At 38.5% G+C, this 72,089-nt stretch overlaps 1 protein-coding gene across 2 annotated transcripts; it reads left to right on the top strand.

The window, feature by feature from the left end:
• The first annotated feature begins 34,081 nt into the window (after window positions 1-34,081).
• LOC147630821 (phenylcoumaran benzylic ether reductase IRL1-like) lies at window positions 34,082-35,780 on the top strand. 2 transcript variants are annotated; one of them, XM_086809203.1, is made up of 5 exons: window positions 34,082-34,388; window positions 34,453-34,587; window positions 34,688-34,934; window positions 35,087-35,290; window positions 35,382-35,780. In XM_086809203.1, the coding sequence occupies exons 1-5, from the start codon at window positions 34,209-34,211 to the stop codon at window positions 35,564-35,566; spliced, it is 951 nt and encodes a 316-aa protein (XP_086665329.1). In that variant the 5' UTR covers window positions 34,082-34,208; the 3' UTR covers window positions 35,567-35,780. The 2 variants fall into 2 exon arrangements, with proteins under 2 accessions (XP_086665329.1, XP_086665330.1); XM_086809204.1 differs by having other exon boundaries at window positions 35,087-35,283.
• Window positions 35,781-72,089: the final 36,309 nt, after the last annotated feature.

Here is a 72,089-nt window from a genome sequence, read left to right on the forward strand (position 1 = left end):
ATGATGTGTCAAATAGGATGAATAGAACAATCATGGAGCATACAAGGAACATGAGGCTACACAGAATTTTCCTTACAACTTTGGGCTGAAGCAATGGATACGACTATTTATTTGATAAATAGGGGGCCTTCAAAGAATAGGCATGGACTACTAAGAAGGTCAATTATTTGTTTATGAAAGTTTTTGGTTGTGAATATTTTGTTCATGTTGATAAGGAGTTGAGAACTAAGCTTGAGACTACGTCCAAGAAGTGTATCCTCATTGGATATCAAGCTAGTGAATTTGGATATTATTTGTGGGATTATGAGAGCAACAAGATTCTCAAGAGTAGAGGTGTTGAAAATGAGATAGTTATGTACAAGGATCACTTGCAAAAAAGCAAGAAAGGAAATGTAGGATGAAGAATACACAGATCTAGATGAGATCATTGAGGAATTAAATCTGGATGAAGCAACAAATGAGAATGTGCAATAGTAGCACCAGCAAGGACCTCAAACACCTCTAAGTCCACTAAAAAAATCTACAAGGGTAAGTTGACCACTTGAGATATTTACTCCTACTTTCAATTATGTTCTGTTAATTGATTTTGGTGAGCCAAAAACATATGAGGAAGCAATGCAGGCAAACTCCAAGAAGGAGTGGGAGTAAGGGATGAAAGAGGAAATGGACTCTTTGGATTAAAAACAAACTTGGAATTTGGTTCATTTACTTATTAGTAAAAAGGCATTGCAAAATAAGTGGGTCTACAAGGTGAAGGAAGAAGGTGGAGGCAAAAATAGGTACAAGGCAAGACTTGTGGTAAAGGGGCTTGCACAAAAAAGTGTTGATTTTGATGAAATATTTTCACATGTTGTTAAGATGACTTCAATAAGAACTATTCTAAGTCTTGTGGCTATAGAAGATTTGCATCTTGAGCAAATGGATGTGAAAACTTCTTTTCTCCATGGGGATTTGAAAGAAGAGATTTATTGCAGCAACCATGTGGTTTTGAGGTCAAAGGAAAAGAAGATTCGCTATCCAAATTGAAGAAGAGTTTATATGGCTTGAAGTAAGCTCTAAGGCAATGGTATTTGAAGTTTGACAAGTTTATGGTAGAGCAATGCTAGATGTTGTTCGAATCACTGTATTTATTTCTATAAAAACTACGTGATGGAAGATATGTGATTTTGCTATTGTATGTTGATGACATGCTTGCTAGAATATGCAAGATATTAACATTCTCAAAAGAAAATTGGCAAGTAGTTTTGCAATGAAGGATTTGGGTGCTGCAAAGCAAATCCTTGGTATGCGCATAACTAGAGACAAGAAAAATCAAAAATTGATTTTGTCTCAAAGTGATTATGTTGAGAAGGTATTGGAAAGATTTGGAATGCAGAATGCAAAGCTAGTTTCTATAACTTTGGCCAGTCATTTCAAATTATGCAAGGATATGTGTCCTAAGTCACAAGAAGAAATCGATTACATGTCAAGAGTCCCATATGCATCATGTATTGAAAGTTTGATGTATGCAATGGTATGCACAAGAACAAGAGAATATCAGTATGATAAGATTGTGGATGTGATCAACTTCACCCAGATGTGCATCATTGGAAAAGGTAGAGAGAATGCTAATGCATTAGGAAAAAGTGAAACTCATTTTGGGGCCCTGTAAGAAATTCACTATTTTCTTATTTATCTTGCCCTCAAATTGTATAAAATAGTCACATCAATCCAAAGGTGTCAGTTTGATGGAATAAATGTACACTATTCTTAGATAAAGAGAGGTTTTATCATTGAAAGCTCTGATGGGATTCCCTTTTTCATAGTAATTCGATGCTATATTTCTATATCAGTATCTCATAACTAATTTCTCCCATTTCGAATTCACAAAGTGTTTAGGACTTCATCAACTTAAATGAGATTGTGCATGGTAGAAAGAATACGCAACCTTGGCGGTGAAATAGGGCAGCAGAAGAATCCGGGAGGAAACAACTTCACCATCTCCATGTCGACCTGGAACAACAATATGCACCAATAGTAGTAAAGTGCCAGAAGAGTTTGCATCTAAGTGCCTAGTAAAGAGACATCATGCGAAAAGAAGGCTTGTAACATATTGACCTTTGGTGCAATAGAAATATCTACCTGCAATGCATGATTAGAAATTCAACTCCTCCATTCTCGAACCTAACTACTCTGTTGAAGTTCATGGGTGATGGTATCAATGGATTGCATGGATACGTTTCAGCTCTACGTGCCAATGCAGAGATGTACAAGAGTTTGTATACAAGAGGTAGCAAGTAAAAGGCATGAAAACACAGAGTCTGTGACATTGAACCAGCTACTAAAAGATGAGATATAAGAACACAAAAAGACAACGAAAAGTTACAAAAAGCACGAAGAAAGACTATCGTATTGGGAGAGAGACTACGCAAAAGAAAAGTTTGCAACATTGCAGAGTTAAAAGCTAGCACTGGAGAATGTAAGCACCAAATTCAAAGAGCCAGGTATTTACTCTGTTGCTTTTATTGTACAACATCTGGAAAAAAATTCTTTATATTCTTAGAAGGTTTTAAGGTTACAATTTCATATGTTTGTCCACGTTTTTATAGAAGAAATTGATGGATAATTTCATATATGTCTCACTGTTGTAAGTTGCACATCTTTAAAACTATATAATTACATATATATACATCTATGTTGCAGGTAAATTTTAAGACTTGACAAAGAAAACGAAGATCCCAGTCTTGTTCCAGTCAAACAAATAAAGGGTTTGGTCTCTAATGTTGTCGTGAAGAAAATGATAGAAAAAAAAGTTTAAAAAGGTAAAACATGATGTTGAAAAGTTTATATCAGAAAGTAGAGTTGATGTCACAAAAATTCAAGAGGCTCTTGATTTGAGTGGAGTGAGTAGAAAAGGATATGCTTCTATCTTCAAATTTGTTTCCTGTACCTTCAAAGATCAACAGATCAAATGTGTCCTACTACCTAATCCAGTAGTTGTGTGGTGGCAAAGAGGCCTTCTCAACCAAGAAATAAGTGACTTCACTAGTGAATATTTCTGTATCAAAAATGTATATGAAGGTGCCAGAGGAAGCACTACATATGATCCTTGGAATAATATTTTTGGGATATTGAACAATTGCAGAGAAGAATGGTTGAGTTTTACAACTGTATCACTCTTGAGGATTCTAAAGGACTTTTGAAGTTTGTTGTGAAGCTGGATGAATGTGAAATTGTTAAGGAAAAGAAGATGGAAAGGGTTACTATTACCTTAATGAATTAAGCACTTGATCCATCAATCACAAAAACCAATTCAAAGTACTTTAGTGTGCAATCAAAAAAGCATGTATGGTGGCTGGAATCATTTGAGGTATGAATTTTTTTGCATTTAAAATTAGTCATTCCTCAATGTATAATATCTTTTTTTGAAGAATATTATTCAATCTCGTGTCTTTTAATTATAGGTAAAGACAGAGGACCATGAGACAATTAACTGGGTTTTCCACCATACAGAAATACCCTTAACTATAAAGAGTCAAGTTTTAGAACGTCATCTGAATGTTCCTACCAAAGGAGATTTTCAAGCAGAATGTCATATGGAGGTCACTTGAAGACATTGAAGTATATGTATAACATAAGCAAAGGGGGTAGCTCGAAGTCTCCTTGCTTGTATTGCAAACAACCGGTCCATATTTGAAATTGCAAATGGTGGAAAAGAGTACCTAATAGGGACAAAGTAGATCCCGATTTTAAAGCAGTTCTTGAGATCCCATTATGCAATGTTCATATTTATACATTGCATGCATTGTATAGGATTATTGAGAAACTTGTTTTCCTATACATTGGATTTGCTTGGAAACTTTGCCTTGAAGTGAGAAGAAAAGAGGCAATACAATCATTAGAAGCAGTCTTATCTAAAATTGGTCTACATGGAGGAGATGTTCATATTAAACAAAGTATATTTAAATGTCTACAAATGGTAAAGAGGTCCCTATCAAGCCATCCATTGGTGGGGTAAAGTCTCGAAGGTTTTTATCGTGTCTTGAGAGTTTTGTAAAAAAACAAGGTAGACAATCTAGATATGTTTCAAGGGTAAAATACAATGTGTGGAAGCAAGTCCATAATGCAATAAAAGATCATCAGCAGGCACATGGGTTAGCAAGAGATTTTAAGGCTGAAGTTTGGAAATCATTGGATAAAATATTTGTGTTTTGTGACAAAGCTACTTTAAGCAAAAATGATCAACATGCATTTGAGAATGAGGTGAAGAATTTTGGGGACCCCAAATCTTCATAGACAGACATCGTGCATAGCAACAAGGAACACGAATAGGTGACGGAGACCAAAAATCTAAACAAATCTCGAACCATGAATCTAATCATATTCTTCAATCTGTTGCTTGCTTGGGAGGTGCCAGGAGCTTGGGCTCTAATACCAATGTAGCAAAGGAATGGGAAAGGAAAGGAAAACTGAAGGGAAAGCCACGGAGGCCTAGAGAAGAAGAGTAGAAAAGGGGAAGGGTAGGAAGCAGAGAGGGAAGGAGGTGGAGGTGGAGTTGGAGTCTTGAGGTGAAGGGAGTAGTCAGGAGGAGTACATTAGATAAATCACATCAAACAAGTGAAGTACACTGGATAGGGTTGACTTATATAGTCCCCTTTTTTGCTACCAAAATCCCACCTTTTTCCCTTCTATTTCCCACCTATCTTCCCTGCTATTTCCCACCTTCATTACATTGGATATTATCTACAATCATTCATGTTTGATTTTATTGATTGCGTGTCACTTCATGTAAGTGCATATTGTGTGGGACACTTCAAAGCACTGATTTGTCAAGGATTTTGACGCATCCAAGGCCTAGTATGGGCAACTTTGTTACATGCATAGCCTTGGTTGGGTCTCTAGATTGGATCTTACCTTACGAGTAGTATTCTTTGGCAAGGTACCGCTTGTATCAAATCATTCGATAATAAAAATAAATACCGAAAGGGGTGCCAATCAACTGGTGTACTGAGCAGGGGCATTCTAGCCTCACATTTTATTGTTTTCCATGGATTATTGTTATGCTATACGCATCATAGCCAATGCGGAAGTTATGGATGTCGTGACAGGTTTGCTGGGCGATCAATTGGCAGATGATGACAGGGTTCTCTTGGGCGAATTGTGACGATAACAACAAAATGTATACTATGATCTAAACTTCTGAGTCCAAATCAAGCTAGTGGAAGGGCAATAGAAGCCTCCATGGACGGATTTAATGTTGAGGCTACTCATAACGAGCAGGCTGGCAGGATGGTTACAATTGCATAAACGAGTTTGTGATGGACATCGAAGCTTGCCAGCAAGCGGTGAAAATATAGGAAAGCTAAATTGCAAAGTTGAAATGTTTACGCATGACAAGCAACCACAGAAATGAAGATACCTCAAAACTCGAATGCCCAGGAAACTCCAAGGCCGAGCAGCTTGCCAAAAACTCCAAGCAAAATGAAGATACCCTAAACTCCAGGAAGTTTGCCGCCAAATAAGTTTTTTCCAGTGCTTAAGAATTGCTCTAGCCACTCTTGAGAATCTTTACTGGTAGGGCTCCTGCGCGGCGTTGCTGCTGCCATCTTTGGCCATGGCTCACTCTTTGTACATTATTACTTGAGTCCTGACTCCCCCTCCCACTTTTGCATTTTTCGCTTGTATTCCAACTCGATAACTTTGTGATAATTACATACTATTACAGTAATGTACGTGTATTAAGCCAGCCAAAATAGTCACAATGGGCACAATAACAATTTCACAAATTCGCTACTAAATAGTTAGGAGCCGGCTACTAGAGTCCCATAGAATGAAGATGAAACATGCAACGCTCTCCAAAGTGCAACTTTGCCACTTCTAAGGTAGCTTGATATTTCTTGAGAGAGCTCAAGACAATGAATTTGAGCTTTGTGCCACATATGCATAGTTGCATAATTGCACATATGTCCAAAAAAAAAAAAGGGATACTTACCCAAATTGCGCAATTTTGCAACCTTGTTATCTCCACGCCTCATCCTCTTAGTGGGCACTTTTGACCTCTAAATCTTTGTTTAGCCTCTGAGTAGTCATCTTGTCATCATCACAACCAATCTAGCAAATTCTTCTCAAGCTTTTTGATTGAATTCGCTTTGCTAACTGCAACCATCATGCCATTGAAAATGTCTATTGACTTGTTCCACCCATCGCAAACTGTAAATGTCATTTTGATTAGATGCATTTGATTATCTACCACTCTTGTCCATGATAGATAGTCACAGCATGTGCTCTTGATTTTTGTGAGACTTGAGGAATTGGTATATTGTTTATGTCAATCAAGGGTGATTATATGCCCTATAATCTCACTTGCACCTACTCAGAGCCATAGAGAATTCACTACATTACAGTGGGTCTAGCATTACATTGCAGTGGAAGTCAATGGAGGGTATCGAAGCCACTTAGAATGTTGCCTTTAGACCCCAATGATGACTTCTTATCGTCGATGCTATATCGATATGGCTCTCTTAATTTGCACTTGGACTGACAGCAAGATGTGAGCAAAGTGAATAGAATTTTCTTCATGATCTTTATATTTTAGTTGCATATCCAATTAGAATTTTTTCTATACCTTCTAAAAATTAGTAATGTTGATTGTGAGGAGTGTCTTCCAACTTGTTTGGTTTGATCTTTTTGCAGTAGTCCTTCCAATGAAGAAAATTGCCCAATTTCTTATAGAAAGGACTCCCTTGGAAGCATATGGATGTGTGCACAATGCAGGCCTATATATTTTTATTACTCAATGAATCAACCATTATCTCCCTCGGTGTTGTGGGTTTGCACTCTCAAATGTTCATCCAAATTGTCCTTTGAAGACGTGAATTTTGCAAGCCTAGAGATGCCAAAGACACCTACTAGGAATGATAGTATCTTTGCATTGCAAAAAAAAACGATCCAAGACTTGATAGAAAAGTAGATGGATGGATTGATTCAACTGTTCAAACTTGGCACAATGCACTCATTCACATGGACAGAGTTTAATTAATGTTGTAACGCATCTTTATACGGTCGTTTTTAAAAATATTCGATCATTTGCAAAGCAACTTCTTTAGATGATGATATATGGTGTGAAATCCTTATCTCGTTAGTGTATTTTCAGGTAGCGCGTGTTCCACATGTATCTAAAGGGTAAATTTTCAAGGATTCTAAAAGAATATGTAAAGACAAAAGCAAAAAAAGCACATCCTACGTCTCTATACATGTTTTCTAGATCCATTCAGTGATTAATGTGATCTTCGCTTCCACAATGCACTATAAACGTGAAGAGCATGAATGAATCTAAACGTGATTGAGCAAATCATTATTGAGAGAGAACTCGATGGATGTGACGCTATCAACTTTGTCATTGGGGATGGAAGGATTGATGGGTGATGGCTTTTGCTAAATCCAATCGCTAATCATTTGATTCCTTCTTTATAGGTCATACCAGGTGAGGATCTCAACATTTTCAATAAAAATGAGGCACGTTGATAGTATCGTTCAATCATGTCCCACAATTTTGAAAAACATTGGTGAGGTCCTAGTCACATGACAAAAACAATGAAAAGCCATGCTAATGTAGTCATCAAAATGACCTTACAAGACATTTTGTAAGATAGACATAGCTTCAATAAACAAGGACATCATGAAATTGAATCACATGCTTTACAAAATTCTCTTCACAATCGAACACAACATCGAATATGATAGAGAAGTAGGATTGTACAATGAATTTGACTCACAATTTGAAGATATTTAATGCTGACTTTAACATGTGTTGAATGCAACATTGATTTAAGATTGATATACAATAGCAACAAGATAGTTTCATGAATTCAAATCACAAATGCTATATAATTTTGCACACATTTTAATAGGTGCAACCTTGATTCAACAATGACCTACATACTATTATAGAATTAAATCACATCCTCAACAAAATTCTCCATATATTTTAACATTTATGTAAGTAGTGTAGCATTGAAACAACAAATTACATCAAGACGATGGTTGTGAATCAGCGATATGCAAAGATACATTGCTCATCTAGTAACATTCTCATGGGAAATTTTGGTTGCGTTGGATCCTAGTAGATGATGCACAATGTGAACTTTGTATTTGTCCATGTATAATTCTCCAGAATTATACATCAATACAATGGTTTTGAATTAACGATATGATTTGCAAAGATGCATTGCTCATCTACTAGTAACATTCTCAAGGGAAAATTTGGTTGCATTGGATCCTAGAGGATGCACAATGTGAACTTTGCAAGTGTCCATGTATAATTCTCTAGAATGCCCAAAAGAACCTGTAGATCCTGTTCATGCCCCCAAACTCTTGAGATTGTGTTTATCGCAAAAGCATTGTGTTGATAATCCTTGTGTTGGGACGCCCAACTAAAGAACCTAAGTGCAAGCTTTGCAAATTGATCAAGTCCTAAATCACTCAAAATGCGGCATGTGCAATGCTTGACAAGCTTTCACGTACATAAGTTCTTCACAGTAGTTGATGCTTGAATTTAAAGCAACACCAATGAGGTGATGTTTGAAGGCCCTAACTAATTTTGATCTAGCATCTTAGATTGTTCCATTTAAATCTAAGGGCTCATGTTCGTTCTATGGTCATGAAACTTTGTGTTGATGGTAGCTAGAGTAGGTTTTGCATAGTTGTAGTTGGTGGCGATGCAAAACTCCCCATTTATGCATATATGTGTGCATATGTTGCATGAAATCACATCTTCAAATAAAACTAGGGATAGGCTAGGTTAACAATGTAGTACGAGGACACGTATGCATGCATTATGAAAAAAAGGGCATGATATTCCCCCCAAATATGCCTCACTGAGAGGACCTTCAAGTCATGGTAACCAAACCCAAGTGGACACAGGACCAAAACCACAACCTAGACCAGCCCCCTCGACCTATTGAGAGTGTCACATGGCCAATAAAATTTTCATGGGTGTTAATTAAATTAATTTTCATGTTCTTGACAAGTTTCATGTCGATAGGGGATCATTTGCTAATTGGGCATGCCAAATTTCCCACTTGTGCACATCATGGGGTGTAGACATGCATGAAATTTGCATTTGTGGACCACAAGGGAACACTCGAGTGTCAGATGGCCATGCCAGTTTGCACATGGTAGCTAGAGTATATTTCATTTCCTCATAAATTTCATATCTATTGGGGATAACATTTACGGTGGGTGGGCAAAATTCTCAAATTGTGCACATGGTAGCTAGAGTATATTTCATTTCCTCATAAATTTCATATCTATTGGATAACATTTGGGTGGGTGGGCATGCAAAATTCTCAAATTGTGCACATGCATTATGCATAGTGCATAAAATCCGCATATGTGGACTAACATGGAATCGTCAAATGTTGGATGGACATTCAATCATGTAGGGGTATCAACTATACTAAGTTTTACATCCTCAAAAAGTTTCTTATTGATTGAGAAACATCTAGGTTGGTGGGAATGCTGAATTCCCCATTTGTGCACATGGGTGGCATGTAGATGCATCATAATCACATGTGTGGACCATCATGGAATGATGAAGTGTCAGACAACCATGCAACTAGTTTTTATGGGTTGGGATTAAAGTATTTGTCATGTCCTTGCAAAGTTATGTGTGCAGTAGAAGAGCATATGGAAGGGTGGACATTAGAAGAGCGTTTGGAAGGTTATGCATGCAGTTCCCATTTGTGCACATGCATGGTATATAGGTGCATGAAATTGGCATGTGTGGACCATCACAGAATGCTCAAGTGTTAGATGGCCATTCATTCATGCATGGGTGTCTATTAAAGTAAATTTCATGTCCTCACAAATTTGGGTCGATCATGAAACATTTAGGTTGAAGGGCATGCTAAACTCCACATTTGCACACATCCATATTGCAAAGGTGAATGAAAAACTTTGCATGCAAAAACTCCATGGGGAGTTTAATGGATGTGTGAAATTCCCCATGACTCTATAGGCATGCAAAACTCCCCATGTTTGCACATGCATGGTGTATCGGTGCATGAAAATTACATTTGTGGACCATCATGGTGGACATCATATGGCAATTGAACTTTTCACATGTGTTTATTAGACATGTTTTCATGTCCTTGCAAAATTTAATGCTGAAATTGGTACATCTATGTGGATTGTCATGATAAACTCCTCATTGGGCACATGCATGGCGCATAGGTGCATAAATTTTGCATTTGTGGACCATCAGGGAATGCTCAAGTGTCAGATGAACATGCAAGATTGCACATGGTAATTAGAGTAGGCTTCATGTTCTTGCAATTCTTCATATCAATTGAAGATCATTTAGGTAGGTGGGCATGCAAAGTTCCCCATTTTTGCACATAGGTATGTAAGTGCATGAAATTCGCATTTGTGAATCATCATGGAATGGTAAGATGTATCAAATGGCCATGCAACCTCTTATTTTATTTCCACTTCTATCAAAGGAATGAAATTTAAGGAAACGTTTTAGTTTCTACTACCAAGAAATGGCAATCAAGAACTCAATGCCATTTTGTGCTACCATTTCTTCCTAAGAAATCACAATCAAGAATGTCAACCATTCTATATTGCCATTTCTACTAAAGAAATGGTAATCAAGAATGATTGCCATTTTATGTTGCTATTTCTAACTAAGAAATGGCAAATAAGAACTCATTGCCAATTTGTGTTCCCATTTCTTCCTAAGAGATGGAAATCAATAATGTTTGCCATTTCTACCTAAAAAATGGCAATAAAAAGATGATTTCCATTTTGAGTTTCCATTTTTTGTCAATAAATATTGCCATTTCCTATTAAATTTTCTTCGTAAGAAAAAGTTACCATTTTTTTGCTAAGGAATGTCCATCAAGAATGTTTGCCATTTTGTGCTGCCATTTCTACCTTGAAAACGGCAATAAAAAAGATGATTGCCGTTTTGCCATTTTTGTTATGAAATATTGTCATTTCCTATTGCGTTTTCTTCCTCATAAAAATTTGTCATTCCCTGCTACCATTTCCTCCTAAGAAATGGCAACTCAAGTTCCAATTACCATTTCCTACTTACCTATTTGTCGAATAAATGGCACTTTGAGAAATGGTTGCCATTTCATACATAAGAAATGGCAAAAAAAAAGGGTGCCATTTCCTATTGTCATTTCTACCTCATTTTCTAGTAGTGTGTTGAATAAATATCACATGTGATAATTCTCTATAGCCTACTCAAAGTTATATACCTATGAAATCTACATTTTATACACATAACCAAAGTTTAAACCTTGAAGTTTAAACTTTAGTTTAAACCTTGAAGTTTAAACTTTAGTTTAAACCTTGAAGTTTAAACTTTAGTTTAAACTTTAGTTTAAACCTTGAAGTTTAAACTTTGGTAAAATTTAACATGAATGCATGGGTAGCTATTTTAAACCAACTAATTAGGGTTCAAAAGATCATAGGCGAATGTAATATATTCACCTTACATTTACACCACTACTCTCTGGACATGCTTACAATATTTCATTTTTTGAATAAACCCAACATAAGATTACGAAAACCTCACACTCAGCCAAATTAAGGACTTGAAAAATGTAATAATATCTTAAATATCCCCTAAATTTTTGAAGAAGTTTCCATCCATATACAGAAACCTTAAATAATAATACATATTTTGATTAATAAACATTGATTACTAGTGACTTTTAGCCTATTTGACAACAAAATTTGAGAGTTTAGAAGTAAAAGCCTATATAAATACCTAAAATTTAGAATTTTTTACTCAAATAAGTTTTCATTGACCATAAACCAATGATATGGTTTATAGATGTAAAATATTATGGCCATTTTTTACAAAACTTGAGACTGCCTATTATTGGGTGTTTTTTAAGCACCAAGTACTTAGGGAGGAAATTAGTTTATAATTTTTAGACCTAGAAAATATAACTATATCACATATATTTTTTGGATAAGATTTGGATCATAAGAAAGGACATGATAAAGAGAGGATATGAACCACACATATCTCGTGAAAATTCCTCACATATGGCAACTTAACATGACATCATGTTACCAAACTATTGTTAATTGAGAATGTGCACAACAATATTAAAATTAATATTCTTACTTGTTCACATGTAAGGGTAGAACAAGAGCGTATGAAAGATCATCCCAAAATTTTGTAGAGCCCACGGGAAAAAAACACTTAGGTCCTTCCTTATTGTAGCCTTAGCATCTCTACGAATGACTACGAACCATTTAATATCAACAAAAATACTTCAAATCTCTAAAAATACACTTTGGTTCCAATTGCAATAATATTTGTATCCCTAGCACTAGCTCTACTATCTTGCATGAATTTGGCCATGACTCCCTGATCAAATGTGTTGCACTTGATTTTCTCCACTCAGAAGTGACAACTATAAGCCCACATTGCATTGAAGAATGATACGAGAAATGTAATTACAATGTTCATTTCTAATTATAACACATACATGAAAATTATTATACAGAGGGAAGGTAAAATTTATTGCATATGCAAAGATTGTAAAATAATACCAACAAAAAGGGTACGCTTTTATACATGTAGCTCGCAACCTATTGCAAATTCCTTTACCCTCCTCATCACTCTTTCTTGGTATCTTGTAGAGAACCTTCCAACCACTCTATGGTTTATTTAGCATCATTTGTGATAAATATGGAGGATAAGGCTTTCTCATATTAGTCCCTCGCCATGCTTTTATGTCCTCTCATTTTGCTTTCTCTTCTTCATATTGCTTAGTCCACTTTTCCATTTGTTTATAATTGTAAAGATAGAATGTCTTTACTTTCACTTTCAAGGAAACACTCATTTTCTTTCTCTTTCCCTTCACTTGCCCAGCCTCTATTACAACCCATGGATCATTACTCTCATCACAAAGTCAAGGCATCAATATTTGAATAAGAAACTCTAAAATATAAAATAGTGACTCTTGTGCTAGCCATCCTTTTGCCATGTTGCAATATGGTCTAGGCTTTTGACTTATATATCCTTTCAACACTTTCATAAAATGCTTCAATAAAAACATCCATCAACTCTACATAGTTCCCATATAAGGCATTCATTTTCCAAGTGCACAATTACATGCAATTGGATGTCCATAATACTAGTTGGAAATGCCTTTTCCGTAAAACCTACGTCTTTGATGAGTTTTCATGTCTTAAATATACGACTTCTTGATCTCTTTTGATGAAATCCACAAGTATACACTATCCACAGGAATACATATTTAAAAATATTACATGCCAGAAAAAGTATTACAACATACATCACAAATGCATTGAACATAATGATAGCAATAGGCCTCAGCATTGCATCCCCTTAAATCAAGTGCTAGAACGAACTATATGAAGAAGAAGGTGTTAGTGTATTGAAAGATCTCCTTTCCAAAAGATCCATCACAGGAAAGTGGATATTATAAATCTTACATGTATCAAGTTATGCCAATCATGCAACTTTAGACCATTTAGTTTTTCATCCACAATAAAGATGCCTTCAAGTTACACATATACCTAGGAGGTATCCAATTGGGGTTTTCAGACCTACTATTTACATATTTCTCTTCTTTCTTTATCAAACACCCATGGTTCCTTAGGTAAAATTATCAATCCACATGGCCATTTTGATACCCATCCCTTTCTTGTCCTCGTGTGTGTTCTTATTTCCTTCATCCCCAAACATATGTTTCCATATACTTTTTGCCACATTCCTGAATATATGCATTAGATCCAACAGATATGTGAATTTTAGATTATTTCAATAAGAAAGAGTGTAAAATATGGAAAGATGAGACATGCTAGGTGGAGGCATTGGTGTGGCAAGACCATGCCTCCATCTCCTGAATGGAAGAATATATGTTTTGGTCTACCAAAGAAGGATATACTCAAAATGGATGGCCCATAGTAATAAACCTAATGTGATTCTCATACACCACCTTGGAAAGTTTGAGGAACAAAGATTGCATGAACTATCTCCATAATATTGACAAGCATGGTATATCCTGACACTTGGAGACCTATAATATTGACAAGATCAAACAAGGGTCGAAAAGTGGAAGAATAACAGGTTACGAAATCATGTGCAATGAGGCCAGTGGGTGGAATTTGATAGACGAGTAGTCATGCAAGATGGGATTATCATGCCCACGTTAAAATGCCCTTCATTATAAAATTGTGCTAGCCAAAAGGCTACAAAACTGTCATAACCATGCATCCTATTTGCAACTCATGCTTTGAAGGGTCTAGATACTCATCCATGTTCTCTTCATGTTATGCTTTCCTACCATAGTGTAGTAGCAAGCTAATGCTCGCCACCTTTGTGCCGATTTGGGCAAAGTGTTGACACAAGGCACACACCAAAATACAAAGGATTTGAAGCAATGGGGAGCAGGCAGCAATACCCTGATTGGGGTATTTGAAGTAATGGCCCATATGTGGTAATTACTTTAGGCTCGGCCTTCCTATGTGACATCCTATTTAGTAAAAATACCTCAGCATTAAAATACCTCGTTTGAGTTATGTGGCATCTTATGTGGTAGTTGAGTCATTAGACATGGGAGCAGATGATGGAAAATACCTTGATTGAGGTATAATTTGCTTGGCAACAAGCACATGAGGTAGGCAAGTTGATGAAGGAGGAGGCACACACATGGCACATGGGGTGGAAAATTCCTCATTTGATGTATGTAGGTGTCCAAAATTAGTGGCAAGGGTGCTTGTGTGGATGTCCTACATGATGCGACAGAGATGGAAATTTTTTATTTCAAGGTCTCTCCTTGGGTGCCATTGTATACCTCAATCAAGTTCCTCCTAAGTTGTAATGTGTGGGACCAATTATACATGTGGCATCTATGTGGCACAAGTACCTCATTCAAGGGAACACAAATGGCAAAGAAATACCTCGATCATCGTGGCTCACTTATGTGGTAGGTATGTGGCACAATAAGGGTCCAATAATGGAAGGCTTGCACATGTGTCATCTATGTGTCACAATTGGTCTCTATACTTAGGTGTACACATGGCAATAAAATATCTCGATTGAGGTCTTATTATGTGGCACTTTGAGAATTCACATGGGTCATGTTTGTATATGTGGCATCCCATGTGAACATTATTCCACATACCATTGAATCCTACCTCCTAAGGGCTTCCACACATCATTCAATCTTGTCTTCATTTCAATATATAATTGAAATTAAAACATCATTTTGTTATATATCAATGCCCCACTCTTGTGTAACTATGCGAGAACCATCCAACTCTACCTATGAGTTCCCCATATGAGGAGAAGGCATTTGAGTAGCTATGTACCCAATAGGTCCTCTTTTGGAAATCAAATGGGGCCATGTGTGGCCTGATGGTTGAATGGCTTTGGATGGAGTTGATACACCGCCAACTAGGCTACATGCAACGATGGGAAGGAATCCTATGAGTGAATGCACTGAGGGTAGGTGAAGCATTTCCCAAGGTAGCCCACTCTTAGGTTGCATGGCCTGTTTGGGGCCCAAATGATCCCAGATGGCTCTAGGCCGAACGATGCCTATAGGTTAGTTGCTCTATTCTATACCACCATTCCATCGAGTAGTCAATGACCTCTATTTGATGAGACTGACCCCTAGGAGGCCATCTTAAGCTCACTAGGTCGGATCTAACCGACCACACCCTGGTGCCTAAATAAGATCGAGTCTGTGAGGCCCATATTTAGTACTACAACAACCCTGATTTCATAGCATACGATCTCCGTCCTCTACTATTTCTAGCATGCCATCAAAGCTTCTTCACATGAGTGCATGGTTGGGAGGCAACACCATCTATTGTATCCGTTTACAGTAATCAAAATTTTTATTCTTCTCATGAGTGCACGATGGGGAGGCTATTGTATCCATTTACAGTAATCAAAATTTTTATTCTCCATATTGCCAGCTTTTCTCTCTTGCATACAAGATCATGTTATCTACTAATAACTATGCATAGATCTTGTATTGTTTTCTTATATGGTATCAGAGCTTGGGCTCTAGCAAGAAGATTTGGCAATGTGTTTCTATTTGCAGCAAATTGTGAGAGATGACTCAACCTGGAAGCCTGCAAATCCCACCGTTTGACAACAACGAAAAGTTGGATAGATCAAATTGCCCATTCTAGAAGTTCAAAATGAAGGACATCTTGTGCACATATGAGCTTTGGGAAATTGAAACAAGGATGGATGCGCAGCCACTTACAAGATCAAATCCAACCAATATAGGGCAAAAAATAGTGCCGAACGCGGTTGAGATTCTTGTGTGGACAAGAAGGGATGCAGATGCGCTCTATTATATTATATTATATTATCTGCAGTGTAAGTGATTTGTTTATGGTGTTGATTTAACATGTCACCATAGCAATGGAGGCATGTATGATCTTGAAAAATCAATACGAGACCACAAATGAGATGCGGATCCAGAATCTAGAGAATCAACTCATGAATGAGTGCTTGTTTGAGTCTAAAGCAGTAGAAAATTTCATCACCAAGGTGAAAAATCCATGAGATTAGATAGTTGTGATTGGTATCACCATCATGAGCAAGGGTCCAACATGAAGGTGCATACAGATTCTCCCATCGAAGTACAATGGTCTGGTTATGACATTGAATATGCAAAACAGAAATCCACCTTTCAACTTTGAGGATTTCAACGCTATGTTGCTGGAGAGGAGGAGATGCATCAGAAGATGAGGAATGCATAATATTTAGCCTTCGCAACTAGATCAAAGAAAGTTAAGGGTAAGGACTCAGGTGAACTCTCCCCAATGCTTCTAGTATGTGTGTAAGGGCTTCAGTCGGTTCAGCCTACTACTGGGTTAGGGAAAGGTGTAGGGGGGTATCTAGCATAATCATGGGAGGGTTCACCTAAGGGTTGGATTAGGATAGGGAATGGTCTAGGTGTAGAGACTATATACCCTCTTGGCAAGATGTTCGATGGAATGGGACTACAAACTTCATAATATATAGGTGTTACCATTGGTCTAGCCCTTGGCAGCAGGGGTACACTTGGTGGAATTGATCGTCCCACCTATATAATATGAGGGTAGGACCAATGGTACAATAGATGAGTGGCGCCATTGGCCTAACACCTAAATTTGTTGGTGGAGGTCGTGATGTGAAGGTTGGGTGGCTTCTTGGGTCCACATACCCGAAAGGAAAATAGCCCAGAGGGGCTCTTGATCCACTGGCTAACCCTAGGGTTGATGGTAGAATCCATGGTGCCAAGGGCAACACAGCATGTTTATGGGGGTACCTATAGCCTTGGTTGAAGACTGGCCCCAAGGCAGTCCTAAAATCTTGAGAGTATGTCAGTCGATGAGCTTGGAATATAGTTTAGAGTAGGTGTGAAAGCAAGCATTGTCATTGCATGTAGCACATGTGTCTGCATCATTTGTTGCGCAAAGTTTTGAGGTGTGAGGCCTTGTGGCCCTAAGGCAGACCGTGGTATATGAGGGGACGGGGTTACCATTACTTCAATTAATTTTGATTATGTACCTCATTGAGCCTATTTTGCGTGGGGGCCTCTTCATGCACCGTGCTCAATGACAGCCTGAAAGGAAATGTAGGCATGGGTGTGGCCTGCCATTCTAGTTGTGCCCCTTATGTAGGTCATCTTCTAAAGGTTCCTAGAGCTATTTTGTTTAGTGGGCACACTGCATCTTGGTATGTTGTCCAAGGGTTGTGCTAGAGGATTGACCAAACTCAAAAAAGCAGGAATATACCTTGGTGGGTTGTTCACAATGGACTGGTATGGTGGAGGTGGGTCTGTGAACCCTGCAGTATGATAGTGAGTTGGTTGATTCACGATTAATCTTATGGATCCTATCTCTAGTGCTAGGAGATGTGGGTCAACCGCATTTGGTAATTGGCTTTCAACCTTGACTTGAGCTTCATAGAGATGCTCTTGGATTCACTACCACTCCATCTCCTCATGGTGGCGACGTAGAGCCTCTTGATAGGCTAGATCTTTGGGTAATGTTACTTGCTCATCATTGGGATCATTACTTGCCTCTATGGATGGAGTTGGTTGGACGAGAGGTATGCCTAAGGCCCTGGGCAACTTGAACATGTTAGACATGCAGCTTAATAGCCCCTTGTTAGATGCCAAGGGTGAAGGTTGTACCCAAGGTACTTGCTCTGACCCTTAGGCCTCTACATCCAATTTTACAAAGCTCATGAATTCTTTAGTGTATGAGATGTCACTGGGATGTGGCCAATGCCATGGATAAGAGCCAAAACCAAACTGGCTTCTATGCTTCCAATCTCTAGTGAGAAATGGATGGAAGACTAACTTGAAGCTATTGTGCTACAAATAGTTTCGATAGTGTTTGTAGTTCAGGACACAGTTTGACCGTAGGCGCATGAGACACGGTCCAAATTGATAGCTTAAGAGCATGGTCCCAACTAAATTATTATTTTGGTCTTCTACCCACTCTCAGTTCTTTGCAAGAAACTCAGTTAGATTTGCACAATGAAAGAATTGAAGGAGTTCTACCGAAGAATTGTGTTGGGATCTACACAAAGAACTGTAGCAGTTCTATGCAAGGAATTGGTCTTGACTCAATTCAAAGATGTGTTCTTTTTAGTTCCAGGGTAGGTGTGGGTGATTAAGGTAGTTGGAATTCCCACAAATTTTTGGCAGCACTTTTGCACTCATCTTCTTGGGGGGAAACGCAAGACAAACCTTTCTTTCACGGGCAGCACCTCCACTGGACAAGCTATAGCATAGCACAGATCTACACAAAGAACTGTGGAGTTCCACACACAAGGATCTTTTCTTTACCAAAGTTCTGTTCATCCAAATGCGTGACCTAAGAATGTATTTTTGTTTTTAAAGGCGGGGGGGAGGGGGTGGGACTTTTTCTTTTTATTGTGATGTGCTATGTTGATGGGGGAGTGCCTAAGCTATCTACCAAGCATGAAAATAGCAATTAAAATACGGATTTTGGAGGGATTAAGGTTTTAGAAACTCTTTCTCTAGACTTTCCCTCACTCTCTCCTCCCTAAACCATCATCTAAACTACGTTTTTGTTGTTGTGGTATTTCTCTTCACTAGTGCCATAGCAACTATCCTAAGCTACTCTAAATGTGATTCTATCACTAAAAAACACACAAAAATGACCTCAAATATTCACCTTTCCTTCATAACCTCCATTTTAACCTGCTTTCGAAAGCTAAAGCTGCTTTCAGAAACTAAAGCAGTGGGTAATAATGGTAGAAAGCAATCAAAGGGTGGAAACAATCACTCTATCCTCAGCAACAATGCAAAAGATGTTAAGGATTTGGTCACCTACTTCATGCTTAATGTGTCATGGGGAATGGTTTGCCAATAGGGTAGCTCAACCCCTTCTCTCTCACCATAGATTGATGAGAGCCTACTTTTGATGCCAATCCTCAAGTGTCACTCCTCCAAGGCTATCGGACTCTTCTCATGTGTTGCTCAAATGACAATGGGGGGGCGAGGGGGGAATGAGAGGATGAGAAAATCGTGGGCATGGTGAAAGGGGGAAGTGTCAACATAGGAACAGCACAAGGGCAAAGAGATAGAACAACCATCCACAAGACAAGGGAGTGGAGAGAAGAGAGCTTGTATTCCTTGCAATGAAAAGTGAAGACCAAGTCAACAAACTTGGTTATATACACATTTGTAGCCTTTAGGTCTAATCTAAAAGCCTTCTAAATCTATTGGACTACTCATATGCTGTCCAAATTACAATCTGGCTGAAGCGAAACTGTTCTATGCATTCCATAGTCACTTGTTTCCAAAGAAGAGGGAGCGCACAGTACTTATTGATTCCTATTTCTTAGAATCCTCTCCTTTCCTTTCTTGATTAGGTTTGGTTGAAGATAACATGATGCGGCTATGATGTTCCACTTCTTGGCCAATCTGGCTGAAGCGGTGGTGGATAGATCCAACTGTTCTATGCATTCCATAGTCACTTGTTTCTAAAGAAGAGGGAGCGCACAGTACTTATTGATTCCTATTTCTTAGAATCCTCTCCTTTCCTTTCTTGATTAGGTTTGGTTGAAGACAACATGATGCAGCTATGATGTTCCGCTTCTTGGAAGTCCTCATGCCTGCCTTCCAATTGTGACCTCTACTTAATTTCTTCCTCTCTTCTCTCTCTCTTCCAATTAAATGGACTTCCACTAGTTGCAACAATTGGTGCACTTATGGTAGGTGTACAGACATGGATTGAAAAGTGTAGTGGAACCTTGTTCCTAGGTTAATCCATCTAAATGGGGTTAACATGACCTTATAAGGAGACCTTGCCCTGATTTTTAGTGTATGCAACACTAATGTAAAATTGAAATATCAAAGGATGGGACCTTATAGGGTGGTGGAAATCACACCACAAGGATCACTACTACGGATTGCCACCTTCTATGGTGTAGTCATGGATGGATACATAAAGGTAATAAACTCAAATGATTGTATTTCCCATTCATGTTACAAACTTTGCAAAAAATCCATGCATACTACGAAGGGAAGAATGAAAAGAAGCCCCTTCAAAATAAATCCCAAAATAAGCAAAGCAAAGTAATAAGCAAGGGCAACCCAAGCTAAGGACTATTGACACAGGGACTCTTGAGTTCAGTAAACTTCCAAATGATGATCCTATTGTTGAACCCGCTAAGGTAATGATAAACTTGTAGATGACCAACAATTCTTTAGTTGTCATGGACACGTTGATTGACCCAGGTGCAAGCCACAATTTTATCTCACAAGAGTTTGGGAAAGTCTCTCCCCCCACGTAACTATTACACCAACTCTAGCTCTAGTTTGCACAATCAAGAATAATGTCACCCAAGGATATGTCACCTTGAATGTTGAATCAAATAAACATGTGGTATCTAGTTGATTCTTTATCATGCCAATAGCCCCATTGAAGATCGTGTGATCCTTAGAAGTATATTGTGCTACCAAGTCAATTATCGAATTGTTTGGCATGCCACAAATGTAGTGACAACACAAATGGATACTTCTTGGTAATCGAGTTATTACAGGAAGAAGTCCAAGACTTAACTAGAGAAAACATAAACAAGGAATATCTATAGCTTCAACCATGCAAAACATCACTGTCACAACCTTTGCCATCTTCATATCAAAACCTCAACTTTTAAGCACCCCCCTACAAGAAAAACATGGTTTAGAAAAGACCTACTTCAATTCCAAGAATTTTACAAGGAGAAGACACTATGTGGGTTCTACATCAACCTTTGTCTCAACACCATAACTTAACCACATTAAGAGCTCCAAACTTTGTCTTAGACCAACAAGACAAAGGAAGGAAACTCAATGGTGGATACGCAAATACCTTCTATCGGCTCAAGGTTACCAAAACCTTGTGAAACAACATATAAATCCATAGGTACCCAAACCTAACTACCCCTCCAATAAGATTGAACTTCAAATGTGTACCTAAGGAATAGAATTGTCAAAAATGCCCTCAAGAAAGATAGAGTTGCTAGAAGCTACACAAGAACCTTCTACCACCTTCTCAAATGTGTCACCTCTAGTAGCATCACTTAGCAATGCAAGAAGGATATCAAGGGTAATTATACAAGAACATATCCTAGGTATTCCATCTACTAAAGAGGTGACTATGCAACAACATCCAACCACCTGGGTGACCACACAAGAACCTGCCCCACTAATGGAAGAAAAATCAAAGAGATAAAAGTATCAACAACCATCACAAGGGAAATTCCAAGACTTAAGCCTCAACACCATCACTACTCATCTTTTTATCTTGAGACACAATGGAGGTAGTCAAGATCCAACTCACTGGCACATGGTGTACTTACTCATCATGGATATCTACACAGTATGCCAAGGCATTGTCTAGTTAGAGTCCTAATAGGATAGGTCATGCCAAGGCACTAGGTTAGGCACAAGGGAACTTCACATTTGACTTCACCACCGTAAATAGTTGAACCCTAACTGACATGTAAGTAGCACATGACCTACCACCCACACATAAGCACCACATGATCTACTATTATCCAACCAACTGCACACACATTAACTTATCACTCATGGATGTCAGAGCACATAGCCAAGTCTAAGACCATACTTCCACCACTCCCAAGTCCAAGTCTCCATCACAACTTTAGTTAGCACCTAATGCACTAGGCACCTTCCAAACAATGCCACATCACATCAAGACACTCAAGATGCATTTTTCTCATAGGACTGAGGAAGGACTAATGGCCATGTTTGGCCATCACAAGTGTCAATAGACATTATTCTGGATCCAACCATTGCATTAGCTATTATTTCCATCCTTTACAAAGCATGGACAAGTAGTCAATACCTAATAGGTGAATCCATGTGTGGCCATCACACACGTTACTAGATGAGGATCTAGCACTTCAACAAGGTCTTTAGATACTCATATTATCTTAGGGAATATCTACATGCACTCTAACATCAACAATATAGTCACTAACGTGGCCACACGTGGCTATCAGAAGGTAGCGTAGGCAATATATAAAGTACACGTGGCCAGCCCACACGTTACTAGATGAGGATCTAGCACTCCAACAAGGTCTTTAGATACTCATATTATCTTAGGGAATATCTACATGCACTCTAACATCAACAATATAGTCACTAAGGTGGCCACACGTGGCCATCAGAAGGTAGCGTAGGCAATATATAAAGTTTCATATCGTTTTTCCCAACACAAATACAATGCTACATAGCACCATGGTATCATTCCAGTGGACCCTACATGCCCCTCATGGTCATCATATGAACTCAAGGAGTTCCCTTAAAAACAATTGGCAACCAGATAGAACCTCACCAGGTGTAAGCAATAAGCAGGCAAGGTGGCAACCAGATAGAACCTCACCAGGTGCAAGCAATAAGCAGGCAAGGTGGCAACAAACAAAACGTGATCAAATTTAGGCTAAGAAGATGCCTTTGTGTGGCCATGGTGGCATTGCATGGCAATCTGGATTAGTTTATAAAACAAATAGATGGGCTCAGAAGGCCCCCACGAGGATTTTAATAATATTTTAAAATTCTGCCCGATTCACCACTCCAAACTTAATTATTTCCAAAAAATGCGTCTTTTTCTAGGCTACTTCTTGCATCCAAAATTACCACCTTTGTTAGCAAGTCCAACACCTTGAGCCAATGGATCATGAGCAACTAAGAACGTTCCCCAATGTCAAACTCCAAGATGTATTTTTGAATGTTTTTATAGTGGGGATGTCCACGAGTTTCACAATACAAGTGGACAGTTGGTGCAACGCTAGCTACCACCCCAACAAATCCAGCTGGATCCAACATCAACCTCTCAAAAAACTACAGACACAAAGAAATTCACTTCACACAAGAGGATTGAGGGAACTGATAAGTGACAGTTGGTGCAACGCTAGCTACCACCCCAACTGGATCCAACAAAATTTCATATTCCAAACAAAATCTTTAGTGGGGGAGGAACGGATGGCCCAGCTCCATGCCCACATCATCCTAGTTCCTATACATATGTGAGACTCCTCTACTACACAATATAATGTCTACAAGCACTCCATAACTCAAAAGTCAAGCCTTGTCCACAAGAAATGATCCTTAGATCAATAGTGACATGCTACCATGCCAGTTGGATGTACATTGGGTATGCTGATTTGTCAATCAACAATCCTACTACATGAACTACACACAATAGGGATAAACAAGGAATAGATAGTAGCACAAAGTTTTTCTATGGAGTTCTACCAATCGAGGATAAAAGTGCTTTGAGTGTTTAGTGTATGCAAGGTTAGGAGGTTACATAATATTGAAATTGTGTAGTAATGTGTTTGATATGTTAAAGAAGATCGCTTAAGTCTCTCTTTTTCATGTTCCAGGTTGGTAAAAGACATCTTGAAGAATAAATTTTATCGACTACATTGAAGAGAGAGAGTGTGAGAGAGAGAGAAGGAGAAGAAGATAGAGAGTAGAGAAGAGAGAAGAACAAGAAGAGAAGAAGAATATAACTTTGAAGCTTTCTAGGAACACTCGTGACTCGTGAGTCGTGAAGAGACCAAAGCGATCTATCATCTAACCAGAGAGAGAGAGAGAGAGAACCTGCGGGCAGGGAGTTTTACTAGTATAACTAAGACTAACATTGGATGGTTCATTGAAAGACGGAGAGCACATATTCTAGAGGGGCTAGGTAGAGAGTATAGGTAGGGCATAGGCATTAGGAACTCAATGGAGTCTTCTTGGGCCCTTTAATTTGGACGTTTAGTGAAATGCTTAAAATGCTAATCCATCTTTGACCAAGCCTAGAGGCCTAGTCCTAAAAGCATATATTTGAATTTTCACAAAAATAAAAAAAAATAAAAAAAAGGAGATATTCCTAGATCTGGCCACCTAGGTGACTTTAAAGCTTTGTAATGGGCTGTCAGTCAGTAATCATAGCCTGCAGCAACCTTTTCGAACTCCAAACATTCCAAAAATTCGTCACTTTCTTCCCCCCCTTTTTTGTACTATAGGCTGCTTCTTGCTAAGCCATGATATACATGAATCACCAAGGTGAAAGGCAAAAGCCACAGTTGTTGTGTCATAACATCCAGCCCAATCGAAACCCACTGAAAGCATGCAGCTAAACACCACCCCAACTAGCATAGAACTATCTAAGGTGAAAGAAAAATCCATGGTGGTGGTGTCATAACATCCAACCTAATCAAAACCCACTGAAAGCATGCAGCTAAACACCACTCCAATTAGCATAGAATAATCTAAGGGACTGAGTGCTCTATAAGTATCTGAATACTCACTTGACAGCCTGATGCCAATGCTTACTTCTAAGACTGTGTATAAACATACCCAACTAGGAGACCCCCAAACTGAATGTTTGGCCTCATATTACATAGATAGATGAGTCATTCAACAACCTGTTAATAAAGTGATGCATCAATGCATCCTGGAAGGAGAGACTAATCCTAGCACTGTAAGAAGCCTTTATATGTACTTTGACTATAATATCACAATACCATCATCATGATGCATAAACTATATGCCCAAATAATGAGCCTAAATCTGTCATCTCACACATGACACATGTAATTCAGCCTTAGAGATTGAAATCTTGTCCTCATGGCCTATGAGTATCATGTCATCAACATATAAAATGATGATAAAAAAATAATCTTTACTCCTCTTTACATAGAGGGTACTCTTAGTTTGACTATTACTCTTTACATAGAGGTCTTTAGATAGAGGGTACTCTTAGTTGGAATATTATTGCAAAAACTATTTGCAACCAAGTATGCATTTTTCTTCTCATATCATGCTCTGGGAGCCTGCTTAAGACCATATAAAGCTTTTCTTAACCTTGATACTTTAGATTCCTGCCCCTTCTCAAAAAACCATAAGGCTAAGATACATAAACCTCCTCATGCAAGTCACCATTCAAGAAGGTATTCTTGAATATTCAACTGATGTATATTCCAACCATGATGCACTACCAATGAAATAATACACTTGATTGTAGTAATATGAGATGTGGGTGAAAAATCTATGCCCTTGTCTCTTGAGCATATCCCTTTGCAATGCTACCAACAATGAAATAATACACCAGATCGTAGTAATATGAGATGTGGGTGAAAAGGTTTGATCATAATCTATGCCCTTCTCTTGAGCATATCCCTTTGCAATGCTACCATTATCTCTATACTTAAGTTTATAAACCCAATTCATACCAATGGTTGTTTTACTATGAGGAAAATCTACTAAATACCAAGTGTCATTTTTTAGGATTGACTCGTACTCATTCTACATGGCCTACATCCACCCAATGATCATTTCCCTGTGCTTCCCCAAAGGAAACATGTTCCTCTTTACATGTACTAGCAATGAGTATATGATTCACAAAAGAATAAGATGAATGATGAGAACCTATATGTGTCCTACTAGGTAAAGGAGTAGCTAGTTTTTATCTCGTAATGTCTGCACCAACATTTTAAGCATACTCTTAAATGCTTGTATGGATGCCCTTTACTCTTAGACACTTGTATGGATGCCCTTTCCTCATCCCCTATATTATCCATGATTACCTCATCAATAGGTTGTGGGCTAAAATTTGAGCTGATTTTTGTTGAGATATCTAGTGTTGCTCTGCGGACATTGATGAGCCGCTTGGTGATAGATTCTACACTGATGCCACTGGCATAGTTGGTGAGATTATGGTTGATATGCTGCCAATGGATGACAAGTTATGTGACAACCACTTTAGAGTACTAGAGTTATGGCATAGTTATAGCGCTAGCTCATATATTTGAGTTCACACTATGGACCAACCATTGTATGTTATTGTAGGAGAAAGTGAGAATAAAGTTGAATCAAAAGGTAGAGAAATGCATCTTCATTGATTATGATTTAGATTAGAAAGGTTGTAGATGTTATAACCCTACCACTTGTGAGATAGGAGTAAGCAGATATGTTGTCTTTGATGAGATGAGTAGCTTGATGAGGAGCTTGGCATTCCATATGTGGTTACTTCTAGTGTAAGGAAAACCAAGGCTGTTTTGAGGACACCTGGCAGTGATCCAAGTGTACGCATGTCTACAAGGGTTAGGTACCCTATTGATAGGTTGAGATATGATGGATATACAACCCATAATTATGCTTACATGGTTAAAGCAATACAGGAGTTGAAGCCCGCTTGTTTTGATGAGTAAGCACTTAGAAATAAAAAATGGAAAGATGCCATGAGTGAGGAGATGGCAGCATTGGATACAAATACAACATGGGAGTTAGTGCCTTTGCCCAAGGAAAATAAGTTGATTGGATGTAAGTGGGTGTATAAGGTCAAGCATAACACAAACAGTTCAGTCAGTAGGTATAAGGCAAGATTGGTTGCCAAGGGCTATGCGCGCAAACCTATAGCATTGACTATGAAGAGACATTTAGCTCGGTTGTGAGAATGGCAACCATGAGCCATGTCATTGCTATGGGTTGGGTGCACGTTGAGGAGAGATGTAGGTACACATGTATCAGGCGAAGTTTGAGGAAGGATTTGGGTGAGTTGCAATATTTCTTGGGTATAGAGGTGGTGAGATCACCTCATGGAATTTTGTTATTACAAAGGTAGTATAGCTTAGAAATGTTATCCAAGTATGGTATAATAGGTTGTAAGCCTATTTCAACGCCATTGGAATAGAACATAAAGCTTTCCATAGATACAGGTGAGATTTTCGAGGACCTCACTACATGTGCATAGTGGGTAGCTTGATCTACGTGACCATTACATGAGCTTTTCGAGGACCTCAGTACATGTGCATAGTGGGCTTGATCTACATGACCATTACTAGGCCAGACTTCAGCTTTGTTGTTGGACTTTGTGAGTCAGTTTATGCAAGCTCCTAGGAAGCCACTCTTGGATGTGGCTAGATGGATTCTCAGGTACACAAAGTCCACAGTTGATTATAAACTTTTCTATGAGGCTGGTACAGAGATATAACTACATGGGTACACAGATGCTGATTGGGCTGGTAGTGTCACAGACATGAGGTCTACCAGTGGCTTTATGTTTTCATTTGGGAGTGTTGCTATGAGTTAGAATAGTAAGAAATAGCCAATAGTTGCTTTTTCGAGTACAGAGGTAGAGTATAAGGTTGTTGCTATAGAGTAATGGAGCTTGGATGCGAGGTATTGCACCCAACGAGTGACCATGATTATTGCACAACCGATGGACGCGCTTGAAATGTGGCATTAGCTCCCATTTAATTTCACATCTTGGTTGCTACACATGCATGTATAGCCAAGCATGCCATTTTCTAATTTGTGTGTGCTGAGTCACACACAAAGCTAGGCACACAAGGCCGTTGATTCCATTGTTGGGATAATGTCAGTCAATCCATTGCCCATTTTTGTCTTGCAGTAAACAACCGCAGTGTTGTAGCCTAGCCCATTGAGACTTAGTGAATGACTTAACAAAGTAAAGCTAGAGAGTTTGATAGTGCGTGTATGGTCCTAGATTCATGAGACGATATCTTGGAGACGAGGATGTACTAAACAACCATAGTGTTATGCTACTTAACAACCAAAGTATATTATTCTTGGTCCGTAGAGATGCAAGAACTTGTGCATGGTCCATAGAGATAAAATGTTCTAAGATTTGTAGTGATCTGTAGTGATCCTTAAGTTTGGAGTTTACCAAATGTAGAGAAACCTAGGTGTTGATGACTTGAATTGTGGTTCAACGTGACTTCTAGAAAGTACGCAGCTACTTAACCTACCTATGGAGCATGTTGCTCCTTTTGTTTGAAATGGGAGTATCACCAAGAGGTCTTGTTCTAAAGCTATCTTGTCTGGGTATTCTTTAATAGCTTAAGAGCTTGGCTTGATTACTAGTTTAGGCAGTGGCCTATTGAGATCTTACTGGATTACTTTGGGATAAACTGTATGTCATATATGGTGTTGCATAGTTCATTTAGTGCAAACACACTTGGTTTGGATGCATAGTAATCCATATGCTCAAGATTTTGTACTTATTTCTTAAGGAGAGGCAAAGAGTCCACTTGTGTGTCACAATGAGCTTCATGATCACTTGATGGTATGGGACCTCAAGTGCTCATAAAGGTCATTGTGGTCCGGGTGGTATGGGACACCGAGGCTCATACATAGAGGTTGACCCTTTGATTGGTTGTTTATACACTTGTTCCGTATAGTGATCAGGTGTTGGTATACTTGTTCCATAGTGTGATAGCCTTTGTTGGGAATAAATCCAATGATAGAGTTCAGAGAAACTCTGGGTAGCATAGCCATGATCAAATACTAGTGCTGACAGAGTGATTTCTAGTTTGAGAATGCTATAGAACCATTGGTGAGTAGGGAGACTAGTATTGTTGGCTAATGATTCTTATATATGGGGCACGCCCTATAATATTCAAGGAGTGCAATCTCGCCTATATCTAACACTAGGGTTTATTTTTGAGCACATGTTTGGCTAATCCCATACAAATTATGGAAGTATGGAATGATTTTCATAAATTAAAAAAGTAAATTCTTAGTTTACTTTGGCTATTTAGTGTTGCAAAGTTCATGTCCTTGTAGAACCTACCAATGCAAAAGGCATTGGAAAATGAATGGACCATTACCAGTATGTGATGAGGTTACTACCTGGTTAAAGTGAGAAGTACTTCACTCCAAATGAGCATTGTCATTGGATCCAATATAATTTTACAAACCATGACTGTGTTTGTTAGAAATAATTCTAAGCCGGAGAGCTTAGTGGAGTATTCTAACATGTCTAGCAAGTTTAGGATATTGAACATGGTGGTTCAAAAGTAAACTCAAGGTTTGAAGCCAATCCAATGAGATTAGAGACAAACCACACTAGATTTGATGATAATCCAGAGTGATTACACAAATCTTGATCTTGATGCTAGTACGGAATGCCTAGTAGTTATCTTGATCATTTTTTATACTTTGGCATGGTATTTTTGTATGCGCATGCACTTTCCAACAATCACCGCCTTCCTTGTCAGAAAGGTGTGCTAATCCGGAGTGGTTAGTCGAGGTTTCTATGAGAAGAAGAGTTAGTGTTGATCCGAAGCGATCAGACAAATCTCTTGGGTTATGTACTGAGACGACAGAGTGCTCAAGGCGGGACCATTTATGCTCACTTGACCTTGTGTCAAATGGGGATGATAAAGTTATCGGAAGAAAGTGATAGATTCATTTAACTGATCTAGGCGGCGTTGACTTCCAAAACGAGCTCAAATTTTATGGAAAGTCACAAACTTTAGGTGCTTATTATACTAGATATTAATCTAGATGAGCACTTTGCTATAGTAAGTGGCTCGAGCATCTTGTTAAAGATGGTTTTGTAAACATCCCAACTTGAAATATATTCATGGGTACAAAGTTATTGTTAGAGGAGGATGGAGTTACTAAACCAAATCGAGGGAAGAATTTGGTTTTTTTATAGATAGGGTAAAGTGGATGTTGTTCCTCTTTACTTCGCTAAGAAAAAGAATAATCATACACATTTGTGTTTTGTAATATGTTTATGAAGTGGGTACAAGGACCCATTAATTTTTTATGTCATCGATTACAGTTGGATAGTGTATTGCCACCTATACAGGTAGGTAGTTCATTACCATTGTCATGGGGAGGCAACAAAGATTTGTTATACGCCAGACTTCATGTTAATATTGAACACAAATTGGATGTTGTCTTATTCATATCAAAGCAGTCTCGAAGTACAGAGATTGATTTTGTTTTTCTATCATGTAAGGTGTGTTGTAGGCATACCGGATCCACATATCATAGCATATGTATATACAGACTGGATAAGTGATAAAGAATTTCTCGTTTATTACCTTTAAAGCAAATCATTTCCCATAGTTGAAATAGTTTACGATATTGTTTCACATAATAGAGGTGTCCAGTGAGACCACATTTATAGAGGTTTGTTTGGATAGTGCTATTAGCTTTTGGATATGACCATAGACAGCCCATAAACATGATGTAGAGACATGGTTTGCCGTAGAGACATAGATATGTATTTCTAAGCAACCAAAGTGGTTGCAGAAGTAGACATGTGGATAGGCATGTATCTACTCATGGGCCAGGAGTGGTACTCCTATTGGTCCATGTTACTCTTGATTTTCTAGTAGTGCATAGACACTATACATCACATAGACGCTGTCTATGTGGAAATCATCTTCGTTGCAAGATGTGTAAACTATTTTTGGAAGAACCAGTCTAGATTTCCTTAAACCATGTGTAAGGTCAATTGAACTTTACCACATTATAGAACAATTTGCTAAACACTTATAACAGTTGTCAAAATTTGTTAAATTAAAGTCCATGTGGTTTCTAACCACAAGCGGAAAACATATTTGATGTCGTAGGACATGTAAAGGAATTCCTTGAATGTCAGAGCAAGTTCTTTATGAAGTTCTTGAGGATTTGAGAACTTCTGGCATATACTAAAGGCATGATGTTATTCGATGCCTTAGTAGAAATTTGTGTTTTATTGACATCCTTCATAGTTGCAAGTGGCAACTATGAAGGTTTGGTGTTCTAGATGAAACAGGAGTTTTGCATAATTCCTTGGTCATAGTACTTAAGGAAAATATGTGCTGTGTGTCTTGCTTTCCTTGTCATATTACTTAGGGAAGTTACAATCGTAGATGACTATATGGTCTACACATAAACACTTGTTTACAACTTTTTTGAAACGTTTTCACAGACGAAAACTCTTCTTAAAGGGAAGAGTAAATAGGTTGACAAGTTTCTTCCACGTAATAAGATGTGAAAACATCTGAGAATGGTTGCTAGCATAGTCTACAAACTTGAATTTTTGGAGAGCTCTCGAGTACACCTAGTTTTTCATGCAAGTGGCATGTGAAAACAATGTATCACCATGACAACGTACTTTGACTTAAAGTTATAGTTGAGTCCTTGGAGTTATCGCACTTCCACATGAACCAAGGAGAATTCTTAGGTTCAAAGATCGAAACACGAGGTGTACTGTGTACCGCTGAGAAATTGTTAAGTGGAAGGATAGGTTAGAAAAGGTCTCAAGTGAGAACAACTATATATTCTTACCACCAACTTTCCCGTGTTGGTTTTTGCAAAAGAAAACTCTTGAGAAAGAGGGAGGGGGGTAATGTCATGTAACCTGAGCGGCATGCGTGGGTCGTCCTAGCGGCCCGACTGAGCTCGATCGAGCATGGAGTCCACATGTTAGTGTAACGTACGCATATGTAGCATCTATATTTAATGTTGAAAAGTAGATAGAGGACATAAAAGATTAAGTTTGGTCACAAATTTAGTAATTTAGATATGTCGATTTTGGGTCAATTTTGGGACTTTGAATGCATGTTTTGTGGTGTTATTTGTATGCGATTTCTATTCTAGACTTAACCATGTTAGATAATGTATAAGAGGGTCATAGTGAGTGGTTTAGCTTAAAGGAAACTCATATGGGGGTTACATAATAAAAATAAACGCAATGAGCGTCTGAAACGGGACCCGAACATCAAATTGACCCTTAATTTTTAGTAATGGCCATTTCTGGCTTATATAGTAGCCTGCCTGCCCACACTAGCCCTCTTTGTTTTTATTTAATGAATAAGAGAGAGAGAGGGGAAATTTTTTTCTCTTTGTTTTTATTAGTTTAATTATTTTTTTAATTAAATGAGAGAGAGAGAGAGAGAGAGAGAGAGAGAGAGAGAGAGAGAGAGAGAGAGAGAGAGAGAGAGAGATAAGGCAATAGACATGGGAGAAAGGAAGAAAATAAAATAAAAAGTAATAGAGAAAGGATGTTTAGATATTTTCCTAAGTTTGAAATTGAAGGCCATAGAAGGGAAATTCAAACCTTGGACACATTCACTCAAGAGTGGGGGATTGAAACATAGCTATCCTAGTCTTTTTTTATGCCATCCCAACTTTATCTTACAATGATGGGCTCTCCCACCAAAGTCTTTAATAGGTGATACTTTTCTTTGATCATGGGGTGATTCACTTAAACCAAAATTTTTAGGGCAATATTGGACTTGCAATATTGGATTTCAAGTGCTTATTTAGATTTCAAGTGTTGCTTTGTGTTGGGAAGGTGGGAAAAATATTGGAGTTTAGATAGTCCTTCTTTGGAATGACTTGTGAGCTACATGATCTTTTGGAGACAATATGCTACTTTGATTATGATGGGATACTTTCTTTTAATCATGTGGTGGTACCCATGAGTAAAAGAAAGTGGTGGTACCCATGATTATGATGGGATAGTTTCTTTTAATCATGTGGTGGTACCCATGATTTAGATAATGCTTTATGGGCATTTCATTATGCATGATGCTTTTCTTTGATCATGTGGTGATACACCTAAAGCTTTGGTTGGGTGCATTTTTAGGGAAAGATTGGACTTACTATATTGGATTTCAAGTCTTATTTAGAATTTAAGTGATGCTTTATGATGCAAAGGTGGACAACATATTGGAATTTATCCTTTTATTACTTCTTCGAATGACTTGTGATCTGTGTGCTATTTGTGATGCTTTTCTTTGAACATGTGGTGATACACCTAAAGCTTTGGTTGGATGCATTTTTTGGGCAAGATTGGACTTACTATATTGGATTTCAAGTCTTATTTAGAATTCAAGTGGTGCTTTGTGATGGCGTTTAAATTGTCCTTTTATTACTTTTTCGAATGACTTGTGATCTATGTGCTATTTTGGATAAAAGATAATGGGATACTTTACTTTGATCTAAATGATGTGCTACTTTACTTTGATTGTGATGTGATGCTATGTGGAATTTTCATCATGATCTAATGCTTTGCTTTGATCATCATGATATGTGATGATATACTTAAACCTTTCGTTAGAGACATTTTTGTGAAAATATTGAATTTGCTATATTGGATTTCAAGTGCTTATTTAGAATTCAAGTGCTACTTTGTGATGCGCGAAGGAGGGCAACATATTAGCGTTTAGGTACTCTTTTTATTTCTTTTTTGAGTGACTTGTGAGCTGCATGCTTGATTTTTGACAGACACCCTTGCCCTTCGAAATTGACAGGTTAGGGCTATTTTAAAATTTTAGAAGTATTTTACGTTTGGAGACGATATGCTACTTTCATCGTGATGAGATACTTTACTTTGATCATGTGGTGTGGTATTGAATTTTCCATCTTGGATGTGCTACATTGGATTTTGATGGCTACTTTGTGATGCCATTTTAGTCAAAAGGTTTAGTGTTTTGGTTGTTTACTACTTGTGTGACTTTTGTGAAATTTGAAAGGGAATTTTGAATGGAATGAAAGATTAAATGATGAGGTGCTTCCCCATAAAAAACAAAAACACAAAAAGAAAAGGTGATCGGTGAAATTTAATAATAGAAGATGCTTAGAACTAGTTTACTATTTTTTTTTGGGAACAATAGTAGATATATATTATATTAATATTTGATGTAGAGGGCTGTTAATATATATTAATATATACAACTACTATTGTCCAAAAAAAAAGAGAGAGATGCGAAATTTTCTTACAAGGGTTAAAAGTAGGCGAAACTGCTATGGTGAAGGGCGGAATAGCTTTAAAAACTGGTTGTAGGTCTCTTTATCCCTCTCTCGGTCTCTCTCTCTCTCTCTCTCTCTCTCTCTCTCTCTCTCTCTCTGTGCTCATCGTCGTGTGGAGAGATGAAGAGTTCGAAAAGCAGGATCCTGATCATTGGGGGGACGGGTCACCTGGGCCAGTGGATCGCCAAAGCCAGCGTCGCGCTCCTGCACCCAACATTCCTTCTCGTCCGCCCGACCACACTGGCCGCCAAACCCCACCTGATTCACTCCCTCACGGCTCTCGGCGTCACCATTCTTCAGGTGGAAATACTAATCCTTGTAGTTACGAGTTTTCTGTGATCTTATAATTGCTTACACCCTGCAGGGTTCCCTGGAGGAGAAGCGCAGTTTGGTGGAGGCGATCAAGCAAGTGGACATTGTCATCTCTGCTGTGAAAGGGCCACAGTTGCCCGATCAGTTGAACATTGTTGCCGCCATCAAAGAGGCGGGCAATACTCAGGTCGGTTTTGATTGTATATAGAAATAATGCACCGATCTTCTGGTTTTGCCCACATAATTGAACAGTGCCCGGAGGCGCCTGCCGCTGGTGATGTTGCCAGCGATTCTTGCCGTCGGAATTCGGGCTGGACGTGGATCGTGCGCAGGCTGCAGCTCTAGAGTGCGTCCGGGGGATGTTCCAGAAGAAGGCCCAAGTCCGGCGTGCAATCGAAACAGCCGGTATCTCCTACAGCTACGTGTGCAGCTTCTGCTTTGCCGACTACTTCGCTAGAAACCTCGGCCAGCCAGGCCAGCTCGCTGCCCCGCCCACCGACAAAGTCATCATTTATGGCGACGGTCACACAAAAGGTGTGTCAACAAATTAATATTTTACACAAGATTATTTATGGCGACGGCCACACAAAAGGTGTGTCAACAAATTAATATTTTACACAAGATTATTTTCATTTATGAAATGAAGAGTTTCCCTAATTCCTTAGGGTTTAACCATTTTGCCGTAGTTTCTTACATGTGTGAAGAAGATATTGGAACCTTGACCATTAAGGTGGCAAACGACCCACGAACACTCAACAAGGTTGTCCATCTGAGGTTCCCAGGCAACATCCTCTCTCAGAGCGAGTTGGTAGCTCTTTGGGAAGGAAAAATCGGCAAACCACTTGAGAAGCTCAATCTCTCAGAGGACAAAATGATAGAAAAGGTGCAAGGTACAAAAGCACGTTGCAATTTTTCATGATATGTATTTATATTATTACAATATGCTTGTTGGATCTCAATCCTCTAACTTGGCTTTTACAGCTCAACCTTCCACGTGGGAAAACATGTCAACCGCCATGAAACATGCCATCTTTGTAAAGGGTTGTACTTGTAACTTTGAACTAGGCTTGCATGATTTGGAAGCATCCCACTTATATCCACTTGAAAAATATACTCACATGGACGGCTACCTTGACAACTTTAATGAAAGGAGCATACCTATGTAGTAGAGGGGGAAAGATGCAAGCTCTTTTGATCAGAAAAGAGAAGCATGAAGAGATGAACCATATATGATTCACCTATTCATTGTTTTCGTAACTTCTAGGATAGGGGAGGGCATGCTAAATAAGGGCAATGATAAAGGAGGTCACGATGAACATCTTCATCTCTTCTCCTAGCTTCTCTTCATTGACTTGAAAGTGCTACTTTTTGAATGTTAAAGCTCTCTCTCTCTCTCTCTCTCTCTCTCTCTCTCTCATCATGATTAGCATTTATGTGGCAAGCTTTCTTGTACTTACTTTTGACTTTTGGTTTTTAGAATTAAGACATGTACGCCCACAAGTTGTGTGTTACGAATCAATCTTGAGCTTGTCAAAATATTGAATTAAGACGTACGCCCACAAGTTGTGTGTTACGAATCAATCTTGAGCCTGTCAAAATATTTCCTTGTATATTTTAGAAACTTTGCAATGTCTTCCTTTTATTTATTTATAAAGGTTCACTTTCTTTTATCATCATTTTTTTGGGTGCCACCACCCAATTCTAGATATCTCACCTTGACTTCTTTCTTAAGCACTCAAATTATCCTCTTGCATTATACCAAATAAATTTGCATGGATAGCGCTCCTCCTATATTTTGTGATTATGTTGCATGTGTTGAACTAGATGATATGAAGGAGGAGCTCTTCTCTTTCTTCACCAAAGCTGTAGATGTCCAATCTATGTTCAATTATCGTTGCTTTGTACTTGGGGTGGACCTTGTTACCCTGTAGAACATATACCTTGATGATTCATCAAAGGGATGGGTTCCCCATGACTATGTTGATGATTCATCAAAGGGATGGGCCCCCATGACTATGTAAATAATATGTTTTACTTATCTAGAAATTTCTATGAGAGATTAAGTAGGCTCTAAAGAATTGTGGTCCAAATCGCTAAGCAAGGTAGATGTAGATTTTCTCATCAACAAGCGATTTAAAAAGATAAACCTTTATTGAAAAGAAATAGGAATTGTACGGAAGCTATAAGGATCACCAATTTCACTTAGGACCAGCACTATCATAGACAGCTTTGATGCTTTGGGAAAGGGATTTTCCCTACCCAAATATGCCTTCAAAGAGATTTGTGTATGAGTTGGTATATAAGGCAAGTGTTGGGAGAACATATTCTTTGCATATGTCATGCCCTGTTTTCTTATTTTCACCTTAAGGAAGAACTTGTTTCTTCTTATCTAGTATGGGTTACATGCTCAAGGCGGTAGCATTACCTATATTTCTCCATGGTTGCTTCTCTTGGGAGAGTGTGATTTGTCCACAAATTATAGTATTTGAGTTTGGGGTTAGATGTTAAGGTTTGCATGCCATGCCATATGGATCGTCTGATTTCATCCTTTGTTAATCTAGACATGTGCTTGGCAGGTTACTTCAGACAGCAAGTAACTTTCTCCTCATTCACAAAATGTGTGTTATCAATGCAAGAATATTGGTCATTACGTAAGGGATTGTATGGAAACATTGGTTGAGAAGAAGAGAAGAGAGATAGTTACTATGCAAAAGGAAAGAGGCCTTCGACTTGGTAGAACCAAGAGCACAATTGAGAAAAGAGGATAAATGTAGACATACTACAAGAAACACAAGGAGAAGGGTCAACAACAAAGAGACTTGTAACAGTCACATGTTTGTTTTTTCTACACAAGGAGAAGGGTCAACAACAAAGAGACTTGTAACAGTTACATGTTTGTTTTTTCTGCACAATTGTTGAGAAAAGAGGATGAATAGAGACCTTGTTGGAAATTCAAGCATGATTTAGCTCATGGTGGATCAAAGAAAACGAAACTTCATGATTAAGCATAATAGTGATTAAGATAATACACAAGATGAGATTAAACTAATAGAAACATAAGATAATAATTAACTAAAAACCCACATAAATCTCTTGCAATAGAATGATCCAAGTACATCATTATATAGCTCTTAATGGAGCCCTAATCCATGCTTTGTGTGCACCCTTGTGCCTTCCATGTGTCAATTAATGCTCACACTACATGTGCCTCCTTGCACTTTCCACGTGTTACCTTTTTAATCTTTGACTTTACATTTTACAAATGACCATACAAATCAACCTTTGGCGTTGGATCCTTAGCCTATTTCTCTTTCTAATGTGCTACCCTTTTAACCTTTGACTTTACATTTTACAAATGACCATACAAATCAACCTTTGACATTGGACCCTTAGCCTATCTTTCTAATGTGCATGCTCCTTCCCTTGCTCTACACATGTTGCACCCTCACACATTGCATTTCTCAACACATCTCCTTAATGTGATGAGGGTTTAAAACCTAACATGTATTATCCTAACCTACACTCCATAATCATATGGTTGGAGTGGTCCATCTAGGACACATCTCCTTAATGTGATGAGGGTCTAAAACCTAACATGTATTATCCTAACCTACACTCCATAATCATATGGTTAGAGTGGTCCATCTAGGACACTCGATAAGCTACAATGATGGCTTTGCCTTGACACTTTACACACCGAGAGAGTGGGGTTATAACCAGGGGTTAGGAGCCAAGCTCCTCATATCATCTAGAAAAGATGCTCAATATTGCCTCCATCTTGGGAGGCCTCATCGTTGTCTTCCTTCTTTGTCATTGCATTGGCTTCTTTGGCTTTGTTCTTTCTTAAACCAACAGTCCTTTGCCATGTTACCCATTTTGTCACAATAGTGTTGGAGTATGCACATGCAGAAGCATAGACAAAGAAAGAGAGAGAGAACTTGTTTACAAGATTACCTTTATTATAGCATGAGTCTTTTACAATGTAAATAGCCAACAAAAGAGCTGAACAATATGCAAGGATTGGATACTACAACAATGATGCAGAGGCCCTTAATATAGGGAGGTAAGGGAGCTAGCCGATTGCTCCACAACCCATGAACATATGAAAAAATACATAAAATCCCAATACATAAGAAGAATTCTCAAACATTGAGATGCACAATATTCTAACACTCCCTCTTCAGCTCATAGTGTGCAAGATTCTGAACAAGATAAGCTGATAAAGATGTAACCATGGACCCTCCATTACTACAGATACCGGAATCACCTCGGAGAGAGAGCCCCTGCCAACTTCTCTCCTCTAAACAAAATGCCACCACAAATAGTAAAGAAATCTTCTTGGCTTTGAATTCCCACACTAGTGTGCAATGAACTCCAAGAATAGAATGATGAGATGTTGGACACAACACCTAATTATCCCCCAACAATGGACTATGAACACATCACATCACAAAACCTCAAACAATGAACTCAAAACAAATCCTTTCCATAGTCTCTGCTACACCAAAGCTGACCTTGTCCTACTAGATTTTTAATGTGTGGAACTCTAACTCACAATTCCCGTGCACCAAAAAATGGAGTTGCTACCATCCTCTCTCCTATTGGAAATAGGGTTGCAAGAATGCATGCGCGCACACACACACACACACACACACACGCACTGGAGAAGCTCAAGGGAGAACACAATGAGATGATAGATAGATAATGAGTGTGTGTTGTACAAAGAAGATAAGTATACCCAAGATGGGTGTATGCATGGGGGAAAAAACCTCCTAATAAAGAGGAAAAAAGTACCCCGATTGGTCCTAGTGTGTTCACACACATCACTACCAAATATGGCTACAAATCCCTCTTGGCAGTGATGATGTGAACAAGGGGTGAGTTGGCACTAGACGTACAAAGATGTGCTAGGATCTTTGGATTGTGATAGGGAGCCCAGACTAGTCTCCGAATGAAAGTAAGTTTAAAGATTTGTGAAAAGCTTCAAACTTCTCTTATGGGAGAGCCTTTGTGAACAAATCTGCTCGGTTGTCCTATGTTGGCACATAAGCCAAGCCAATTTTCCCTACAAAGCATCTCTCCCTGATATAAGAATAGTGCACTTCAATGTGCTTTATGTGACATGAAAAACTGGATTCCTTGCGCAACTACCATAGCTCTCTCACTATGTGAGATTTTAGTGGCTAAGGACTCGCCAATACCCAAATTAACAATAAGGCACCTAAGACAAAAACACTCAACTGTAATTGTAAACGTTGCCCTATACTCAGCTTCACAGTTAGAAGTGGCCCACAATGGGTTTTTTCTTGCTGAGTCATGCATTAGGAATTTTTTGAGATCATTTTTGGGCCTTGTAAGGAAGTTTGACCGGAATATTCCCTCCAAAAAGGGGCACCGGATAAAATTTTTGCAAACGAACTCCAAATTTGTCGGACCTCACATATTTAGATTCTACTCTTCAAAAGCTATCCATTGATATATAACACGATAGGGTTTGGAGAAGGGACAAGATAGATACCTAGAAGATTCCTCTTTGCCTGGGGATGATTCACGTTACGGTAATGAGAAGGGAGAAGATAGATACCTAGAAGATTTCTCTTTGCCTGGGGATGATTCACGTAATATCCCCAGGCAAAAAGGAATCTTCTAGGTATCTATCTTGTCCCTTCTCCGAACCCTATCGTGTTATATATCAATGGATAGCTTTTGAAGAGTAGAATCTAAATATGTGAGGTCCGACAAATTTGGAGTTCGTTTGCAAAAATTTTATCCGGTGCCCCTTTTTGGAGGGAATATTCTGGTCAAACTTCCATACAAGGCCCAAAAATGACCTCAAAAAATTCCTAATGATATACATGAGTCACCAAGGCAAAAGAAAAAACCACTCATGGACACTCACGTGTCATAACATACAAGCTAGTCCGAGTCTGTAAATGCATGTAGTTGTGATTTATCCCCCTTGGGATAAAATAACTGAAAGTGCTTAGTGCCCTTTCGGTAATGGAACACCCATTTGACAGACTGCCAATGCTTTATGCCTGGGCTATGCATAAATCTACTCAATATTGAGACCACATACTGAATGTCAAGCCTGGTGTTAGACAAAAAGATAAGGCATCCAACAACTTCTTGATACAAGCCAACATCAAAAGAGTCACCTTCATCTTCAAGACTTAGTCGTATAAACATGGCTCCATAGGTGTTGCCACATGTTTAAAGTCTTCAAGATTGAAATTCTTCAACAATGCATCTATGTATTTCCTATGCAACATAAAAATACCATCAGTATGCTGCCAAAACTCCATAGGTGTTGCCTCATGTTTACAGTCTTCAAGATTGAACCTCTTCAACAATTCATCTATGTATTTCCTTTGCAGCATAACAATATCATTATTACGATGCCAAAACTCAATGCCCAAGTAATAGTGCAACGGTCCAAGATTTGGTATCTCAAAAGAATTCTCTAAATCAACTAAAAGCTGAAATGTGATCACCATCATTAGGGCCTGTGAGCAGCATGTCATCAACGTATAACATGATGATTAATAAAACATCCTTAATATAGAGGGTATTGTTAGTTGTGTTGTTGCAAAAACCCTGTGCAGCCAAGTATGCATGTATCTTTTCGTACCATGCTCTGGGAGCCTGGTTAAAGACCATATAAAGCTTTCTCCAATCTACATGCTTTTGATTCTTGACTTTTCTAAACAAATCCACAAGGCTGAGATACAAAGATCTCCTCATGCAAATCTCCATTCAAGAAAATAGTTTTGATATCCAACTGACGTGCATTCCAACCTTTATGTGCTGCAAATGTAATGATAGTGGTAGTCATACGACATGTGGGTGTAAAGGTTTCACCATAGTCAATGCCTTTCTCTTGTGCATAAACCTTTGTAGCAAGCCTAGCTTTGTATCGCTCAACACTACTATCTGCTCTACTTTTGAGCTTGTAAACCCATTTTGTACTAATGGCCTTCTCACCAAAGAGGCAAGTCTACCAAATCTCATGCATCATTTTTGAGTATCGAATCATACTCAGATTGCATAGCACTTATCCAATTTTTAGATTCCTTTGCTTCATCAAAGGATACATGTTCCTCTTTATCACATAAACTGGCAAAATGAGAACATAACCAGCATCAACAAGAGATGCATAATGAGAGCCTACACATTTTCTGGCGAACATACATTTTGGTGTTTTTTTACATAAAAACAAGGGCTGAATTGCATCTTCCACAAATACAACATCTCTACATACAAGAATCCGCTTGGTGTAGTAGGATAATAGAGACGATAAGCCTTATTTTCTGAGCTGTACCCCACAAAAATACATTTAACAGCCTCATCAAGCTTGCTCTACGAAGTTGGTTAAGCACAAGTGCATAAGCAAGGCAACCAAAAATGTGTAAGTGATCCACAGAGGGCTTTCTAGCATTCCAAGCTTCAAAAGGCATAATTGTATGCAAAGCCTTTTTAGGACACCTATTCAAAACATATGTTTCACACTTGATCCAAAAACCATGAGAGAAAAATCTTCACTTTTAACCATACAATGTACCATCTCCATGAGAGACCTACTTCAACATTCAGCTACACCATTTTGCTGAGCTGTATAGGGCATAGTACATTGGTATTTTATCCCATGATTAACCATGTATGCATGAAAATCCTTAGGCATATACTCCCCCATCGATGACAACCCAGGGTACCAATCTTACATGTAGAAGCATTTTGAACTATAGCAGCAAAGTGTCTAAAGCACATAAAGACCTTTGATTTTTGTTTCAATGGATATACCCAGGTATGTCTGGAGTAATCATCAATGAATGTGGAAAAATAGAGGTAGCTCCCAATAGCTGGTGTTCTTATAGGACCATATACATCATTGTACATAAGCTGAAATCTTTGGACAATTCTAAATGAACCATCTTTGGAAAATGATGCCCGTTGCATTTTTCCAAGAATACAGCCCTCACAAACATGTTTGATAGGGGGCTTCAAGATGTGGCAACTCAGACACCATGTTATGTTTATGTAAACGTAGCAAACTACCAAATTTCAAATGACCAAAGCATGTATGCCATAGATTAGCATCACTCATTGTCTTTATGGCACGAACAATACATACAACATACCTTTATCTTTCATATGCATCTAGCCTATAAAGGCCGTGAGACAAAGTACCCGAAGTAACAATTGTCCTGTCGGTCACCGTAATCACGATCAATACATCTGTCATCCTTATTCTAAACCACTAAGCCAACCTTAGTAATGGCAGAGACAAATAACAAGTTTTTCTTGATCCCTAGTACATATAATAAATTTGAAAGCATGATTGTTCCACCATTTACAGTAGTGAGAACAATTTTACCAACTCCTTTTACAAGGTATGAGGAGTTGTTTGCACATGTTACAATGTTTCCCTGTGGAGCAGATTCAAGTGATGAGAACAAACTGCGATGAGAAGTAATGTGCTTACTAGCACCACTATTAAAATACTAGACATGTACATCTGTAAATAGCCATGCATACATCCTTATGCGAAGGATCATAACTGCATTAGTGGGTATTATAAAAAATGGGAGGCAGTGATGTATTTTGGATGCTATCCCGCTGAGGATAAGTTTGATGGGACCAACTACCCGTTATGGTCCTATATAATGTGGCATGTATTGGTTGCCAAAGGGCTATGGAATGTTATGGTTGGTATTGAGAAACGTCATGGTTCCTCTGATGAACATAATGCAAAAGACACATCTGTAGACACAAAATCAGTTTCACATGGTGCATTACCACGACATAGCATATCTCCTACGTAGGAACAAATAAAGTGGAATGGAAGAGATGTGCACGCACATGCACGTTGCTTGCTTTGTCAATTAAGAGGAGTCTCATTCCCCATTCGGTCATGTAGGACTGCTAAACAACATGATTGGGATACACTTGTGTCATTGTACTACCAAGTACGTAATGAAGCACATGTTGCCTATATACGCAGGCAATTAGAGTCAAAGCATATGGATGAGGACTCCATGGACATTTTTCTCAACGATTTTAAGGAGCAAGTGTTGATGAAATATATCCTGACAGTTCATTGGTATTTACTGTCTTGAATGCATTGGCTGACTTGTAATCAAGATTTTGCTTCTACCATTAGACTCATGATGATGAAAGGCAATCCAAATGCCTTAAAGTTTGAGAAGTTGGTTTCTGTGCTCTTGAAAGAAAAGAAATACAAGAAAAATAGATCTGTCATGCGTACAGGAGATTAGGCTTTTACTACCAGTCATCAACAAAGAGGCAAAGGTAAATCCTTTCCGTAGGGTAGTACAAGCCAAAATTAGAGTCATCAGGCAAGCCTACAGACAAGGAAGGCAACAAGACAAAGAAAAAGGACAAATGCAACTATTGCAGGACACCTGGTCACTACATTAATGAGTGCAAGAAATGATTAGAGAAAGAGAAAATAAAGACTCAGGCATGGCTGTAGCCAATGCATAAGCATCCAATGTAGAAAACAAAGAATTTGCAAACTATGCACATGATGATTGGGATTTCATTGATCCTGCAACCTGCAAAGTGTTGCGTGCTTTTTGATGCAACCAAGGTGGTTGCAAACAAGATCACATGATAATGGTGGAGACTCACAAGGTGTATGAAAGAAATGTAGAGTATAGTGAGTAGAAATTTTACTCATAAGATGTAGAGATCGATGTCGTTGAAATGAAGCCCGTATTAGTACATCCGTCTTTAATAGATATAACAAAACTACTCTAGAATTTGATAAAGAATAGTGTAAACCTAGTCTCTAAAGATGTCTACAAAAAATCAAAGACCATGCAAACGGCCCCAATGCACCCGAAACAAAAATCTGACCAAAAAACTTTAGTACAAAGTCCTTGATCCAATTCAAGAAGATAAGCAACTCAGGGTGAAGGGTAGGCATCATCATAGGGGTGAGGAGAGTATGCTCTAATACTAAATACTGGAAATTAGGTTGCAAGAATGCACACACACACATAGTGGAGAAGCTCAAGGGAGCACACAATGAGATGATAGATAGATAATGAATGTGTGCTATACAAAGAAGATAGGTATACCCTAAGATGGGTGTATATTAGCACGAGGGAAAAAACCTCCTAAAAATAGGGAAAAAGTTTTCCAGTTGGTCCTAGCGTGTTTACACAAATCACTACCAAATATGGCTACAACACCCACAAGCCTCCTCTAGCTAAAAGCACATATCTATATACTTAGAGAAGAACACCATCTTGGTCCTCCCGAGTCAGAAGTGCCCTAGGAGCCATAGAGAAGAACCCCATCCTGGTCCTCCCTAGCCCGGAAGCGCCCTAGGAGCCCTAGATGAGTCACTAGAAGCATTTGTATCATTGTCTTGTGTGGTGCCTTTGCCCTTATTTTGAGATGAAGCCTTGCCCTTGGTCTTATCCTTCTTCTTGGATAAGTAGTCCTCAAACAAGTGTCCTCTCTTCCCACACGAGAAGGAATGACTCCAATCTTTCTTCTGTACTGTAGAAAGTGCTTGATCTAAACTATCAAGAGACACCTTGATCTTACCCTGAGAAAAAAGGATAGACTCTTCGTCTAAGAGAAGGGAGCTAAGGTTACAAAAACCAATTGAGTGGTTGTGACCTGGCACCTCAAAGCCCGGGAAACCACATCATTCTCTGGGGGAATCTTGGTGAGGATAAGTGCAACCAACTGAGCAGAGGACAATGCAGCACCTATTGCCGGTAACTAGTCATGGATAAGCTTGGCATTCGTAAAGGAACAATTCCATAGAACTACTAGTAGGAAATAAAAGACTGTAGAGTTTCCCTTGCAAAGTAATTTCCCACATTGGTGAATCTTGAGCATAGAGATACTCCAATTTGATGTGCATTGGTAAGAGTTTGTACGGCCGGTGAGACCTCCTTCATAATAGTCACAAGCACTGAGTGCACCTTCAAATCACAATCCTCCTAGTCTTGTAATTCTGTAAGGAATTCATCCTCCTGAACCTAGGTCCAACGCCTCGAGTTCTGAGGATGCTCAAGCTTCTTCTCGTTGCCCTGAACAATATCCCCCACAAACCCTTATGGATAAACCAGATCCGCATATTTAGCTTCCACCAATGGGCATAGTTGGTTTTGTCCAACTTTTCCTCGTTTGTGTAGAGGGGGGAGCCATATCCATAGCAACAAAGTATACCAAACAAAAATTTAAACACTCTAAGACTACTCTTGAGTGCACTTTTAAGTGAAACACAAGGATAAATCAGCCCCATCTCAAATCTGAGGGAGAAAGAGGCTAGATAGTAGCAAAAAAGTCCACCAAAACATACCGAAAACACCCAAACGGAGGGAGGGGAACCCGAGGAAGAAGTAGGGATGTTGGGGCTGCTTGTCGAGTTGCACCACATGCAAATAAACCACCTCTAGAAGTTGTCTTGATTGTAAAAATAGTAGCCACTCCACCACAACAACTTGGACTTTCACCTTGGCACCTTGGAGGAGTTGCATGGGACGGGAGTACCTCCAAAAGAAAAAACGTTGATGTGAAGAGGTAGAAAATGCAGGCTTAGCAGCAAACATAGCCAACAGAGAAGAAAATGCAGCCACCTTCTGAATCCAGAAACACAAGAGAAGAGGGAATCAAAACACATATGAGGTGGGTAGTTGGACCTAGCGCTCTGATACCATGTTAGAGTATGCATAGGTAGAAGTATAGACACGAAAATAAAGAGAGAGCACTTGTTGATAAGATCACCTTTATTCTAGCATAAGGCTTTAACAATGGCAATAGCCAGAAAGAGAGTTGTACAATGTGCAAGGATTGGATACTACAACAATGATGAGGAGGCCCTTTATATAGGGAGGCAAGGGAGTTGGCCGACTACGTATAGGAGCTAGAAGCTAGACGACTGCTCCATGACCCATGAACATATGAAAAAATAGATAAAATCCCAATACATAAGAAGAGTCCCCAAACATTGAGATGCATAATATTTAGCAGCCACAATAGTGGCAGGTCATCTTTGTTCTTGGTCCTTCTTTAGCTCTCATCGGTCCTCATCCTCTCAAGAATAATTCTTTCTCCTCGCGGGCTACCTTCCCTCAAATCCTCTTTTCTTATATGAGTTCTTCTTCCACTCTTCCAATGGTTGGAACTGGGAGGTTCTTCAAGGTAGCTACCAAGGGGCTATACTCCTCAAGTATTATGCTTTTCAACAATATGGCTATGGCATCCTCTTCTTCTCTGGTGCCTCAATGCCGGCCAATTGTTGTGTTATACTCTTCATTTTGATGAGGTGTGTTGAAAGAGATTCAATGTCTTTAATGTCCAAGCTAAAGAATTGTATTTTTAAGCCTATTTTTGAATTCTTTTTTTTTTTTGCCCCAAATAATTTCTCTATCTCATTCCAAGCACCCTTAGATGTATCTTGTCATGCAATATGATGAATAAATACATCTCCTAATCCTCATGCAATGATGGCTATGTTAATCCCATTTTGTATTAACAAATATGCTCCTCCATTTGAGGACATTAATAAGTGTCATGCAAAGGCACTATAAAAGTTGTACATTATGAGATATCGGCCATCCAAGGCCTTAGTTAAGTAAGTTTTGGGCTCCAAGTGTGAATAAGGGACAATTGTATATAAGGCATTTTCTTATAATAAATGAACACAATCCCCTTTTGTGTAGTGAGAGTTCTTGATTTTGTCTCGAGAGAGAGATATTGAGAGAGAGTACTCTAGCACATGTGCCTTCTCTATACTTGTATGTTGTATGCTTGTATGGAGGAGTGAGAGAGAGTGATTACCTTGTGTGGTGGTGTGAGCGACTCTACGGTGATAGCATGGAGGTGGAGCTTGGAGGATTGGAGCTTCTCAGTGAGCTTAGAGACCTCAAGGGACACGAACTCAGAGCATTGGTAAGTGCCCTATGATAGTTGTGTTCTATTACTATTTCCAAAGGTGAATGCATTGAGTGCCTTCTTGGAGGCATGGTAGCCCATAAAATTTTTGGCACCGCTCTGTTGCTGTCGGGGAAACACCTTTGTTTCTTCCATCCTCTTTGAGTTTCATCTCCCATTACATAAGTTTCATCATTGCCTTTACATTCTGGTAGTGCATTGTATATGGAATGAGTGGATAAGATTTGAGTGGAAGTGAAAGGTTGTGAGAAATTGGTTATTTTTGTTGTGTGGTTGTGTATTGGAGTAACCTTGGAGGAAATCTCCACTATTTTTTCCTTTCAATTTTGATGTTTGTATCACCAGAATCATGAACGAGCAGGGTGATACTCTATTTTTGCTTCCTTAAAAAATTCTATAAAAATAAGGAGCCATTGGTTGTGTCTTGAACTCATATTACATTCTTTATGCCTGGCACAATCATTTTGGAAGCATCTAGATAGGTATTTTACACCTAAACTCCTCTCTGTACGAAAGAATTTTTCACGTGAAACTGTAAGAAAATAGTTCACGATGTGAACTACTCCCTACAATCTCACGGCATGAAATACTCCCAAAATTATCACCCCAATTAGCGTCGCAATTTGTTGAGATGTCAAGCTCAACATGAGCTGACACTCACAAGGCACCTGCATGACCGTTTGACATTTATATCACTAGCGGGTTTGATAGCTGGCACCGACATATCTTTGCCAGAGATTCTACAGCTGGACTACACCGACTAGTCCATATCTATAGCTGGACTACACCGACTAGTCCACATCTACTCACTCCTCTTAGCGTATTCACATTATGGACTACTTGTATATACTCTATTATGTGTGTTAGTCACTTTATCTTCTTGTAGACCTCTTTTGTTGTGTGAAGAAGACGAAGAATTTTCAGCCTCTCACCTTGTGTGTTCTCTTCTAGGGTTTGTGTGAGTGTGTATACGTGTGCTTGCAAGAGCTCAAGCTCTCTTCTCCCCAGCATCTTTTCATGGTATATATCAGAGCCTGGTGCATGCTAAGGGCTGAGCAGCAAGAAAGAGAAGCACAAGAAGCGATACGAGGATAAGAGCTTCATCTACTCTTCCCTCTCTATGTTGGGGCTACTACACCCTTGTCGGGAGCTCTTCGGGAGGCATCGACAAACAAGCTGCGATTGAGGAGCTTTCTTCGCAGCGGCAGGAGAAAAGCTACAGGGCAATTATATTGGACTAAGTTTTTCGGGTCAAAAACATGTTTCGAGCACATCTGTACCTCTATTTTTTAGTTCGCAGGCATTCACACAAGCATTGCAGGTAGGTTTTGATTCCCTGCAGAACCCTATTTTTAGTATTGCAGGAAGGGCGATTGGTTGTGCAAACACTGTGTGTGCTACAAAGAGGTCTCAAAGGTGTCAGTGGGTGTATGTATGCAAAGTAAGATCACTGGTTGTGACAGTTTGGGTGTAGTATAGTGCCGCTGCTACAAAGAATACAACAGTTTGTGCAAGTCAAGCAAGAGTGCTATTATTGGTAAATTTGTGTTGCAAAAAAGATGTCAAATGATGGAATAAACCAAATTGTTGCAGAGAAGCTTGATAAGAAAAACTTCCATGCTTAGAGGTTTAGATTGACCAATTTCCTCATGGGAAAAGGTTACGAGGACTACATTGAAGGTGAACATGAGGAGGCACTGGCGGAGAATAATCCAACTGCTGCTCTACAGATATAAAAGAGTTCAAGGATTGGAATAAAGAAGCAAGGAAAGTCATGTATTGGCTTTCTATCAGCATACAGGACACTATGATTAGGCATATACAAGATGCCAAGTCACCTAGAAGGCTTGGGACACACCTTGGTAAAGCTGTATGAAAGCAACACCAAGGTACAAAAAATTTGGTTGAAGAATGAGCTTCATATGGTGGTGGAGAAGAAGAATATGTTCGTGAATGATTATGCTTTGAAGATCAAGGGCATTGTGGAATCCCTTGCATGAATTGGTGTTTCTGTGGTGATGATGATGATAAGGTGGAAGCGTGTCTGCATGGTCTCGGGCCACAATACAAGGCATTTAAGATGTCTATTCAGACTCAAGGAGAACATTCCCAACTTCACAGATTTGGTGTCAATATTGATCATTGAAGAGAAGTACTTGGTTGAAGATCAACAGTCTTCACAAAACAAAAACAGTTCTTCAGAGCAGCAGGCCTTCTACACAAGTTCAGGTAGAGGATGAGGTAAAGGATGTGGATGTGGCTAAGGTGGTGGCCAAACAGGTAATTAGAATTATGGTCAGCATAGCAGCAACAGACCCAGGATTCACAACAACAACATACAAGTGGAAGAGGCCAGTTTATAGGTAGGGGGAGTCAACAAGGCCGTAGTAATTGGAAAAGGTAGCATAATGATACATGAGGCTGTGTTTACTATGGTAAGCTTGGACATGTGCAGGCAGATTGCTATAAGAAGTAGAGTGACATTGTGAAATGGAAAAATGCAGCAAAAAAACTATGCATCCTCTAGCATAATATAATGAGAGGTTGTTTGTTATGCAACATGTGGTTAATGCTGTGTCTGGAAATGATGTAACAACATGTAAGGATGATGTATATTGATTCAGGTGCTTCGAACCACATGACAAGTCATGGTGAGTGGTTCAAGGAAATGAAGAGTCTTGAAAGACTAGGTTTTGTTGAAATAAGGGATGACACTGCCCATCCAATTGCCCATGTTGGAGATGTGCCATTGTCTATGCAAGATGGTAAAATGAATTACCTTGCAGATGTACATGTTTTGAACATTACAAAGAATCTAGTTTTTGTTGGCCAGATAATTGAGCAGGGTTTGCAGGTTTGGTTTAACCCTGATGGTTGTTATGTAGAAGAATTTAAAGATAAGTACAAGTTGGTTGCAAAAGGCATGCCTGAAGTGAGTGCTGCAATGTTTGCAAATCATTCAGGAGTTGTTGCAAATACAGACATTTGGCATAAGAGAATTGGGCATGTCAATGTGCAAAGAATGAAGTCTATGTAGACTAAAGAAATTATGATAGGGCTGCCTAAGTTTAAAGTTGAAGGTATGCAGAAAGTTTGTGAAGCATGTCAATTTGGAAAGCAAACAAAACATGTATTTCCACATGACAAAAATGTGAGCACGAATGTACTAGATGTGCATTGAGATGTATGGGGTCCTACTAAAGACTATGTCTATGGGTGGCTGTAGGTACTAGAACTATGTAACATTCATTGATGACCACACAAGGAAAGTGTGGGTGTATTTCATGAAGGAGAAGAGTGAAGTGTTCACTCATTTTCAGAATTTCAGAGTTATGGGGCTGAAAAACAAACAGGAAAGTATGTGAAGTGCCGAAGATCAGATGGAGGGGGAGAATACTTCTCCAATGAGTTCTCTGAATTCTTGCGAAAGAATGGCATTCAGAGACAATTTGCATGTAGATACACTTCGCAACAAAATGGAGTTGCTAAGTGGAAAAATAGGCACATTGTAGAGATAGCATGAGCATTGATGGTGGCTGATAAGAATATGCCACATAGCTATTAGGATGAGGCTGTGTCTACAGTAGTTTATATCATGAACATGACTCCTACTGCAGCCATACACGATGTAACGCTAGAGGAGAAGTTTACTGGTAAGAAACCTGTTTTTGTCTCACTTGAAAGTTTTTGGATGTATTGCATATGTGCATGTGCCAGATGAGTTATGTACCAAGCTAGATCCAAAAGTAGAAAAATGTGTGTTTATTAGGTATTCCCTTGAGCAAAAGTGATATAGATGTTATAATCCTGCTACACGTGAATTGAGGGTAAGCAGAGATGTTGTATTTGATGAGATGAGTAGCTGGTATGCTGCTAAAAAGGATGTTGTTGGGGCTGATGTAAGTGGAAATGTGGTTGCACAGAATGCAGGTCAGTAATCACAGTCATTGAGTGGACCATGAGAGTCCTCATCCAGTGGCTCTATTGATAGACCATGGAGTGGAAAGCTACATCATAATACCAGTCTTGAAAATGTAGTTGGTACATCACATGTAAAGGAAAGAGAAAGTGGTTGAGCCCCTTGGTAAGCCTGACAATTCTGCAGGGCATTCTCTTTTGTTGATGGAGACTCTAGTAGCTTGGAGATGAGCCTTGATGAGGAGCTTGGGATTCCAGCAATGAGGACACCTGGTGTGTGAAGAATGCTATGGAAACCATGAATGCAAAGTTACGAAGATCTGGAAGAGTCAAAAATCTTGTGTAGAGGTTGACTTATGATAATTATGTGGCACATCAGTATTATGCGTATATGGCAAAAGCTATGCAGGTTGTAGAACCCACATGCTTTGATGAGGCTATTGGAAATGTGTGTTGGAAGAAAGCTATGGATGAGGAGATGGATGCATTGTATGGAAATGAGACTTGGGATTTGGTGCCATTGCCTGAAGGCGAGAAAGATATTGGCTGTAAGTGGGTGTATAAGGTGATACATAACAGTGATGGTAGCATAAGTAGGTATAAGGCTAGATTGATAGCCAAAGGATATCTACAGACACATGGGATTGATTATGAGGAGACATTTGCCCCAGTTGCAAAGATGGCAGCTGCTGTGAGAGTTGTGATTACGGTTGCTGTAACTAAAGTCTAGTTTTTTACATCAGATGGATGTAAAAAAGGGTTCTTGCATAGTAACTTGAAAGAAGAGGTGCATATGGATAAGACACCAGGTTTTGAGGATACAGGTCACCCAGAGTATGTATGTAAGCTTCGTAAGGCCTTGAATGGGCTGAAGCAAGCTCCACGAGAATGGTATGACAAGATTGCTGAGTATCTTATCACTATTGGTTTTCATATGGCAAATGCAGATCACTCTTTATATGTGTGCAAGAGTGATAAGGGTATTGTGATCATCACCATATATGTAGATGATCTTATTGTTGGGGGTGATAACTTGGAAGAGATTGAGTATATAAAAAGTCTTCTCAAAAGGAAGTTCGAGAGATGAAGGATTTGGGAGATCTGTGCTACTTTTTGGAAATTGAGGACATTCGCACACTTGAGGGTATTTGGCTATCACAGAGACAGTATGCATTGGACATGTTGTCCAAGTATGGGATGGCTGATTATAAGCCAATCTCAGTGCCATTAGATCAAAATGGCAAGCTTAGTGCAGATGCAAGTTATGTGTTGGAGGATCCCACTATGTATAGGAAGATTCTAGGGAGTCTGATCTATGTCACGATCGATCAACATGCCAGATTTGAGCTACAATGTTGGATTAGAGAGCCAGTTTATGCAGGTTTTGCGCAAACCACATCTTGACAGTGTGCGACGCACACTGACATATTTGAGGACCACTACTGATTATGCATTGTTTTATGCAGTAGGTGTACCAATGGAGCTATATGGGTACACAAATGTAGATTGGGCAGGTAGCATCTCAGATAGGAGATCTACCAGTGGATTTATGTTTTCATTAGGGACTGCTGCTCTGCTGTGACATGGACCAGTAAGAAGCAACCCAGAGTTTCCTTATCAAGTACAGAGACAGAGTACAGAGAGGAGCTGCGGTGGCAGCATGTGAGGTATCTTGGTTACGTAAGCTACTTGTTGATTTGGGGTTGTAGGTGAATTACCACTTCATCAGAGAGAGTCTTGGCAGGTGACATTGACTTGGCCTACATCAGCACACATAATCAGGTTTCTAATATCTTCACGAAGGCCTTGGGAGATGAGAAGCTCCGCAGATTCCAAGACATGGCTTGGAGTTCATGTACTGGAGTTGAGCTTGAGAGGGAGTGTTGAGATGTCAAGCTCAACATGAGCTAACACTCACGAGGTGCCTTCATGACTATTCGACATTTATATCACTGGCAAGTTTGATAGCTGGCACACCGACATATCTTCGCCAGAGATTCTACAACTAGACTACACCGACTAGTCCACATCTACTCACTCCTCTTAGCGTGTTCACATTATGGACCGCTTGTATATACTTTATTATGAATTTTCAACCTCTCACCTTATGTGTTCTCTTCTAGGGTAGCTCATCGGAGACGACCTCACTCCCGCGACGAGAGTGGATGAAATCACCCAGGATTTTCCTATCAAAAGAGTATTGGTTTAGGAATCTAACCACCATCGAGACTAGTAGTGAAGAATCCATGGAAGAAGGGCTACGATACTCTGGGTTTGGGGGAAGAGGACAAACCACCCTCCCCTACCATCTAGTGGTGTCATTGATATAGCCCGGGGATTTTTTGGTCTCCAAACTAGCAACGATGAGGAGGGGCAATCTTTGTGGGCATGGGTCTATCAACAACCAGTGCTGGACTTGGTCCAAGGTAAGAATTACCAATCTAAGCTTCAAATTCTAGGCTATCTAACACTGGCACCCTCGAATGAGAAGAGACTTGGAAAGCGCAGCCAGGATAGGTCAAGTATTCTTCCCAACCTTAGAGGGATTAGAATTAGATCTGAATAGGATTGAAGTAGAACGATAGCTATATGAGAATTGAGCTTAAGGAAACAAGAGCTCAATACTCGAAGGTCTAGGGCCGAACAAAAGGAGATGGGAAATATGAAACCATTTCAATCACGTGGCAAAAAGCCGAAAATAGTCATGGACAGAAGTGAGAGATAAATTCCAAATTTAGAGCCCATTAATTGAGGAGCCAAGAGCAGAGGAAATGTTTGTAACCCAAGATGAAGGGGATAATCTACCACGGGAAATGAGTGAAGTAAAAGACCGCCTGCACACCAACAAGGACATCAGCAAATGATCAATCATCCCACGTTCTTACAAGACGGAGCTCTTAATTCTACAAAAGTGTACGGAGGCTACTAATGATGACATTAGAAAAAATGTGGCCTCATTTTTGGGCCCTCTAAGAAATGCCAAGTCATCATTCTATTACAAAAAGGGGGATCGTGGATAACTCTATCCATATAGTACCTCAAAACTATATCATGTATATTTTTGATTAATTTTTATTAATTAGACAAATTTATATTAATTTAATTTATCTTTGGTTAATTTGAGTGCATGTGTATTTTGTTTTATTTTCTTGATCTCATTTGAAGTACCTTCTTGCCCCCCCAAATTCGCTCTTCAAATATTGTCCCAATCCAACATAAATTGGACAAAACTGAACACCCTGATCTTGCAACAACCCTGCTGCAGATTTCATCTAGGAGATAGAACATACGGATTGGTTGTCATGAATCATAATAGTGCCAAAGAAGAATGGAAAACTTAGGGTATGTGTCAATCTCAAAAAGGTCAACACAGCTACTAGGAAGGACCATTACCCATTGCCTTATACGGAATACGTTTTGGAGAGAGTAGGCTGATGAAAAAGCTTACAGCTTCTTAAACGGATTTTTAGGCTACAATTAGGTGTCTATAGCACCCGAAGACCAGCATAAGACAGCCTTGAATACAATGTGGGGGCCGTTTTCTTACAAAGTCATGCCTTTCATCGGTCTCACCAATGTCCTAGCAACATTCCAACGATTAATGTGCATAACCTTCAAGGACTACTTGCAAAAGTGGTTGGAGGTATTCATTGATGATCTGTGTGCACACTCTCGATGGACAAACCATTTGAATTTCTTGAGTAAAGTGTTTGAGCGATGTTGATTGTATCATATATCCTTAAACCCTTAAAATGTCAATTTTGGGTCAAACACAGTGTGATATTGGAACACATTGTCTCTAAGAACAGTATATCCACACTAATGACAGCAAGGTCAGGTTGATCTTGGAATTTCCACCACCCCCCCTAATTACAAAGGTGTGCAGAGATTTATTGTAAGATTCCTCCCTCCAAATTTTGAGGTGTAAAGGAGTAAGAACCTCCCCTTCTGATCTTGTAATTATTTCCCTCTCTAAAATAGAAGAAAGATCCTGTTTTACCCTGTTTTGGTTGGGAGAGAGAAAATGTCTAGAGGGAGGTAATAAAAAATTAAGATATTTTTGGATATAAAAATCCTCCTAGTGTCTAAAATGATTTCCCGTGAAATAGAAATTCAAAAAGAACTTTCCAATGTGCAATTGGAATTAATTGAGAATGTGTATAAAGGACCTTAGCCTAAGGGTCTAGATTTTCAAAAAAATTTGGATTGTGGTCCAATTAAGGTTCCTATGGGCCAATAGGATCAATCCAAGTGTGGGGAGGAGATAAATCTAATGAATAAAAGAAAATACCCAAAAATGAGTAAATGCCCACATAAGATGAAGAGTTGACTGAGTACAAGGTTTATTAGTTAAAAACTATGAGATATTACTAAAACAATGAGATATTTTTGTATAATGATACATTTTTGACACCTTGGTAAGGAAAAGGGGGGACTTCAAGGAGGCACCTATTTCACACATGTGGTGGAGTTTTTAACTCAAAAAAATTGTGATATTTTTATCTCTCCTCTCTCCTGGATCAAGCCAAATCAAAAGGGAGCCAAACTAGGTCCAAATTAAAAGGGAGCCAAACTAGGTCCAAATCTTGTCCAAATTGAGACAAACTGAACCTGGAAAATTCAACCTGGTTGGACCTGGTTAGAGGCCTCCCTCACCTATAAATAGATCCTTAGTCCTTTGTAAAAACATCTGTGAACTATACCATGCCAATATTACATTAAAATAATGATATTTTTTAGTATCCCTTAAAAATCCTCTACTTTTGGAGAGAGTGGAGCCTCTCTCTCTCTTCAACCATCCTTGGAGCTTTCCTTTCAACACACTAACCAATTGATTGGTTGGGGGCTTCTTCTAAGATAGAGAAGCAAGCAAAAATAAGAGGTAAAGTATAATTTTATGGTTTTTCTCTACTATTCTCAATGTTTTTCACTTCTTAACCCCTCTCAAGCTTGAGAAGTTTTTAAATAAGTGGTTATAATGCAAATAAAGCTTTTCTTAATAGTTGTAATGAATAATTAAGAAAAGTTTACATTTATGCTTGATTTAAGATGATTTTTATGTTTATCTCTCTCTCCCCAAAGAATGGTCATTCCTATAACCAATTCTCTATTCAATTGATGCTTCTCATGGAGAAATTCTCAATTCAAAAATCAAACTCCAGGCTTGTGAAGCTAGAGGTAAAGAAAATTATTTTAATACTTTTATGCTTCTAAAATTATGGTAATCTTATGAGTTAAATCCATAAATTGGATTTAAGGTTAAAAGATAGTTATACTATCATAATTACATTACTAAGTCTTATTCTTTTCTAAAATATTAAAAATCATCAGTAATAGTAGCGGAGCTATGGTAAATTTTTAAGAAATTGATACATGATTTATTCTTAGGTATAACGTGAAAAGAGGACTTCCTATCATATTCTAGGATTGAATATCCTAGGCTAAAAGAATAATTTTCATCACATTCAATAGAAAACTAATTTTTAAGGTTTATGTATAATTAAATAATTAAGAAAAGAGAAAATTATGGTAATTTTATTTAAATGATAAAAGAGGAATTTCTATGACATCGAAATTCAATCATTTAAATCAAAAAAGTGGAATTCTTAGTATATTGAAATTAATGGATATTTTATCTAAATTCAAAAAAGAAATTTTAGATAAATTTATTTTATGTATGAGAAATATTTAAATGATAAAAGAGGAATTCACACAACAATCATTTAAATGGAAAAACTAGAATTCTTTGTATATTGGAATTAATGGATATTTTATCTAAATTTAAAAGAGAAATTTTAGATAAATTTATTTTATGTATGAGAAATATTTAACTGGTAAAAGAGGAATTCCGCACCATGACATTGGAATTCAATCATTTAAATGGAAAAAGTAGAATTCTTGGTATATATTGGAATTAATGGATAATTATCTAAATTTAAAAGAGGAATTTTAGATAAATTTATTTTATGTATGATAAAAGAGGAATTCACATGACATTGGAATTAAATGGGAAAAGTGGAATTCTTGGTATATTGGAATTAATGGATATTCTATCTAAATTAAAAAGAGTAATTTTAGATAAATTTATTTTATGTATGAGAAATGTTCAAATGATAAAAGAGAAATTCCATGACATTTGGAATGCAATTAATCAAATGCAAAAGAGGAATTCCCATGATATTTGAGATCCAAGAAATTAAATGGGAAAAAGAGAAATTTTTAGTATAATTCAATTTATGAATATTTATCAAAAGTGAAAATATGGGTAGAATTGATTTTTGTAAATCCCATGAATTCTTTTATTCAAAAGAGGAATATTGAATATAATTCATTTGAGAAATTGAGAAAGAACATGGAAATAGTCATCAAGAAAAAGAACCTTTATCTGGGCCAAGCATTTGGGAGAACTTTAGAAAAAGTCCCATTATCATTATCAAAGTAGAAAAAGCTACTAAATGGGAATAAGATGTAAATGGGATGTGAACGGATGTGATAAGATGTAAATGGGATGCGATAGGATGTGATAAGATGTAAATGGGATGCGATAAGATGTGAATGGATGTGATAAGATGTAAATGGGATGCGATAGGATGTGAATGGATGTGATAAGATATAAATGGGATGTGATAGGATGTGGATGGATGTGATAAGATGTGAATGAGATGTGATAGTATGTAAATTGATGTGATAGGATGTGATAGGATGTGATAAGATGTGAATGGGATGTGATAGGATGTGGTGTGATGTAAATTAATGTGGAAGAGATGTAAAGTAAATGTATGTGGATGAGATGTAAAGTAAATGTATGTGGATGAGATGTGAAGTAAATGGATGTGGATGTGAATGATGAGATGAGAATGAGATGTGAGGTTATGTGAAAGGATGAGATGTAAAGTAAATGGATGTGGATGTGTATGTGAAATAATGTGATGTAAATGAATGTGGTTGTGAATGATGAGATGAGAATGAGATGTGATGTGCTGAAAAGAGATGTGGATGTGAATGTGATGTGGATATGGACGAGATGTGATGTGATGTAAGAGGATGTGGATGTGAATGTGATGTGGATGTGGATGAGATGTGATGTAATGTAAAGAGATGTGGATGTGAACGTGATGTGGATGTGGATGAGATGTGATGTAATGTCAAGAGATGTGGATAAAATGTGATGTGATGTGAATATATGTGGATATGACGTGATAAATGTGAGTGTATGGATAGATGTGGATAGCCATGTATGTAAATGATTGGATGGATATGGATGAATGAGATGGGATGTGTATGAATGAGATATGATGTGGATGTGATGTAAAGTGGATGGAATGAATGAGATATGATGTGGATAGATGTGGACATGATGTAATGTGGATAGAATGTATGTGATGGAATGGAGATACAATGACTGTTATGAATGTGAATAGATGTGATGTGATGTGAATCAGGATGGATGTGAATGAATGAGATGTGATGTGAATGGATGATATGTGATGTGAATGGATGTGATGTGATGTGATGTGAATTAGGATAGATGTGAATGAATGTGATGTGATGAGATGTGGATATGGGTAGATGCGAGTGGATGAGATGTGATGAGTATAAATGATGTGATGTGATTGGATGAGAATGGATGAGAATGGATGAAGGACGATAGGAATATGGGTAGATGCGAGTGGAAAGATGTGATGAGATGGAAAATGATGTGATGTGATTGGATGAGAATGGATGAAGGACGATAGGAATATGTGTAGATGCGAGTGGAAAGATGTGATGAGATGGAAAATGATGTGATGTGATTGGATGAGAATGGATGAAGGACGATAGGAATATGGGTAGATGTGACTGGATGAGACTGGATGAGAATGGATGAAGGACGATAGGAATATGGGTAGATGTGACTGGATGAGAATGGATGAGAATGGATGAAGGACGATGGGAATATGGGTAGATGTGATTGGATGAGAATGGATGAGAATGGATAAAGGACGATGGGAATACATATGATTGGACTTTGATTAAGTAATGTGGATTGATGTGAAATAATGTGGAAAGATGAGAGTTCGTTAAAGAAACTGTATTTATGACCTATTTTTAAATGACTGTTTTATGTCTCAAGAATGCTGGGAAAGCATTTTGACTGTCTTGTGAATGAGGTCGTGGAGACCTAAGTGATAAAGTTGCAACAGCTGACAGAGAGTCAACGGAGGATGTCTCGTGTAGCATGGTCGGCCGAGGTCTCGGTTTGATTTAAATGGTGAGCTTCCGGTATACGGTGGATGAGGGACCTATGAGTGAAGCACTAGGTGACCTGCGAAGGATCCTAGAGGGTGCTGACTATATGGTGCTCGGGCTCTGGGTCGCCGAAGATACCAACGCGTGCATCGTGGAAGATATTGGAACAACGAGTAAGAGTTGTTTTCTGAATTCGGGCATGGATCTGGTTGATTGACCTTGCTGGTCCTCAACGGATGAGTCCATGACTTTTTTATATGGATCTGTTGGTTGATCTTGCTAATCTTCAACGGAGAGTCCATCTAGATTTTTATAAGTGAATATATTTTCGGGTACCATGAGATAGGAACTATTGAAAAGGCCCCTGAGTGGACAGGTGGTGAGCGTTCTGGTTGCCAATGATGCCATAGGTACACCGATGAAGGAATGATTGGAAACTAGAATTCAACCGGATATTTTGGAGGATTATGATCAGTGATACTATGATTTCATTAAAAGATTGTTTTAAAGTTAGCTGAATTTGTGAAACAGGCAATTTCATATTGGGTGTGTAAGTGGTGTGACTATCTTGAAGTTTGCATGAAGCGCCGGCTAGGGGGCCTAGGAACTCTTTTCCCTCGTACCCGGGACAAAACATAACCAAATTCCTAAATGGATCCCATCACTAGAGTGGTTGGGCGGTTGGCTAACCCATGGCATTGGTTGGACTGATGGATCCCTAAAATGAGACTCAATTCTGTTATGGTACAATATATGAATAAAATCCCTCATAGTCTTTGTTGTATGGAGGAAAAGAATCGATGGCTGTGCCTCTCGATGAGGAAAAAAGCGTTGGTCTCTATGATCCAAGTGCAAGTCTTTTCCTTGATCTGACCATGTGACTTACTGGTTTGGTCGGATCAGTTTGGTTAGTTAAGGCTCTTCACTACGTTAGCATAAAAATATCCTGGAGTAATCGCCCATGCTTTCTGGGCGAGGGAAGTTTTTTCGGGTTCGGTTTTGGAAGAACTGAGGGATTAGTTTCTTGTCTGGACATCCGTGGTGGGCGAGGCCCCGAGTGAGAGGCAGGAAGTGCTACTTCCGTTGCTAGCACCCCCGAATTCATTGCGCGGAGGGGGCAAGGATCTTTCAGCTGGTATCAAAGCGAATTGGCTAAAGTGGATCAACCGAGAAGCCAAAAATGTCAAAAATTTATGAAGTAGCAGTAAAAGGTTGTAATTATGTGATGAAATTCATACAAATTGATATTCAAAATAAAAATTCATAAATTGGTAATTGGGTCGTCAGATGGAAGTACCGCAATTGTATGGAATCCTTGACTTACTTGAGGCCTAGACATGATGGTATTTACCTTATAATTCCAAGGACCGTGACTACCCGTATATACCGAGGGTATAACTGCAGCTCTTTATTGGCAGTATATACGAGTAAATCTAAGACCTTGAAACTATAAGCAAAAATGATATCCAAATGATGAATTCGAATGCTGGTTGATATGATTTTAGAATTCTGGTTGAGAATTGATGAATGGATTTGGATTCTGATTGAAAGATGATGATTCCTGAGTTCTGGTTGAAAGGAGATAAGTTGAACAAAACCACAATGAGGATGAATGGGATGAATCCTAGTAATGATGTTAATAACTGGAATGGCGATAATGACATCAGCAAATAACTATGAGATTAGTGGATTATGCTAGTAGATTCATTATGTTAACCCTTGACCCAGTGGATCTAATTAAGGGATGACAAATTAAAAACCTACATAACTAAAATTCCCGTGGAGGAATGATCAGATGGAATTTTCAGTCTAATGGACCATTATTGTGTTAAGAATATGAATGATATGTTCTAAATGAATTGTTATCTGATAATGAGCTCTATATGAAGGGATCTTTATCCTAGGATTCTGTTGGGTTGACTAGACTATAAGGAACCCTAGAATCAGTTGGATCTTAAGGGAAAGAGTTTGTCCTCCAGCTGTGACTCGAGTTGCGAGATGAGAAAATCTCCCGTTTTTTAAGTGGGGTAGGATGTAATATTCCTCCCTCCAGCTTTTGAGGTGTAAAGGAGTAATAACCTCCCCTTCTGATCTTGTAATTATTCCCCTCTCTGAAATAGAAGAAAGATCCTGTTTTACCCTGTTTTGGCTAGGAGAGAGAAAATATCTAGAGAGAGATAATCCAAAATTGAGATATTTTTGGATATTAAAACCCTCCTAGTGTCTAACATGGTTTCCCCTGAAATAAAAATTCAAAAATAAACTTTCCAATGTGCGATTGGAAGTAATTGAAAATGTGTATAAAGGACCTTAGCCTAAGGGTCTAGATTTTCAGAAATTCTTGGATTATGGTCCAATAAAGGTTCCTATAGGGGCCAATAGGATCAATCCAAGTGTGGGGAGGAGATAAATCCAATGAATAAAAGAAAACACCCAAAAATGAGTAAATGTCCACATAAGATGAAGAGTTGACTGAGTACAAGGTTTATTAGTTAAAAACTATGAGATATTACTAAAAAAATGAGATATTTTTGTATAATGATATATTTTTGACACCTTGGTAAGGAAAAGGGGGGACTTCAAGGAGGCACCTATTTCACACATGTGGTGGAGTTTTTAACTCAAAAAAATTGTGATATTTTTCTCTCTCCTCTCTCCTGGATCAAACTAAATCAAAAGAGAGCCAAATCTTCTCCAAATTTAGCCAAACTAAACCTGAAAAATTCAAGAACTTGGTTGGACTTGGTTAGAGGCCTCCCTCACCTATAAATAGATCCTTAGTCCTTTGTAAAAAAATATTTGAACTATACCAAGCGAATATTACATTAAAATAATGAAATTTCTTAAAAAATTCTCTACTTTTGGAGAGAGTGGAGCCTCTCTCTCTCTCTTCAACCATCCTTGGAGCTTTCCTTTCAACACACTAACCAATTGATTGGTTGGGGGCTTCTTCTAAGATAGAGAAGCAAGCAAAAACAAGAGGTAAAGTGTAATTTTATGGTTTTCCTCTACTATTCTCAATGTTTTTCACTTCTCAACCCCTCTCAAGCTTGAGAAGTTTTTAATTAAGTGGTTATAATGCAAATCAAGCTTTTCTTAATAGTTGTAATTAATAATTAAGAAAAGTTTATATTTATGCTTAATTTAAGATACTTTTTATGTTTATCTCTCTCTCCCCCAAAGAATGGTCATTCTTATGACCAATTCTCTATTCAACTGATGCTTCTCATAAAGAAATTCTCAATTCATAAATCAAACTCTACACTTGTAAAGCTAGAGGTTAAGAAAATGATTTTTATACTTTTATGCTTCTAAAATTATGGTAATTTTATGAGTTAAATTCATAAATTGGATTTAAGGTGAAAAGATAGCTATACTATCATAATTACATTACTAAGACTTATTCTTTTCTAAAATATTGAAAATTGTCAGTAATAGCAGCGGAGCTATGGTAAATTTTTTAAGAAATTGATACATAATTCATTCTTAGGCATAACGTGAAAAGAGGACTTCCTACCATATTCTAGGATTGAATATCCTAGGCTAAAAGAATGGTTTTCATCACATTCAATGGAAAACTAATTTTTTAAGGTTTATGTATAATTAAATAATTAAGAAAAGAGAAAATTATGGTAATTTTATTTAAATGAGAAAAGAGGAATTTCCATGACATTGGAATTCAATCATTTAAATGGGAAAAGTGAAATCCTTGGTATATTGGAATTAATGGATATTTTATCTAAATTCAAAAAAAGAATTTTAGATAAATTTATTTTATGTATGAGAAATATTTAAATGATAAAAAGAAATTCCCATGACATGGAAATTAATCATTTAAATAGAAAAAGTAGAATTCTTTGTGTATTGTAATTAATGGATATTTTATCTAAATTTAAAAGAAAAATTTTAGATAAATTTATTTTATGTATGAGAAATATTTATATGATAAAAGAGGAATTCCCATGACATTGGAATTCAATCATTTAAATGGGAAAAGTGGAATTCTTGGTATATTGGAATTAATGGATATTTATCTAAATTCAAAAGAGAAATTTTAGAAGATAAATTTATTTTATGTATAAGAAAGATTTAAATGATAAAAGAGGAGTTTCCATGACATTGGAATTCAATCATTTAAATGGAAAAGTGGAATTCTTGGTATATTGGAATTATTGGATCTTTTATCTAAATTCAAAAGAGAGATTTTAGATAAATTTCTTTTATGTATGAGAAATGTTTAAATGAAAAAAGAAAAATTCCCATGACATTTGGAATGCAATTAATCAAATGCAAAAAGAGGAATTCCCATGATATTTGAGATCCAAGAAGTTAAATGGGAAAAAGAGAAATTTTTAGTATAATTCAATTTATGAATATTTATCAAAAGTGGAAATATGGGTAGAATTGATTTTTGTAAATCTCATGAATTCTTTTATTCAAAAGAGGAAAATTGAATATAATTCATTTGAGAAATTGAGAAAGAATATGGAAATAGGCATCGCGAAAAAGAACCTTTATCTGGGCCAAGCAATTGGGAGAACTTTAAAAAAAGTCCCATTATCGTGATCAAAGTAGAAAAAGCTACTAAATGGGAATAAGATGTAAATGGGATGTGAATGGATGTGATAAGATGTAAATGGGATGCGATAGGATGTGAACGGATGCGATAGGATGTGAACGAATGTGATAGGATGTGAACGGATGTGATAAGATGCGATAGGATGTGAATGGATGTGATAAGATGTGATAGGATGTGATAAGATGTAAATGGGATGCAATAGGATGTGAATGGATGTGATAAGATGTAAATGGGATGCGATAGTATGTGGATGGATGTGATAAGATGTGAATGGGATGTGATAGTATGTATTTGCATTGTGGACTATTTTATGAAATTGGGACAGAGATATGTGTACATGGGTACAGAGATGTTGATTGGGCTGGCAGTACCTCAGATAGAAGATCTACTAGTGGCTTCATGTTTTCTTTGGGGAGTGCTACTGTGACTTGGAGGAGCAAGAAGCAGCCGACGGTTGCTCTATCTAGTACACAGAGGCCAAGTATAGAGGTGCTGCTATGGCAGCATGTGAGGTAGCTTGGTTGAGAAAGCTACTTGCAGATTTGGGTCTATCGGTGGATAGACAAGTTGTCATTTTCTGTGACAATATTAGCAGTATACAGTTGGCCCCAGGAACCCAGTTTTTCATGCTCGCATGAAGCATATAGAGGTCCATTACCATTTTGTTAGAGAGAAGGTTTTGGCAGGAGATGTTGACCTTGTTTATGTCAGCACACAGGATCAGGTCGTTGACATCTTCAACAAAGCATTGGGTACAGAGAAGCTCCGCAAAATCAGGGCTTCGCTTGGTGTACATGAGATGGAGTTGAGCTCGAGGGGGAGTGTTGAGATATCGAGCTCGAGGGGGAATGTTGAGATATCGAGCTCATCTAGTGAGACAGTGGACATTGATGACCCCACACACCACTGGCATGGTTGGTGAGATCATGGGTGATATGCAGCCAGTGGGATGATAGGCTTTTGTGACAGCCATTCTAGAGACTGGCATAGTTATAGTGCTAGCTCATTTAGTTGGGTTCACACTATAGAGAACCCTAGTATGTATTTGGTTGAGTACCTTTTCATATTGTGTGTACTCTTATCTTTGTATATGGTGTGTTGAGTGTTGTGTGAAGAAGAAGAAGATTTTCAGCCTCTCACCTTGTGTGTTCTCTTTTAGGGTTTTGTAAGTGTGTGTGTGCTTGCAAGAGCTCACGCTCTCTTCTCCCCTGCATCTTTTCAATTTGTAAATTCTTCATGTATGCACAATTATAATGAACCAAGAGAGTAATTAATTATACATAACAATGTCCTATTGATCAATAGCTAGAAATAGACACCATATACCTTCCAAACGAGTTGTGAAAGAATCGACGCTAGAGCATTATATCATGGGTTATTGCTTAACTTCTTCTCTAAGGCCATTTTAACCTCCACCCAATTCTTGTTCTCATTCGTCAAGAGGTTGATTAGATATGTCTTATTGGCAATTACAAACTTAACAGAACACCTCATGAGAGAACGTATGCTCAATGTGAGCTTGGGTGAGCCTAATGAGAAAATGCACAAATAGAAAATCTTAATACTTAAAAAATCACACGCCCAATATCAATATATATATATATATATATATATATATAAAATTGAATAACGTACTCATTCGTAGCTTTAAAAGCAAGGAGAAACTCTCCTTCCCTCTGAGGATCTACATTAATGAACAAGCATCTCACCTTGATGTGACGAGATGGATAGTGGGTATATGTTGTATATAAGAAAGAAATAACAACAATATCATTGAGATTTGGGCATGGTAACATGAAAGAACACATATTAATCCCATTTTGGATTAACAAACATGCTCCTCCAATTGAGGACATTAATAAGTGTCATGAAACGGCACTATAAAAGTTATACATTATGAGATATTGGCCACCCAAGGCCTAGTTAAGTGAGTTTTTGGGCGTCCAAGTGTGAATAAGGGCCAAATATATATAAGGCATTTTCTCATAATGAAAAGACAATCCCCTTTTGTGCTATAGAGAGCTCTTATATGTGTCTTGAGAGAGATAGAGAGAGAGAGAATTCTAGCATTGTGCCTCTTCTATGCTTGTATGATTCATGCTTATGTGAGAGAGAGTGATTTCCTTATGCGACGGTGTGAGCGACTCTACGATGATAGCATGGAGGTGGAGCTTGGAGGTTTGGAGCTTAACAAGTGAGCTTGAAGGACTCAAGGGACTCAAGTTCAATGCATTAGTAAGTGCCCTATGATGGTTATGATCTTTTGCTCATCCTTTAGGTGAATGCATTGAGTTCCCTCTTGGAGATGTGGTAGCCCATAACATTTTTTGGGGCCGCTGCTGCACTGGGAGACACCTTTGTTTCTTTCTTCCTCTTGGAGTTTCATCTCCCATTGCATAAGTGTCACGTAGGCTGTAGTGCCTGTGACCGACGGCAGACCGGATGGCCATATCCGGGGGTTCAATGGGAGAGGACGCCCATGCGGAGTCATGGGCGGCCAGGCTAGTGTGGACGGCAGGCCACACACTATATAGCCTGGGGGGATGAGGGGCAATCCTCATTCTTCCTCTATGGCTGGGTGGTGAGCCAGAGGCCGTCCCCTCTCGTGGTAACGCCCGTATTGGCGTTACAGAGATCTAACAATAAGATTCATGATTTTCCTTGAATTTTGGTAGTGCATTGTGTAGAAAATGAATGGATAAGATTTGTGTAGAAAATGAATGGATAAGATTTGTGTGGAAGTAAGAAATCGTGCGAAATTGGTTGTGGTTGTTGTGTATGTGTGTGGTGGAGTGGTCTTAGAATAGAGCTTCACTATTTTTTCTAGTTAATTTTAATATTTGAATTATTGTAAGCATCAACGTGAATGAGAAGGTTGGTGTTCTATTTTCTTCTTTTCCGAAAAATCATTAAAAAAAAGGAGCCATTGACTATACCTTGAACTTGTATTCCACTCCTTAGACGTGGCACAATCATTTTAGGAATGGTTAGATAAGTATTTTTCACCCAAAATCATAATAGTCGACACGAGCAGTTTCCACGTGAAACCGTAGAAAAACGTTCACGTCGTGAACCGTTTTCTACAACTTCATGCTACAAAACACTCCTGACATCAACACCGCAAATCATGGGATTACCTCAGGCCTGTGCTTGGAACTTTACCCACACCACACAGGAATGTACTCGCATTGCAAGAATGAGATAGGAGCGTGAGCAGCAAAGGGGTGGAGTGACTCCACAAATGCATCAATAGTATACTAATTTTGAACGTAAGCCACCGATGGCACAAGAGCAAGCATGACCTGTTCTTGGAGCTCAACCTCCTGCTCCTGGGACTGCTCCTGTGAGGGTTGTTGACTACGACAATTCAAATATGTGTAGAGACTTGGTAAACCCAGGTTATGTGGAGGAGGAATATGCATCATATTCATCCAAGGAAAATCTCTTTGAAAGTCCCGCATATCCAAGCCAAGTATAGCAGAACAAAATTCTTTGATGTTGCTAGGCGGCTACCAACCTAGGACTCCAGGCCCCTCAGGTCAATGGCAGCAACAAAGGAAAGTAGAAGCCAAACTAATGGGTCCCTGTTATGAGTGCAGAGAACCCCATTGGGCTCGTGATTGTCCACATCGCTCAAGGCAAGCAGCTCGATCCAATACAACAGTACCATAGTTTTCGAAAGATATTGTCTAGGGTGTTGTGTAGAACACTTCCCAAAGGATTGTTTGCTGAAACCACATGAGGAAGGCACCTCTCAACCAAAGGTCTCACTCAACCTTATAGGGGTAGTTCCATCGCCACCTTCATCTGAGAATAAGGATGTCGTGCCACTTAGAGTCATGACTAGATCACAGACACGAAATGCCGAAATGTAGACTGATGAGACACCTCGAACTAGGGATGCAAAGGCAAATCTAGTGGACAAGACCCTACATTCCAATAGAAAAAGAACCACTAGGAGGAAAAAGAACCGTAACAAGCAAACTAAGAGTGCATCCAGTAGTTCTCAAGAAGCCTCTAAACAAAACATGAGGAATCAAGCTTTTACATCCCAAGAAGTGCATGAGGAGCATCAACCTCAACCTGGGCCTAGTGCTAAACAAGATGAGGCTAGTACGACCGAGGATAGTTCTGGGGGTTTTGTTTTTGTGGATAAGGTGAATGAGACTCTAGATGCCATCATTGATGCTCATAGAAGTCGCATTGCAGCTTACCCAAGAAGCTTCAAGAATACCCAAACCCTCGTGAGGAGAAGATCAATCTAGCTGTACATCAACAACTCATTAGGGAAGCTCAATCAATACTTGAGGGACCACCTCCACCTATCCCTCGGGGCCCAACCTCTCTTAAGCCAACATTAGAAACCATACCAGAAGTGTCATCAAGTCGGGAAATGAAAAGTGAGCTCATCTCACAATCTCATAGTAGCGAGAAGTCTGTAACAATTGCCACCCCATTGAAAGAAGGTATTCTGCCACCACCTAGACTTGCCTTCCCATGCAATGATGAAGTTATTGACGCTAACGAGGACATGGCAAATGAGATGTGGGTAGCAGTTCATGAGAAAGTTAATGAGAATATGTCCTCTATTATTTCACCTCCATTCTTTGAGGTGGATTTTACTAGGGGCATGGAAAACAACTCTAGACGCCCAAGCATCCAGGAGGAAGTTCAAACAATTGTTTCTCCTAGAAGTAAGCATACAATGAAAACCTTACCATCATATTTGGGAGAATATGAGAACTGTTCTCAAACCTTGAGGATACCCTCTATGCATAAAAGGTTGACAAAGGAGCTGGATATGGGTATCATGCAAGCTATTTTGTCAGCACCAGTGGCTTGTACCTTACCTTTGCTCGATTTGATAAAGCTTTGACCTGAGTTGTGGAATGATATTGCCACATGTTTGTCAGAGTAGGTATTGCTACAAAAGGGTCACCATCATTGCACTATACACCCTGAGACAAAGCATATTATGCCAGTTCCTATCAACAAAGTAGGAAAATTTTGTGAGGACGATCAGGGAAATGCTACCCTCCCATTAGAAGTGCGAAAAGTAGCTTCAACTGCAATACTTGATAGTGGTGCAGGAGTGGGCATTGTGACAAGGTCCATTTGGGAAAAGTGGGGCAAACCAGCTATTAGGAGTACCAAAATGCGCTTGCAGCTAGTAGATGGAAGCTTAGAACATCCCCTTGGGCTGCTTGAGAACATATTGGTCACCACATGTGGGATTGAATATGAGCACACCTTTGCAGTAGTGGATTTTGGAAAACATCCAAACTATGAAGTGATATTGGGTAGACCATTCATGCGACAATTTCAAATGATTCAAGATTGGGGATACAATTATTTGTACCTCTCCGACATGATTTTGTCATCACAAGGGTCAACCTAAAGAATCACTCATATCGTGATGTAACAAGGTCTCCAATAGATGAGTTTGATTCTGCTTCATCTGAGGGCTCAAGAGTTACATTGTCAGATGGTGGGCGAGAAGATCTGTGGATGTGTGGAGCCTCATGTAGGGATTTCAACACTGAGAGACTTAAGGGTAATCGAAGTGTATCAGATGAGGCATACATTCCACAACCCTTCCCTGAGCACTTAATTGATCCACTAGAATGGAGTCATGTCCTTGCAACATTATCAACATGTGCTTTACCTAAGCCAATTCAATTTTGTGACTCAGATGGATATGACATTATTCCTATACGAATGGTACAACCACGTGATCTTCTAGATGTTTTGTACTATGGGGATGCGTCCATAACAGCATTGCATGTAGAGGAAGTCTCAGTGGGAGGATTTAACACTCGAATTTGCTAATGATGCTGATAAGGAAGATGGATGGGACTCTGATTTTGATAATGATGTGATAATCCCTGAGGAAGAGTTAGGAAAGGCACGCCTACTCTTGAGAGGAAGGGATGTTCAAGTAGAGATCCCTCGAAGCCAACCTAAACGTAAATGTTGCAAGAGCCAAAAGAGAATCCGTAAACAAGATGAGAGGGAACGACGTGAGAGACTACAAAAAGAAAAGGAGGAGGTTAAGAATGAACACTCTCGACCACCATCTCACTTCTCAGGAAAGAATGGATATCTATACTATGTCCAAGCACAAGATAGTATCAAAGACCAAGTAAAACGATCAGATGGATTCCAACCAGGAGAAAAGCTAAAAACAGTTAGCAAAAAACGTAAAAAAATGAAGAAACAAAAACCAAAACTCAAGTCTAAAACTGATTCAAAAGAGAATATCGGAAGTGCAAAGATAACGGTTGAACAAAAAAATCTGATGCAAGATTGCAAAGGAGAGCTCAAAACCGTATGGTCTTCAATGAGTGAAGACTCAAGTGGACAAGAACAAGGTCTCAATGTTCCCCCCAACTTCACACAGTACACTCTTCAAGATCGGAAGATTGTTCTTCAACAGCCCATGCAACAAAAGCCAAGCATGCCAGGGGTTTCATATGATGGTCCAGAAGATGCAAAAAAAATTGATATCGCTAAGCCAGGAGAAGAACCTCGCTATGTGTGGATTACCACAGACTTGTCCTTAGATGAGGAGAAGTTATTAATTCAAACAATAAAGGAGTATCGCGATGTTTTTGCTTGGAGTTATAAAGACCTCAAAGGAGTTGATCCAAGCATATGTCAGTATACAATTCCATTGCGAGAGGATGCAAAGCCTTCCAAGCAACATCCTTATACTATTTTAACAGAAGTTGGATAATCGACAATATTCACATTATTTCTGGATGGTGGTTTTCCAATCTCATTTTCTGCAAGCCATTCTTTTGTCCCTGTGCTTGCCATGCAATAAAGACATGGATATTTGGTATTTGCTCCTCCACATACACCAAACATACACTTCAACGCCTTGAGGTCGGCACTCAAATGCCATTCCACAATGAAATCACCTACGTCATCAACATGAAGGTGTTCACCTGTATTCTGGCTCTGAATAACTGAAGGAATGTCTGTTTTTGAGAAGAGCCACTTTAATGTTTCATGACTCTCTACTGGTACCTGAGCTGATCCAATCCACCATAGCTCCATTTCTGATTGAGTTTTGTGGTGTGGAGAATCAAGCTTACCCTGACTATAGTCCAATGCTTTATTCATTAGGGATATAGATATTCTTTCCATTTTTTGACACTTTTGGATTTGAGCTTCATCTAATTTTAAAACAAATACAAGTTTTCCTTCACAATCTATTTCTCTTATGTTGTAATATCTCACCATAAAAGATTGGACTTTTCTAATGTTCATCCAAATATTATTATAAACGTTGTATTCAAAAGATGATTTTTTTTTTTGTCTCTCATATGGCATTGTTCCCTCAATATGGAAATACTCTCCGAAATGTTTAGAAATTTCCTCATTTAACATAGTTCTATATTTTCCAACATTGTGAGGTCTAGGCAACCCAAAAGCTTTGATTTTGTAATACTTAAGGACCCTGAACCAGGTTTTAGAGATGGCTCTGTATCCCTTTCTACTCACTCCCACTGTGTCACAAACTTCTTGCATTTGGGAAGGCTGGACTAATAAGTCCATATCTTTTAATAGATGTTGAAAGACCAGTTTTTTTTGAGTTTGATTTTCAGGAAGTTCTAAAAGTTTCAAGATATCCGACCTATTCATAAGCTCATTCAAAAATCTCACCCTTTCCTGAGCATTAGACATGTCAAATCCTAGAAGGTTAGTAACATGATCTCTTACAAGTTTTAACCTTTTTTTTCTTTGTCCAGATCTCTCTGTTAAGTTAACTACATCCCGCATTCGTTTTACTCGTGCTCTTAATCCTATTGGAGTTTCTTTTAAGGATTTCAATTGATCATTTTCTTGTTTCAAAGACACTATTTCGTTTTCAAGTTCTAAATTTTTTTTTGCATTCAAAGATGAAGTATTTTGAAGATATGTAGTATATTCTGCATAATTAATATGTGATTGAGATAGTCTTGAACTATAACCAAGTAAGCCATCCTCCCCATCACCAACAAATCTAATCAAATCAT

Source organism: Cibotium barometz, chromosome 15, assembly GCF_041138505.1.
Source record: "Cibotium barometz isolate CiBa-2024 chromosome 15, ASM4113850v1, whole genome shotgun sequence".
In the NCBI taxonomy this organism is placed as follows: domain Eukaryota; kingdom Viridiplantae; phylum Streptophyta; class Polypodiopsida; order Cyatheales; family Cibotiaceae; genus Cibotium; species Cibotium barometz.

Excerpts from the sequence above, each read along its gene's own strand:
- LOC147630821 (XM_086809203.1), top strand. The coding sequence starts at position 34,209 with ATGAAGAGTTCGAAAAGCAGGATCCTGATCATTGGGGGGACGGGTCAC. Across the intron at positions 34,389-34,452 it reads TCGGCGTCACCATTCTTCAG|GGTTCCCTGGAGGAGAAGCG; the intron begins GTGGAAATACTA and ends TACACCCTGCAG. Across the intron at positions 35,291-35,381 it reads AATGATAGAAAAGGTGCAAG|CTCAACCTTCCACGTGGGAA; the intron begins GTACAAAAGCAC and ends TGGCTTTTACAG.